Raw genomic sequence first — 71,595 nt, 5'->3', positions numbered from 1 at the left:
AGAGCCTCCGAGCCCCAGTAAGGTTCATTTTCACAGTGTTACATTTGGTTAACCACATCCATCCTGTTAGCATGCCTCTCACCCTGCCTTTATCCTTTAGTATTGGAACATGACTGTGGCGGTTTCGCCTACCACATGCCATCCAAGTGGTGTTTTCAGGGACCTCAGAGGCACAGAGACACAGACGATAGGGTTTCAGACACACAAGTTTATTGTAGCAAGTGGGCTAGGTGGAACAAGCCCTGAGCAGATGGACAGCAAGGGCTCCTCTCCTGTGTGTGTGTATGGGGATGGGGTTTTACCTGTTGCTTGTTAGACCAACCAATGAGCAACAGGTATGCAGCCACACCGATCCTGGGCCCAATCACCTAGATTGTGGCTGCTCTCAAACCACACCATCCCCACACCAAAATGACATCTGGATATAAACCCACTGCCCCCCTTTCTTTGCTCTGCGGGGGGGGGGGTCAGGCTCCTCCAACCAACCTGGATCGGGCCTGATGAGAACCACATCCCTGGAGGTGTTTACCTGTAGCGCTGTGCACCAGCAAATTGACTCTCATACTTTCTAGCTTTGACATTACATTATGTAGAATCGCAATTTTCTATGATTTTCCACGTTAAACTATCATTGTTGCCCACTCAGCATCCACTGCAGCCTGGTCATCCTGGAAGGGGGATTTCTCCTTCTGTGGCCCCTTCTCAAGGTTTCTTTCTTTTTTCCCCCCAAGGTTTTTCTGGGAGTTTTTCCTTGCCCAGATGAGGATTCAGACTTGGGGATGTCGTTGATTTCTGTTTAAAATGTGTGTTTGTGAAGTCCTTTGAGACTGTATTGTGATTAAGGGCTATACCAAAAATAAACTTCACAAGATAGATAACTGTTCACTCATACATTTTCATATACAATTAATTTGAAGAATTGGTGCATTGCTGTACGGACAAATAGCATAAAAAAGGCGTAACAGTCTGAAAAAGGAAAAAAGAAAATTAACCAAACATACAAAACTTGTTTATACACACACATATATATATATATATATATATATATATATATATATATATATATATGAAGTGGCAGTGTGGTGGCCAGCATTGGCTATAAAATAAACTATAAATATAGATGGATATACTGTACAAGATAAATAAATGTATAAAATAATGTGGGCAAATATAAATAAGATAAGATAGGAGTATGATAAGATATGAGTAAGACTAACCCTTACTCTAATCCTAATAAAGTCTTATGTTGTCTTACTTTATGTTATCTTATCTTATCTTATCTTGTGACAATTCAGCATAAAGATACCACATCAAACATTTTCAGCCGTTTTTCTGCAGAGGATGCACGGGCCTTGCACCCCCGTACCGTGGGTCCAAAGTGAGCGGCCAGGTGGTGATATGCAGGATAGAAATGGGTCACTGCTGTTGACCACCACTGTGGGTCAGACGTGGTCAGATTTCGTGCCAGGGTTGGGTGGATGGGTGGGTGTGGGAGTGGAATAGAATTGGGGGGGTTATTTGTTAGAGTTGGCCAGCGCCAGGACACATTTGGAGTTGGCAGGGACCTGCAAGAGTTGGTTAACTTTTAATCTAAAAAAAAAAGGGTTTAAGAATGGTCATGGAAAGTCTCTATAGGTCTAATTTGCATCTGACAATGGATTAATGAGAAATCACCAGCAGATTGCGGTTGTTATTATTATTATTATTATTATTATTATTACAATAATTATGACAAAGATTAAGACTTAATTTCAAGGAGAAAATTAACTAATAATCAATAATATTTTAAACATTATTTTTAGCTTTCTGTGCAAAAGCCTCTCTTTGAAAGTGTGGAAAGCGTAACATGTTTTGACTGGGAGAAAAGCATGTACGTATTTCTTTGGTTTTGCAGGAATTTAAATAAAACCTATGCCAGCCCCAGGCCAATGTGCACATGTGCTTATCATTCGGGATGCAATTGTCCCTTTGCAAAATCTAGGTTTGAAAGTTGGCCAAACCTCTTAAATCTTGAAAGAAAGACCTGGGAAAAGATTAAATCTTTGCACTTCTGTATCTTGTTGACACTATAGCACTTGCTTTTTATTTTTTTCAGCATTTTCAAGTTTTATTGAGCAGTGACAGGGCAGACATGCAGCAAATGGCCTTGTGCCAGAATCAAACCTAGGCCGCTGCAGCAGTTTTGGGTACCCCATGACAAAAATGAAATATTGAACTACCTTCTCTTAATGTCTGGTGTCCTGGAGCGGTCCTTGAGTCAGTCCTTAAAAGACATATCTTTCCAAACTACGCAGCAAAGGCAGGTAGAACCACTTACCTGTGTGCAGATGTTCCATCCAAAGATATTTCATCGCAAAACAACAATCAAACTGCCTCTTCCAAAACTTTGCCAAAAAAGAATTGCCAGTTGGGGTCTTTAGTAGCGGTACAACGCAGCATGATCTCTTCACATCCGCCTCAGGAAAGTCAACAGTCTACCTAGACGGATGAGATATTCCCATCTCTGCCTTTATTTATTTCAACAATAGAGTAAGGCAAACTGAATCACTCTGCCTGCAAATGATGAACCTAAGTAGCGCCCAAGTTGTGCAGGGGTATCTCTTGTCTCTTGGGAGACCTCCAAAAGGTGCTAGTTCGTTATCGAGGTATTTATCATCCTTACTTTCCAGAAAATAGCCTTGGCTTCTGTTCATGGCAGCCCGTTACCGAGCTACCTCTCTTCAATAACCTATAAACAAACAACATAGAGAGATTTAAGTGAAAAGTTTATAAAGCTAGACACGGCCCGTTTTGGTCTAAAGTGCAAGAGCAAGCACTTGCTCTGATTATCAGGTCTCGGCTGAAAAGCTGTCGTAGGGTCCAAACAATATTGGTCTACAAATGAATCCAAAACACACACAAACACACACATAACACACATATGGCCAAAAGTGGCAATCTATAAGATCGTCTAAGTCCCAACAGAGTTCAGGCGGTTGGGATATTTTTCATGGCTCTCGCGTTTTTGTGCTGTTTTCACTGTGACCGTTGTTGACATCCATATTGGCAGTGCTTAAATTGGCCCGGTACTCACCGGTACGCAGTACCGGCACTTCTACCTTTTACTCTTTGGTGGTGGCCGGTACTCTGTTCTGCCCTCTCAAGTGTACAAATCAGGTGGACAAATTGTAAAGTACAGAATATTAAGCAATGGCTTAAATAGCTCCCACCAACATGTCAATAAAAACAGTGTGTTTTTATTGTACATGTAAATGTTGTCGATTAATTGATATGAAACAAAAAAAGGCTTGTGCGTAATGGGGAGACTTTCTCAATCACTCTCTCAACCCCCCTCCTCAAAATTCAACTATGTTTACATGTTTACATACCGTCTTTAGGAAAGGCAACATTTTTGTTGTTGACCACTGAAATAATCCAAATGTCCACCCAAAGATCACATCCGAGTAACACCTTTGATAATAACACTGATTTATGAACATTTGTCATCCAGTCAGCAGACTTTCAAAAACATTTTCGTTCGACCAATAAAGACTGCAACTAAATTGGGATCGCCTAATAAAAGTGACTAGCCCATTGAGAGCTAGTTTCCCGTCATTACAATTTTTCCAAACCATTTTTTTTTTGTAGACACCGAAAAGATGGACTACCGACTGCCTCGCCGCGACGTGGCGGAACTAGAAAATAGCGAAAATGTATTTCTTTGTGAAAAAATCTAATCTATTTTTTCTTGCTGCTTCTTCCTACTATCTAGGTCAGTGGCGATGATGTTCAGGCCTCAGAAGCATCACTGATTAACCCCCTCCACCTGACACAGCACTGTCAGGGATATTACACACTAGTCGGCTATTTAAGAGTCTCTCTCTCTCTCTCTCTCTCTCTCTCTCTCTCTCTCTCTCTCTCTCTCTCTCTCCTATACTACACACTACACATGGCATCACCGTGTCACGTAGAAGACATAAAAAAATATAATAAAATAAAAAGACATTCAATATCCCACGGGGAGGAAAAGTACCAACTCAGCCAATTCTGGAGGGATGGCAGAAGAGGTGTAGGGAGGAGACGGGGGAGGGTGGGAAAGAGGGGGATAGTGAGAAAGAAAGAGTGGAATACATTAACCCACTTCATGTTGACAATTTCTGGGTCACCAGGTTTAGACTGGGCTGTATTCCCTTTATTTATTATTTTTTATTGTCTTTGACTTTGTCCTGTTCTCTTCGGTAGCTAATCCAGAGCAAACCCGTTCCGTGAGCTCCGGAGGGAATTTATGTCCCAGCCGTCAAAAGAAACAGCTTCATGAACCTGCATGCTATTGTTTATTTTTTTTTTAATTGGCTCACCAGTTGCTATAAGCAGCCATCAAAATACATCACACACACACACACACACACACACACACACACACACACACACACACACACACACACACACACACACACACACACACACACACACACACACACACACACACACACACACACAGCAGTGGCACAGTGTGTTTATATTGATTAATCAAGGCAACACTTGAAAAGTGCTATGAATGAAGTTATGCCTCAATAAATTCTTAGCAAATTACCCAAAGTATTCAAAATTCACATTTATGATTTAACACTTTTATTTTAATCCTCCTGCTTTGCCTTTTAACTATTATAAATAGGCCTCGAGGGATATTGGTAGAAGATTTTCAATATTGGCGCAGATAGCGATACTTCGACCTTCAATATCGGTTCCTATCTGCAATGATTTTTTTAAAATCATATATATAAATTAAATAAAGAATATAGAGTATGTTTAATAGAATTATACTGAGGAATTATAATATATGGAGGAATAATATAATGTGCTGATAGAAAATGGCCTGAAACATTAACTCTCACTTTACAAACTTTTTGTTTAATATTATTTTTGAGAAATAATGAATTATTGACTTCAGGCTCATATTCTGCTTTACAATTCAATTAAAAGCAAAAAAATACATCTGTCATTCGTTGAAAAGAAAATGGCCTGACACATTCATTCTCATTTTACAAACTTTTCTTTTTTACTATTTTTGACACTGAAGAGATGAAGTGCAAAACTTTGGTTTATACGTGATGAATGAAAATCATAAAATACAAGTTTATTATACATGACTTACATAAAATATAAGTCATAAATAAAATATGAATGTAAAATGTATTTTTTTCAAGTACTGTTTTTTTTTTTTGGGGGGGGGGGGTACAGAGACAATGCAGTGGGGGGTTTACGTTGCTGGTACCACCAATAACTGGGGTCTATTCCTGTAGTGATTTACACATATTATACACACTAAACATAAAAATAAATAAATACATAACTAAATACAAAAATAAACAGATAAATAAACACACAAACAAACAAACAAACAAAAAATAATCAAATACATGCAAGAATAAGTGAAAACTATTAAAAATATAAAATTTCTAAAAAGTATTCAAAATCATAGCATTTCTTTTTACATACATACACAGTACGGTAAATAAGGACCAGCAACCCCTCCCCTGCTTCACTTCGCCCTACAGCCTTTGCGTGACCCTTGGCTTGGCCCCGCACTCGCCCTGCACATGCTGGGAAGCGATAGACAAGGGTTAAATTCTGTCTGATTATTGTTTTGACACGTACCCTGTTGACATGCATCACCGCCATAACACGGTCGCACAAACACATGGAGCTGTACACACACGCACACAAGATGGTGAGTGGGTCTATTTTTCTCTGTTTTACTCTTTCTGGAGCTCATATGCGGCACAAATAACATCCACGAGTTAAATACACACAAATAAACAAATAAACAAACCAAACCAATGTTGAAAACATTTCCCCCTATTTTCCAATGTGTTCGCAAACTTTTTGGTAAATTGTGGGTAGTGGACTAGTTGTCCCTGGGGACCTGCCCTGGTTGCCGTGGTAACATTAGTTAAGCCCGTGTCCTATTTATCGAAATACACTGGGATGTCTTCCTCTGGAAATTTGCAAAACCTTGAGCCAACAGCAAGGTTATTCTGTTAAAGACGTAAGCTTCAACATTCTATCTCTATATTGAACTCTATGTAGTGTATCAAATGTAACTACTTCTTTAAAGGTAACTATTTAGCTTGCGCATTTTTGTTTTCAATTCATACTTTGCTGGCGCAGCACAGATATCTTTACGGGATATCTTCTCCTCCTTTTTGGCCAAGGACTCCTCCAATGTTCCCTTGAAACTTTTCCAAATCAAGGAACTTAACGAGGGACGTGTCCTAAGCTGCTATGCTACAACGTTCCCCTGCTGCCTGGACCGGCTGTTGCTGTCCAGTCTAGATTTAGGCTACTTCACTCCAGATAGGCCCGACTACAGCCGTGGCCGTCCCTGGCTTCTGTTTCACAAAGATCCTAACCCTGCTCCAATAGTCCAACCTTCAACCCTAAAATACAAATCATCCAAATAAGCCGTTGTCTTGCCAGATCAAAATTGCCGGGCCTCACTAATTCATGAGTTCCTGCCAGAAGAACAACAGCAGGACAAGTTTCACTTTGCAAGTGAGCATTATACGTAGTGGTGAAATGTTTGACTCATTTTGGAAATTCGGTTCTTGACGAGTCACTCAGTAAAAAGAAAAGGGGCGATTTTCCGACTCGTTAATTTTATTCAGTTGGTGCAGCGCAGGGGGAGGGAGGAAGGACTTCCAGTAAATCAGAGTCACAAGAGAATGTTTGGCTGCGAGTTGTGAATGTAATTCTCACATAACAATCACTTAGTTCTGCCAAAATCATACATTTTGGTGGGATGCAAGGAGTAAATCAGTCAGATTAAATATGAATTGTGCCAAATGCCTTGAGCAGTTCTTGCCTTGAACTCTAGCTTCCTGTGAGAATCCTCAGTAATTATTTTTCAGTATCTGAGTTGAAGATTGACTCTTTGATAGATTGACTCCAGAATCCATTTAAAAGAGTTGTTCGCTACGAGCAAATCGTTCCCGAGTATGCATCACTATTCATAATAAGTACAGTTATACCTCTTTCTGTCCTTTTTAGCGGTTAAAAGGGTAAGCGTGTATCCTGGGATTCTTTTTTTTTTATTGTAAAAAGCGTGCTGTGGCAGAAAAATGGCCTTGAAACCCTTTTGAAGAAACCAGTGAAAGTGAAATGCTGGCATCAAAAGTTTATTTTCTTGACCTATCTAAGCAATAGATCAACCCTGACAGTGACGCCAGATCTTTTGGAAATTAGTTTGTGTGTGAATGCATCAGTGTCCCTGTCTGCATACCTGCAAAAAGCGTGTGTCCTGTACGCTTCCTTTGAATGTGTCTTCTCATGTGCATGTCTCTGCTTTCATACTTCTGCGGCAAGATGCGGGAAAGGTATTGGTTCGCCGGGAAATTGGCCCGAGTCCACTTGCTTGCGAGCACGTCGGGTGCCAGGGAGGATTTGCAAGAATTAGAGGAGAGGTGAAATGGCAGAACGGCTCTGCAACAAGTCACAAACCAAACCAAACGAGACAGACATAAACCGTCTATCACGACCATACATGGGCATGGACTCCCTGTGCTGTATCGAAGATGGACATCCTGTGTACTTTGGCGTGCACCAGGAAGACGCCTCCTCTTTCAGGTGAAAGACACTTTGATAGCGCTTCCAACGCTAAATCTTTCTCGGCAATGATTGTTATTGCACAATTCTATGGCGTTAATTCTAGACATTCCACACTTTTGGAGTCACAAGAAACAAGCGTGCAAAAATTAATATGTCATCAATCTAATGTCAGTCGGTCAAACAGACTCAAACATTTATTAGACTTGCACAGGAGTTTACCTGCAGGTCTTCTCTTGGATATCTTTACAATGACACATCAATGCATGGATGACAACAACTCAACTACGTGCTTTATTTCAGCGCTTCAATTCATGAAGTGTGTATTAAGCAAGAAAAACGCCCGTGCTCTATCCCAGCCTGGACATTGTCTCATATTGATCTCTCTCATGTCCCTCTTGTGTAACCAACAGGCGGCCTAGTGCTGACCTCACGTTCAGGGATATAATATAATTATAATAATAAGAGGTCTACATGATCGCCGTCTATGCCGTTTGGACTGAAAATTCACATATAAGGAAATGACGACATCCTTAAGGACTGGAAAAAGCTCATTTTTAAAAATTGAAAAAAACATTTTTTTGGGGTGGTGGTGTTGGTGGGGGGGGGGCTTAAGTTGACTATGTAACTTCATCCCAGTGCCAAGAGATAAAAAAAAAAAACGACACAGAGAACTCTGTGGGTCCTCTTATAGCATTAGTCTAATTAGATAGGGTATCTCCAACGTCAACACTGTAAAATGATAATGTCAACATATAGAGCAACCGGGAGATAAAATCCATGTTTGCCGCTTTGATTACATCACGTAATTGATGCCCGTGTCTCAGCCTCATAGCTGATAGAGCGGGGAGGCGCTGACAGGAAGCTTTGTCGGGAGGTAGAGAGAGAGTAAGACCAAAGTGGGAAAAAAATCCCCATGTATTTATTTTCACCCATCTTAAATTCGCATGGACGCATTTCAACATTTCCGCCTACGATGAGGGAAAGTAATCCATATTGACAGGGATTTTTTAGGGTCGTCATGAACCAACGAAATGGTGACCACGACAGAATCATATGTGCATCGGAATCATATTTATCCTACGAGCACCCAACAAATCAACGACAGTCCCAGTTCTTCTGGACGCATTAGCCACAAGCTAATGCTGAGGCATCAATCCGTGCTTCATTCGTAGATGGTATAGAAAAAGGGAGAAAGATTGATAAAGTGATAAGATGAGAGAGGGTGTATCAGACAGACACAACGGCAATTATGCAGGAAGGGATATAGACTGACAATAGACCTTCAGACCTCCAGACAGAAATCACAGACTGACAGATGGACGGGGTCCTTATCTCTGTGACTGACCTCCTCACATTGAGCCCTCCCTGCCTCGACACAGTAACTCACTGAACTCCCAGCCAGAGGCAGCAGAAGGGGAGGGAGGGCAGGGGACCGGCTCAAGTTAATGTGTCACCAACTTTGACTTTCTAGCGGCTGTTGTGAAACGCCCGCGTGCTGGATACGTGCTGAGGGAGAAATGGGAGGGTTAACGGTCAAAAGGGGCTTATATCAGCGATATCGGCAGGTATAAAAGGGATCCTGCCATGGCCGGAGACTCCAAGTGGACATTCTGCTTCAGGCACCAAGCCTCCAGACACCTCAGCTCTTTGGTCTCCCTCCTTCCCTCCATCTCTCACACACTCTCTCTCTTTCTTTCTTTCTTTCTCTCTCTCTCTCTCTCTCTCTCTCTCTCTTCCTTCCTCATTTTCTTTTATTTTTTAAACCTGCCTTCAACCAACCATGGGGGTCGCCTACAGTGTTGGAGAGTAAGTGGAGCAATTTAAGAGTGGAAGAGTAAATGTGAAATGTGAAGGGGCATATTGGGAAGGTCCAGGATCTTTTCATGAGCTTGTTTCGATCAATGTAGGGTTAAACAGCAAATCTCTATTTTGCCAAACTGGTCTTTTTTACCCATTTACTTTTGTCTTTAATATGCAAAAGGGGTTTGTGTCCTATCTCAGTCATAATAATAGGGTTATTGGTCACCCCATTCGGATTTGTGTGATTTGGTCATCTGGGGTTTTTTCAGAGAGAAGCCTGAATGTTGATTCAGGCTCAGTTAGAGTTCCTTGATTATGGATTGGATTGGTATGTGTGTGTGTGTGTGTGTGTGTGTGTGTGTGTGTGTGTGTGTGTGTGTGTGTGTGTGTGTGTGTGTGTGTGTGTGTGTGTGTGTGTGTGTGTGTGTGTGTGTGTGTGTGTGTGTGTGTTAAGCAGAAAAAGGGGGCGGGAACTAGATTACAAGTGGATTTTTAAGTAGACGTCATCCATTTACAGACTCGTTTCTCATCAAACTCATCGCTGTTTGTACGCTGCTCTCAAGAGCAGCTTATGGCAAGTGTTGGATGATCCTGCTACTATAAAAAGACAACATTAACTGTAATTGGCTTAGGTCAAACGTTTGTCTTCTGCCACTGTTTGGTATTAACAAATGTGTGTGATACATGCCAAAAGGCATTCCACACCACTTCCTCTCTCTTTGTTTTTCATGTTTGAGCCTGTCTGTAAAGTAGTCTGATGTTGCTTGGAGATTGTTTGGCATTCATTCAGAATGTAATTAGCTTTTGTTTACAGTGGTTTCCTGGTGGTGAAAAAATGTGAAAAACAATTTGACTTCATTTACTGCATGTAGGTACAGGCTGATATTACACACAACCAACCTGGTTCTAAGTAACGTTAAAATTCAAAATTGAAATCCTGTATATATACTGCGTGTGAATGTGGCCACATGTGTGTGAAGGACTTTTTGCCATTAACAATTATTAACCTATTCATTTTGTCCCTGCAGGGTTGATCACCTTTACACATTTTTTGTCCAGTGGACGCCGGAAATGTACACCAAAGGCACCAAAAAGAACCGCCGAGCCCGCTACCTGGTGAAGGAGAAGAACAACAACCGCTACCTGGTAGTGGAAAAGGACAAGATGGCTGTGATCAACCAGCTTCTAAGCAACACTGACAGCCCTGAAGCTAAGAACTGGCAGGTGAGGTCTGCATTTTAATGCCCACTCACACAATACTGTATACACCCATACCCACACACTTGCACTTCTATCAGGTGAGGGTATTGACATTGGAAATTGAATTTGTTCAGGAGACTGAGGGATAAAAACTACAAATTATCTCTGGCTCGATCGCAGCAGCAGCCTCGTGCTTGGCGACCAGCCCAGATGTTGTGGGAAATCCTGCCCTCTCTCTATATATGGTTCTTCTTCCCCTAACTTCCTGTAAATGCTTCCAGCGGTTTACTGCTTTCCTTGCTGTGAGAACAGAAGCTTGAAGCAACAGCAACACTTGAATTGGCCAATGAGGGTTACACATTTGAGGCGTATGCCTATGATGATCAAGGCAAGTTCTCATTTCCAGAAAATGAAAGTAGATTACAGCAGGAGTAGGAGGGACCTAAGATGTGAGCTAGCGAGGTCTTAAAAAGCCATGTGGTACTAGTGCAGAGAAGAGAGCATGAGGAGAGCATTACCAAGAACCATGCAGACGAAAGTGGAGGATATCAGGGTGCTCTATTTTGCGGGCGACCGCGTGGAGCCGTATGTCCAGGTAGGAGTTGTTTTCTGAAAGCAAGTGCAAATATTTAATAAATAATGTATCTTATTCTTGTTATCTATCCATTATTGGTCTCACAAAAGAGCCCTTGTGAAGAAGACACTTTCCTATGGGCAATTTGCCCATAGGAAAGTGGGCTGAGGAGGGCCCATAGGAATCACCTCTCATGCATTTCCAAATATTCATGTCCCCCCGCCACAGATCATCGCCGTAAATGAACCCAAACGCCGGCAGAGCATATGCAGCTCCGAGGAGTCGGAGGCCGAAGAGTCCGACGACCGAGCGTACGTCGAGGATCTCCTGCCCATGCTCTGTGACCACAGCCAGCTGCTGGAGGACCACCACCTGGAGAGCGTAAGCTTCTATATATATATATATATATATATATATCGCTTTAACTTCTCAAGAACCAATGATGATCGCCCGATTTGAATGTTTCGATAATTCAAGAATGTTGTCTTCTCCAACTAATCGGTGATGACTGTGTTTGACAGCTCGCCACCCATATGCCAGCGAGGACCCAAGGCTACCCGTGGCAGTTGGCCTACAGCACTGCAGACCACGGGACCAGTCTAAAGACGCTGTACAGGAGCATGGCGGGTCTGGACAGCCCCGTGCTGCTGGTTGTCAAAGATATGAACAACAAGGTTGTTATCAGGCGTCTCTCTCTCTCTCTCTCTCTGTCTCTGGCTTAATGAAGATTAATTATATTATTTTGGCCTTGCAGATACTAAATAAGGTGTCTTTCGTCCCCTCAGGTATTTGGTGCCTTTTCCACGTCGCCGTTCAGGGTCAGCGACTACTGCTACGGCACAGGAGAAACCTTCCTGTACACCTTCAGCCCTGATTTCAAGGTAAGGTTGGCATTCAAGCTTCCCTCTTGGGCTATCCTTAGTTTTTCAACAAATGTGATGAGCGCATGTTCAGTTGTTCATGTCTCTATTTCTCTATCGCCCAGGCATACCGGTGGAGTGGGGAGAACTCTTACTTTGTGAGCGGCCACTTGGAATCTCTCCAGATTGGCGGTGGAGTGTGAGTTGTCTGCTCTTTGACCAAACACAAAATCAAAGACTCTTTTTAGCTTACTTATCACCATTATTAAATAAAGCACCCTTTGCCGTAACATGCTATGTCATCGCTTGTCCTGCAGGGGGGGCTTCGGCCTGTGGCTGGATGCTGACCTGTACCGTGGGGCCAGCTACTCCTGCCCCACATTCTGCAACCAACCGCTGTCCACGGAGGAAGAGTTCATTGTGCAAGACCTGGAAGTCTGGACCATTCAGAATGCCACGTGCCCACCTTACACGAAGGGGAGAAAGTGAAGAAAGAGAGAATGAGGGGGAGAGAGAGAGAGAAAGAGAGGCACGTTCTTGTCCGTTATCCGCAGGACTTTAGGGCTGGCTTGAATATGGCCCGGGACTGGTTCAACTGCTGTGGTTTAACCTGCTAGAACAATAGCTATGAATCACAGCGCAGTTGATTTAACCTAAGCCTGCACGTGGGGTCCGTTCTAGTGATTCCTTTGGCCGACTTGGGCGACTCGAGGGAAGTTCCAGAGCAGAGGGGTCCTGTTGTTGCATCCTGACTATGAATGTTTATCAGCAGCCCCTGCAAGTCGCGAACTTCAGAGCTCTTAGCTCCCTAATAGTTTTGTTCTGTTTTGGAGAGCAAAAAAATATATATCACTGTGTTATTACTGTTGGATAGAAACCTTCTATGAACAAAACAAACGTCACTTTTTAAGCTGTTTAGGAAAACTTTTGTGGTGAACAGCAATGCAACTCATTTCAATGTGTGTATGTGTGTGTGTGCATGTGCGTTTGCATGTGTGTGTGCGTGCGTGTGCGTGAAGTGGTTGTACGGGCCAGAGGGCCATGAAACATACTTGGCACATAAAGAGAAACAGTGTAACATGATAGATCAGATCAAAAGATCGAGACATAAATCACGTACAGAGATTACAATTGTCTTTTGACAAATCCTTGTGTTTGTGTCTGAAAGCGACGGGCGGGGACCTAAATACTCAGGTCTAGAAATAAAAGTATGAACTTGCACTCTAAACCTGTTTTTAGTCATTATGTGTAGGTTTTTCTGACTCTCCATTGAAAATGTACATCATCCGCTTTATGAGAAAATACTAAATATTTCATTGTTTCACGACACTTTGTATTTCTATTTTCTTTTTTTTTTTTGACTAGGCCGATGTAGCATTTTCTTTACTCAGTCCAATTTGTTTGTCTGTATTTTTCACTTTTCCCTTTGCGTTTGTGAGCTGTTGCAATTTTTTCTGGGCACAAACTCATTAAAACATATATCTGGAAAGAGTTTGAGAGAGACCATTTTTATTTGTATGCATGATTATAACCTTCATAATGCTTTAAATACAATTATATATAACTGTTCATAAACAAATATTGTTTGGGGATTTGTGAAGGTTATTAGGGTAAAGGAGGTTGGTAGTTGAGCATGCGTGGAAGTCAGTGCTGGGTGTATCTGCTTATAAGCTCTGCTACACCTAGGGCCAGTCCAAATAGACACATAAAGTATTGTATTCTTTATTAAAATATATGTTTTATATACTGTATGTTGTCTTTTACTGGGTGGTACCGGCTATATGGACGGCGATTTTGCCATATAAACAGCCATATATAACAGTTATATTCGTTTATTCCTTTTGTAATGACCCAGATAGGCCTCTCAAAGACCAATCAATGTTTTACAAAAAGAGTTAAAGATTGTTAGTATTTAGTAACACTGCAGTCGGGTGAATTATTTTTAGCCCAGGTCAATTAAATGTACCTCATGGGAGACGCATTGGTACGTTGACCGCTGCAAACCAAATCAATTCTAACTATTGCCTCACGCTTAAATGTCAAATTATGATTTAAAATGTAAATCATTTATGATTGATTTGATTTGAATTCAATTTAAATCGAATCTAATCGAATTGTATCTTTGATAATTCCGCCATAATTTCATGCATTTCATATTTACAGCGGCAATACCCAGTGAAGTCTACAAATGAGTGAATAAAATGTTTCGTATGAAAAGAAACATGACGTAAAGACGTGTTCGCGTGTATCTCACTGCCCTCTCGCGGGCGTCTTGCGTGCTGCTAAATCGATGTCTCCGGTGTCTCCTTTGCTTTCCCCTGGAGCTCGACTAACTCTGGCCTCCGCTGCGCCGGTCTCGTTAATGACAGTCCACGCCGCGACAATGGCCGAGGCGGGCGGTGCCGGGGCCGCCCAGGGCGACACGTCGAAGACAACCACATATGCAGGCGACAGTTATCATAAAAAATGCATTTTCTGCAAGATCACAAACAAGGAAATGCCGACGGAGCTTCTTCATAATGTAAGTGGACTGTATAATGTAGTATTAAAACTAAATAACAAATATTAACTTTCCAGGTTCTCCGCGCTGTAGTAGGCAATACACACATAAATAAAATATATTAAATATGATTAGGACACATTAAAATATTTGTATATATATATATATATATATATATATATATATATATATATATATGTATATGTATATGTGTATATATATATATATATATATATATGTATATATATATATATATATATATATATACATATATATATATATGTATATATATATATATATATATATATATATATGTATATATATATATATATATATGTATATATATATATATATATATATATGTATATATATATATATATATATGTATATATATATATATATATATATATGTATATATATGTATGTCGATTACGCACATTTTAGTATTTTTACAGCTTATTATACGTAATCGCCGGGTGCGTTGCAATGACATTTCACTGCTTATGAACCTATGTATGTGACAAATAAATCTCATGAATCTTGAATACATATATATATATATATATATATATAAAATACATGCGAATATCAATATTATATATTGATAATATATGTTAATATATCGATATGTTAATATTTCTAAATATTATAAAATAATAAAACGATGAAAATGAAGATTGTGCCTTAAAACATGTTTCTGTGTCATTTTTTAAATGGCATTTCCATTTGTATTTATTTTCACTTATTTCAAATAATCATCCCTATACCCTTCAGAGCAATCCCAACATTTTAATAATTGACTTGAATATTAAAAATCGATCCCGTATCATAAAGCACTTTTTTTTTTCCCGAGTACTGGCATCTGTTTTGTACGTTGCAGGATGAAGAGATCTCGTGCTTCAGGGACATCAAACCGGGAGCGCCGCACCACTATCTTGTGGTCCCAACCAAGCACGTTGGGAACTGCAAGTCTCTCACCAGAGAGCACGTGCCTTTAGGTAGGGCACAGATAATGGTGCATTTCGAAAATAAAAAAATAAATCAGTTCAGGCCGAAAAACTCTGTGAAATATTCTGTTTGTGTTTGCTTCTGATCCAGTGCAGCAGATGGTGGACATGGGGAAGGAGATCCTGCAGAAGAACAACATGGCGGATCTCAGTGACGTCAGGTAGGCAACCGGAATGTCTGTTCTTCGTTGCTACTCTTCGGTCGCAAAGTTTTTTTGTTGTTGTTCTTTTTGTTTGTTTTTCTCCCAAGTGGATTAAATGAAGACTTCAAAGATGAATCAGCCATGTCATCAATTAAAATGACAGCATTCCATGGACCTATGTTTGTCCCGTTAAACCATAAATGTAGTTCTCCTTAACTTTAGCAGGACCTATATCCTTTGGCTATTGAACTTTTCTCTATTTATATTTACTTATCCCAATTCAGGGTAAACATTGTTTGTTTGTTTGTTTGTTGCCCCCCCCCCCCCGCAGATTTGGCTTCCATTTGCCTCCATTTTGTTCCGTTTCACACCTACACCTCCACGTTCTCGCACCTGCCAGTCAAATGGGCTTTATGTCCCGCCTCTTCTATCGGCTCAACTCCTATTGGTTCATCACGGTGAGGCTTATTTGTGTTTGAAATATTTCTTCTTTCCCAGTAGCAAATATAATATATGTCTGTATAATATTTGAATGGATGTACTGCAGATTTGTATTTGTTTCCTTAATTTGAAACCAGTCACTGACCAGGAGGAGCGATTATATTTACATTAAACTGATGTCAGAAGAGAAATTATCAATAGAGAAGTTTTTTGTTTTTTTTCTATTTTGGTTGCGTTAAAAAAAACAACAACTTTATATTAGGGCTGCATGGTATATTGTTTCAGCATCATCATCGTGATGTGCGCATGCGCAATACTCACATTGCATGACGTGCAATGTCAAATAAGGCAAATGAACTCGAACATGTCATGCTACAACTTTTTTGCTGTTGATAGAAAAGGAAAACTTCCATGGTTCTCAATTTCCATGACTAATCAACAAAAAAAGGACTAAACAAAAGGCCGAACAGAAGTGTGCGAAAGTGGTACAACCAGAAAGGAGTGGAGAACGCCGATTGTTCCTTGGACTCCCCTTGTTATACATGGCATGGTGGCGCAGCCAGAGTAGATGCTCTCAATGGTGTACCTGTTGAAGTTGGTGAGAGTTTTGGTAGACATGCCAAACTTATTCTCCTCAGGAAGTATAGGTTATTTTGGGCACTTTTTACCAGAGCCCGAGCGATATATCGGTTTGGCCAATATATCGGCCATTATTTGACGTTTTTGACCACATCAGGATCGGCAGTTATGCAGCCGATGTGTCCCAATTTTTAAACAAGTATGATAAACAAGAAAACATTGATTATTTATACTGTACTACTGTTAAGTTATTCACCAAAATAAGCGCAGCAGTCTGACTTATAAATCTATCCATGTTTGTTTACTGTACACTGTCATTCAGACAATGCTCTCCAAGCAGGAAGCAATGCTATGTTCATGGGAAACTTGGAAAAAAAAGAAAAATAAATTATTTAATATCATCTTTTACATTTTTTTTATCTATCAAAAAGTTCTTTGTGTGTTTATTTTTATTTATTTGTTTTCTTATAAGTTAAATGTTCTCAAATATAGAAAATTTTGCACTTTTCGAGCAAATATCGGAAATCGGTGGACTAGGAAGTTCTGGATCGGCATCAGACAAAAAAAAATCTGTCATCGGTCGGGCTCTAGTTTTACCGCCGAGTCTGTTTACCTGGACCAGGTGAGGTCATCTTGGATTAACACACCAAGAACCTTGACGCAGGAGACTCTCTCCACTTCAGCGCAATCAATGTGTATGGGCATGGCGCCTCTCCTGCTGCTTCCTGAAGTCCACTATCATCTCTTTGGTCTTGCAGATGTTGAGAGAGAGGTTGTTGTTCTGGCACCATGTGGCCAAGACGCCGATCTCCTCTCTGTAGGCGTCATCATTGTTGGAGATGAGACCCAGGATGGTGTTGTCTTGGGGCATCCTCAACTTGAGGATGACGTTGGAGCTGTGTGTGGCCACACAGTAATGCATGAACAGGATGTAGAGGAGGGGACTGTTTAGGCAGCCCTCAGGGACTCCCGTACTCAGGGTCAGTGCAGAGGGGGTGAGGTTACCAATTCTCACCACCTCTCAGAATATATATATCACAGAAAAGAATATTGCAAAATTTTTTGGTATAGATACCAAATGCTTTTGACAATGTCTTTAGTCTGTAAAAACTAACCTTACGGTATGTACATGAAAACATCACTATCAATCATACAATTCCTGTCTCTCATATTCTCCTCCTTGCATTTAGCACTTTTCCCAAAAATGTTCAAATTCCCCTTTAAAAAAATTAGCTTTTGTGTCGCAAGATCAAAATGGCAAGGATGGACTAACTCATCAGCTCCAGCCCCGAAAAGCAGCTCTGTGTTCATTGGAAACAAGTTTCACTCTGAAAGTGACGCCTATTCGTAGTAATGAAAGGTTTGACACTTTTTCGGTTCTTTACCAGTCACTGTAAAAAGAATGGCTGAACAATAAACCAAGACGGAAGAGGCTTGTGAGTCGTGAATGGAATTCTCGCACGAATCATTCAGTTCTGTCAAAACTACTTATTTTGGTGGAATGAAAAGAGTAAATCGCGTTCAATAGGAATTGTGCCAAATGACCTAGACCTTTTTTTTTTTTTTTTTTTTTTTGTCCCCTTGGCCTCCATTGTATTGCTCAGTAATTATTTCAGTTTGTTAATTGAAGATTCTTGAATTGAAGATTTACAAGTCACTACTTATAATAGGCGCAGTTCTATGGCTTTGTTAAATTTTTAGTGGTTAAAAAGGGTTGGGAGGGAACCTTGTTTATTCATTCAATCATTTATTCATTCATTCATCTATGATCAGTCTAATAGTGATTCCCTATTTTGGCACCTCTTGCAGGCGGACCAGCTGATTGAGCTCCTCAACTCCAAAGAAGAGACTGAGTGACGTGTGTGTGTGTGTGTGTGTGTGTGTGTGTGTGTGTGTGTGTGTGTGTGTGTGTGTGTGTGTGTGTGTGTGTGTGTGTGTGTGTGTGTGTGTGTGTGTGTGTGTGTGTGTGTGTGTAAAACAAGTGAAGTGCGGGAAACCCTATTGTTGTTGTGCAGATTATTATTATTATTATAAGGCTGGACCACTAATAATGCGTATTGCTCAGATTTTTATTATTCTTCTTGCCATTTCTTATTCAGTCTAAAAGTCTCTCAAACAGGGCAACCACAGTACGCATGGTTGCATGCACGCAATAGGCATGGTTGAGGCCTCCTTGGAACTTGGATGTTTCAGACGTCTTGTTGTTCAAGTTTGATCAATATCGATATATATTTGGAGCAGAAATTTGTTAAAAACTATTGCAATTTTACCGTAAGTAGAAGAACGTTGGCGCGATTTGATCAATTTCAGAAGCGGGGCACTTTGTGACATCATCATCCGAAGTTGCATAAATTCCAGCTTTGTATCACGGAAATCATTCACATCCAGCTATGCGCAGACAGACAACGCGAGCCGATGCTGCGTTTAAAGGAAACTCTAAAAGCTGTAACTTGCGCTGCGTTTCACAAAACCCTGTCAACTATAATCGGTCACAGAAGGCATTTTCGCACCACAGGAAGTTCTAAGAACCATTGAACTGTACCTTTCTTTTGTGTCCGCACTGCATGATCCACGAACGATTGTAATTGTGAAAACACATTTAAACTAAATGACACAAGAGGAACATTCAGTGACGTAAGTCCACTGTGATTGGAAAAAAAACATGAAAAATACAATACTTAATTTAAAGTAAACATGTCTTATTTATACACAATTTATTTCCAAAACATTAAATCTACATAAAACTTTTTTTTTTTTTTTAAAGTGTTCCTCCGCCTTGACCTCGCAGTGAATGCGGTGGACTTGGAATGACCCTCCATCACGACAGGTTTCCTCATTGGGACCCGACCAAGTCGCAGCGCTAGTCAGTTCAGTTAAGGAGTGGAGTTAAAAAAAATATCTCAAAACCTTGAAAAAAGTTATGAAACTGAGTAAAAAAATAAAAAACTGCAGCATTCAATGTAAAATCTGAATATTGTAGCTTGTGCTGTGTTTCACAGAACCCAAACTAGGAAACACAAAGAACGGGATTTATCGGCCAATGGTGGCACTATAACGACCACTTTTACGTTTTGAACCGCTATAGTGAATATTGAATGTTTATTTTATTGCCACTCAAACCTTGCCATCGACCTTTATCTTTGATGATATGATGACTTTTAATTCCCAATGCATATGCATCCAAGAAAAAGTATAATAACAAAATGAACACTACAATGAGGAACGGACCAAGAAGGAGGAAGAAGTGGCATTTTCTCCAGAGAATGATATTGAGGAGTTTTATTGTATTGTGTGTATTGTTTCAAGGTCTGAATTTCCTCAAATCAGATGCCTTGCAAATCAATTTTGATTGCTTGAATATAAAGTAGAATAAAAGTGGTTTGAAATAGAAATAACTGCTTATGGTGGTGAACTAAGATACACCATGCCTATGTAGAGCTCAAAACACCTGAGTTATGACTACGTAGGCGTGAGGCAATGCTTTCAAGGTTTTCAGAAGCTTTTCAAAATAAAAGCCCCCCATTTTAACGTTGAATAACGATATCAGCTCGAGAAGCATTGTAAACACTGAATGAATAGATGTCATGAGTGCAACTATAAAAGTTAAAGTGCCATAATATATTAATTATAACGTTAAGTAATCAAGAAAAAAAAAGTATATACAGTACATAATTATATTGGTGTTTAATTACAACAAATGTGAACTTGTAATAAATATGTGATCGGAATGACTTATTAATGGTGTCCATTAAACTGCTCTCATTCATTACTTCTTAAGACCCAGTTGGACGAGTTCCAAGACTATCTAAGCAAGATAACAACAAAATAAATAAACACAAAAAAGTTATATTACGGTACTCTTTTTTTTAGCTTATTTCCTCTTTATTCTTCCTCGCTTAACATATCAAAATAAATGAACACATTTTAACACTATTTTTATTCATTATTGAATTATTATTATTTTTTTTTAAAAGGGCTAGTGTCTAATCTATATCAATTTTGCTTTTCTTTCGGGTTGGTGAGCCACACCAGGTCTGGTTTTCCTCCAATGCTAAACGAGACGCTGAGTTAATGAAATGATGACATCACACTTGTAGAGTAACAGTAGCAGTGCTCCATCGTGGCAGGAAATGCATCCCTCACAGCTGCCTCCCCACCCTCGAGGCCACTGGTTTCAGGTTTGTCCGATAACAACAACGTCCATCGCTGGCAGCCTCTGGCCTACTTACTTTAGAGGGAAGGGAAGAGATGAAAGCTCTGATGAAAATAAATTAAAATACGAACAAATTGCAGAAATAACGTCACGACATAATGATGACGTAATGAACATAACTGTTATCCTATTAGATTTAGGAACGTTTTTGCTCGTTAGCACTAATTCAACATGACAAATTACATTTCATGCAATGTAATTTGTGATTTTGAATTAGTGCTTACATTTTTATAAATATATGAAATAATATTAAATATATATATTATTCCTCTTGTATGTTTCATTTTCTTGCATCCCCCTTGCAATTCCTCTGCACCCCACTAGGGGAGGGGTGCCCCACGGACAGCAGCTGAGGTGGATGTGTGGCAACTGGGCAAGCCTCCACGTGTCCTTCCATGTCTTTTCTTCTAATGCTAGTTTTGTCACAAACAGGGCAATGAAACCTGCAGTTTAAATTGCATCTGCAAATCTTATCTGTGAGCAAGTCAAGAAAAAAAGTTGATATTAGCCAATGACGAACAAGACTCAAGAACACACACTTTCATATATATAAGTTACCCCTTTGTGGTAAACACAGGGGTAATAAAGTGGGGGTGGTGTGGTTTGAGCAGCCATACTTGTCTTGGGTCTAGGTAATTGGGCCCAGGATCAGGGTGGCTGTACGCCTGTTGCTAGTTAGAGTAACCAATGAGCAACAGGAGAGGAGCCCTTGTCATGACATATGTTCCATCTGCCCCGGCCTTGTTCCAGCTTGCCCACTCTCTACAATAAAACTGGTGTGTTTTCAACCCCATTGCCTGTATATCTGTCGGGGGCCCCTAAAAATGCCACTCGGGTGTGGCAGGCGAAACTGCAACACCTTTAAACGTGGGGGCATTTTTATGTGGACTTCTAGATGCTGCTGAAGCCTGGATGGTAAGCTGGGTTTGTATTTAGGGCAAAGGGGGCAGTGGTAAAGTTGCAACATGTTGTGCAGCATTCAACTGCATGCTTTCCACTTGAAGGAATGAATAATGCATCTACAGAAGGCAGAGAAACTGTTGCAAATGTTACGGTCATAGTACATAAACTTCAGTTCAAATTAGATGAATTCATAAAGCCAGCAAAGTCTTGTTTACACACACTGTTTGAGGATGAGCACAGCTCATTCCAGTATAGTCTCACCCAACAGCCTGAACGATAGAAAAACCTCTAAATCTTTATTTTATTTTGGACGACAAATAACCAACCGTTAGTGTCAATGTCGACATCTTAAGACAAATGCAGACCTATGCCCTCGCTAAAGTCTTTGCAAAAACATTAAATAAAGCCAAACACATTTAAAAATATAAATGGTTAGCTTAAGTTATCCACAGCAAAAAGAGCTAATCCTATCATTAAACTTCAGCAGATAATGCCAGCCGCCGATGGGATAACTACCTTTTGAAACGACAAATAGCCTACCCACACGTGCAACATTCGATAATTTGCGTGATTTAGATTTACACATATTGACAGCGGGAGCTATTTTGACGGCGAACATACGCAAGACCCGTGCATTTAGACTTTTTTCAATGTTTTGTATCATGCAAATCACTCACCTACCGTGTCATGGGGCCCAGTGTAGCAAACAACCGAGAACGCCTTAAGTTAGGGATGTAAATTATTATAATTTTTTTTTAAATCTTTGCTAACCAATTTAAATGCTGATGGTGCCATTATTCTATAGCCATTACACTGTGCAATCAATACTAACTTTATAATGATGAGTTCAAGCAAAAGGGTTGTGTATTGCTTCTTTAACAGTCTGAAAAATTTGGAGAATAAAAATTATAATAAAAGAAAGTAGCATATGATGTGAAGTAAAAATAACAATTGTGAAATATATATTCAAATAGCCCAAAAAAATAGAAAACAGAACATAGTCATGACTGCTCATTGGAGTGGGCTCTGCTGTGTCTTTGCATTGAGCAGGAATAATGACGTTGTGATCAGCGTAGCAGGGTGATCACAATGTGGTCGTCCCGTCCCTGCCAGAGCATCTCCCCCTCGAAATGCACCAGCCCCTGCTTCCTGGCTCGGAGCAGGACCCCCACCACCTTGTTGGAGATGTTCACGTAGTGCTTGAACAGTTGACCGAACTCCACCGTGAACACTTTGGCCCCTATGTCGCCGTCGGCAACACCCTCCTGCCGCCCGATGCCCTTGATCACCTCGCGCAGCTCCTCCACTTCCCTGCCGACGTGCCTGTGAGCGTCCAGCCCCCGCCGCTCTGTCCTGGAGCCCTCTGGGGGCCTCCCGTAGCCGTCCCACCGTCCCCTCTGGGGACCCGCCGGCGTCGTGACGGGCCCGGCCTCGTGGCTGAAGGGGTTGTGCTTCTGATACTCCCGGTGCTCTTCGGACCACTTCTGCCAGTTCTCCCTCAGGCATGTCACGGAGCCGGGGCACACCGCCAGGTCATTGTCGCCGGGTTGGGCAGCGGGTGGGGGGCTCTTTTCCCTTTCCATGGAGGTGGACCACCGTAGTTGTCTTTTGGCTCCGAAAAATGTGTATCATTTGTTTTTCTGAAACGATGAGTTTGAATCAATTCCATGGAAACCTCCATGGAAACTCACTTAAAGCTTGTGATAAACAACAGATAAACCTTTTTCTCTTTAAACACAATGCAACAATGTCTGCAGAAATATATACGGTTGAATTGGTTTGAAGGCCTAAAGTTGTAATTGCTGCTTTTAAACTAATGAGTTGACCCTAGATCACAGATAACTAGAGAGAGCACTGGTGATTAATAGGCCGCCACTCAAAATACCTCTAGATTCGTGAAACTCCAAAGAAATACTTCAAATAGCCTCCTATATCAAAGTTCAAAACAGTTGGCCTAACTGTCTTCCGAACGTTTTTTAGGGATTTGCAAAGTAAACATAACAAATTCACCTTACATTCCTCATCAACGGGCACTCTGACAACCACTTCAGCTGCAACGCGGTTCCTTCAAGAGCAGCTCGGAGCCCGGACGCCGCAGCCTGCAGCAGCAGCAGCAGCAGCAGAGCAGCAGCAGCAGCAGCAGCAGCAGCAGCAGCAGCAGCAGCAGAGCAGCGCTGCTCTGCTGCTGCTGCTGCTGCTGCTGCAAAGTACGGATGCTCTCCTGCCGGAGGGGAGGGGCCGCCAGATTGACGGACAGCAGGCTCCACGAATGAGCGCTTGGAGAGGGCGTGGGCACTGGATCCCTGTCCAATCGCTGCGGAGCTGTCAAGCAGCTTTCGACCAAGAGGCAACGTTTTATCAGGCGAACCAACAGTTGGAATTTGGAATGTCACGCATAAGAATGTGTTACCGGTAGTTCAATTTTCAATAAGTTTGGTACTATAGTTAACGTTAATCGTTATTTTATGTTACATTATCGTTATTTACCATTAAATGGTATCGGGTACGGGAGTTTATAATTTTTATACAAACTGCCCGTTAGCTAATGGCAATTTGTCCGGAGGTTCCGGTACCCCGTCGGACCTATTTTGATGTAACACCAAACATGGCGGCTCCCTGTGGTCGACGATCATGCTCACAGTATTTGCTACATCTAGCACAAGACAATCTTGATTTCAGATTACCGGTAATTTTTCATTTACAACGTAAAATCTTCCTTTTTTAATACTCACTAAATGGGTTTACTTCGTTAAAATATCTTAATTGTGACATCTGAACTCCAGTTCCGTGGTATTAGTATTAGCTACCGTAGCTACTGTTGTGAGTTGTAGTTTTTTTCAATGGCGCAAATGGGTTACGTTGGTTTCGGTTCCTTGTCCCGAATTTTGGATGTGATATTATTGTGAACTTTTGGTGTTTGTAAGCATGTGACGGGTGCGATAAGAATGTTCAATGATGTGTTCCACCTTCCAGGAGATCAAGGCTTTACTGTCTCTCAGAGGGAAACCATTTCGTCCTGGGGAAAAATTCGAAGAAAAGGTTGCAGCGGTTATTTGTCCAAAAAGTTGACAAAGATTAAGCTAATTCACTTTTTTTTATTTTCGGAGTAAGAACAACTCTTTCAGAGCCTGCCCCTTTTAATAAGTGTCTCATATGTTCTCCTCCCAGTCTCCCTTCTGGTGCCTGGATGGATTATCAGAGGAACATGTACGTGGAATCATGGCCAGATCTGTTTGTGCAAAGTAAGTGTTCAGTGTATGTTTTTGCAGAAGCTCTTATCCAAAGACACGTATGTACAGAAACCACATTTGACAGAAGTAACCTATGACATTTCACTGCATATATGTATGACCATATGTATACAGTATGTATGTGACGAATAACCTCTTGAATCTTGAATCTTTAGTGGAAAAACTGTAGTAAAAAAACATGCTTCAAATTATGCCGTGACCTGACTTGGAAACTTTCTTCATGAAAATTTTGACTTTCTTTAACCGCCTGTTCGATTTTTTTAATATTTGAATGTTTTTTAAATCAATAAAAACATTATGTTCTTTTAAAACATTTTTTTTTTTTTTTAACCTTTTTATATCCTGGTGTCTTTTAGGTCTGCTTTTGAATTATGGGGTCATGGACAGACACACGGCCAACTCAAAACATCCCTCTTGGCATATCCACCTGAGAACATGGTTGGTGATGCACGGTTTTCAGAGTTGTGTTATGCTGAGCTGAATTAGATGAGCACTTTCCGTCAATTCTGTCTGGATGCAAATTCTACAGTATTTGAGCCATATATATATACATATATATATATATATATATACACTAAGACAGCATCATATGGTATGATCACCGTCTTTTGAGCTGCTCTTCAACTTTGCGTTTTTCTTTGTTTTTTGTTGCTATTTCTTAGTACTTTTGTAACATGCAAGGGCTTTTACACAATATGATAGACAAACACTCTTAGAAATCACAACTAGAGTGGAAACAAATTTTTCATTACAATCAACAGCCATCTGTATGGAGCTGTATGGAGTTATTGACAGGCACAAGACTTTACACCCCGGGGCTGTGTTTATTCTGGCTGGCGATTGAAACCGCACCAATCTGAAGGAAGTCCTGCCAGGATTTTATCAACACATACGCTGTCCTAGGTGCGGAGGTAACACGCTTGACCATTTTACACTCTGTTCCGGGAAGGATGTAAGGCCCTCCTCCGACCTTCTTTCGGCAAATCAGATAACTCCTCAATTCTGCTGCTCCTCGCCTACAAACAGAGACTGCCTGAGGAAATGCCTGTGACCCAGACCATCCAGCGTTGGTCCGACCAATCACACTCTGCCCTACGTCATTGTTTAGGCACTATGGAGTAGAGTGTCTTCCACGACAATAACATTGACGCATTCACAGAATCAGGCATCAGATACATAGGCAAGTGCATCAACAGTGTTGTTCCAAGGGTTAATGTTTGAACATACCGAAACCAAGCCAGGGGTAAACGGCAAAGTCTGTGCTCGGCTTAAAGCTCAGACTGCCGCTTACAACTCAGGGGCTCTTAAAGAATACCGGAGATGCGCTCCGAACACACCTAAGACACCAGTTGTGGATATAGAAATGGACCAGGACTACTGCCCACTGTAAATATCCAGGGCAGAGGTGTTGAAATCTTTCAAAATAATTGATCCACACAAGGCGCCTGGCCCTGACGGTATCCCCGGCAGAGTACTCAAGGCGTATGCAGATCAGCTGGCGGGTGAATTCACAGACATCTTCAACCTATCACTGCTCCAGTCAATAGTCCCCAAATGTTTTAAAAAGACCACCATTGTCCCTGTTCCCAAGAGAACAAAAGCTCCCTGTTTAAATGACTACTGCCCGGTAGCACTCACGCAGGTCATCATAAAGTGCTTTGAGCGGCTAGTCAAAACCCACATCACCTGCTCACTGGCTGACACCCTGGACCCACTACTACAGTTCGGCAGGCCAAACAGGTCTACAGACTACACCATCGCCGCCGCAGACCACACTGCCCTCTCCTACCTGGAGCAGAGGAACACATACTGTATGTCTACAGCAAACCAAATTGACCTACCATTGTGCCCTCTAACCTCATCATTAACCTCAGGTACCTAGGATTCAACACAGCCCTGTGTAGACGGAGCCTGGACTTCCTGATGGGCAGGCCCCAGGCCGTGTGGATGGGCACCACCATCTCCACACTGACTCTCTGCACTGGAGCCCCCCAGGGCTACGTGCTCAGCCGCCTCCTGTACTCCCTGTTCACACATGACTGCCTAGCCACTCACAGCTCCAACTCCATCAAAAAGTTTTCTGACTCTACCACAGTCATTGGCCTGATCACTGGTAACAACAAGAGGGCCAACAGAGATGACGTGAGAGCCGTGACATCATGGCACCAGGACAACAACCTCCATCTCAACGTCAACAAAACAAATTAGCTTATTGTGGACAGGAAGCTGCATGAAGGACAACATGCCCCGATTCACATAAATGCAGTCGAGTGAATCAGCAGTTTCAGGTCCCTTCGGGTCCACATCAGCGAGGACCTGTCCTGGTCTCATCCCACTGGCATCATTGTCAAGGCAGCGAGACAACTGCTCTTCTTCCTCCACAGGCTGATGAGGTTCGGCATGGATTCCATGATACTCTGCAACTTCTATCCATGCACCATTGAGAGTGTCCTGACTGGCTGCATCACCGCCTGGTATGACAATTGCACGTGCTCGACCGCAAGGCTCTACAGAGGATGGTGAAAACTACACAGCACATTGCCAGGTCTGAGCTGCCAGCCATACTGGACCTCTACACTCAGAGGTGTGGGAGGAAGGCCCTGAGGATATTCAGTGGCCGCAGCCACCCCAGCCACCAGCTGTTCACTCTGGTACCATCTGGCAAACGCTACTGGAACACCCGCACCTACCCAACTCCATACAGACACACACACACACACACACACACACACACACACACACACACACACACACACTTTATGGTGAAACAGCCTTTGCACAAATGGGATGTCGACACTACTGTTCTACTGCACTATACAGTATATTATCTATTGTACATATTCTTGCTTCTATATACACTTGAATACTTTAATATATTAAAGTAATATATTATTACTCTTTTTTTGTTACTTATTTGAATACTACTTTATACTTTTTAAGGTTGACTTGTTCATCTTACTTACCTGCATTGTTGAAGAGAGCATGGAACACAAGAATTTGATGGCCAGCAATGACTGCTACTGCCTGTTTTGTTTACGGGCATATTTGACAAATAATGAACTTTAACTTAATATTTGGTGGGATTGTCCTATACAATTGTTTTACATTTACATTACTGTCGGGAGCAAGTATGTAACTCTTCTCCAAAAAAAATCTTCTTCCATTTTCCACCAACACCACCTTCTACAGTCCCCATATTTGCAGAAAGACTCAACATACAGAATCAACGTCTACACCTTCAACAAAACACTGGAGTTTAAGGACAGAATCCAGAGGATTGATGTGAGTCTGATGTTCCTTCCCACCTGTATGAACATGGGTGTGGGCAAAAAAATATAGAATTTGAGAGAGTGATTGCAAATGCCTCAAAACATGACTGTTATGCTTCATGCCCCTCTCAGGCTATGGAGTATCTTCCATTTGAGGGCGCAGTGAGCCTGAAGAGCCCGGACCACGTTTTCTGTTTGTTGGAAGACTACGGCACCGATCCCAACAACATCCCCGAAGAGCCTTTCCATGTCTACTTTGGCCGATGGGTAAGACCAAAATGGCCGACCTTTATTAGATGAGAGTTTGATTTTTACATTAATAAGATAAGACATATTATGAATCCCTCTTAGGCAAAATCTAGATGTTGCAGCAGCTCAGGACATAGGATAAATTCACAATATATACATTGAAATATAAACAAGTCATAAGTAATAAACAGCTTAACAAAGTATATAAAATAAGTATTAAAGTAATACTAAACAACCTAAGAATATACAGTGTAGTTATTTTCATTGAAATAAAAAATTAAGAAATCTGCCAATATAAGTATAACTAAAGCTTGTGATAAACAACAGATACAACCTTAAAATAACAGGAAAAACTATAAAAAAATAAAAATATAAAATATGAAAAAAACGAAAAATTAAAAGGGCATGTCCAAAAATGAAATATACGGTTCTATGCAATAACTAAAACAGTGAAGCAGAAAGATGAATGTACAATAAACCTGATTAATTATAACCCTTTATATTCCAAAACAGTGAACAAAATGTTTGCAATAAGGATCTACACCAAAACCTGGCATTGGCATTAAAATTCACATTATGGTTGTTGTGCAAATCGGGTGGGAGATATGATGGGGTGGGACAGAAACATGAGCGATAAAAGGTCTAAGTGAAATTTAAAACTGTCCCAACAGGGCGCTTACCGGGTCCTTGAGGTACTTGAAGTGCTTTAATTTCACCATCAGAAAAGTAAGTCTTGGAATACTTCGAAAATGAGCCCCTATTGTTCCGAAGTGTTAAAGTCCTTGAAAATACGCAACCATTGAAAGCCTGTGATATCCTTCCCCGGTTCTGTTATTCAAATTGTAAATAGTCATATTGTGTAGCTCCCCCTCGTGCCGCCAAAACAGCTCTGATCCATTGAGGCATGAACTCCACAAGACCTCTGAAGATGTCCTGTGGTATCTGGCACCAAGACATTAGCAGCAGAACCTGTAAGTCCTGTAGGTTGCAAGGTGGGGCCTCCATGGATCGGGCTTGTTGTTCTAGCACATCCCACACATGCTCCATTGGATCGGACCTTAATCCCGCCCATCAACATGTTGTAGAAGAAAACTTGATTCATCAGACCAGGCCACCTTCTTCCTTTGCTCCATGGTCCAGTTCTGACGCTCACGTGCCCATTGTAGGCGCTTTCGGTGATGGACAGGGGTCAGCATGGGCATTCTGACCGGTCTGCGTCTATGCAGCCCCGTACGCAGCAAGCTGTGATGCACTGTGTGTTCTATAACCTTTCTATCATAGACAGCATGAACTTTTTCAGTAATTTGTGCTCCAGTAGCTCTTCTAAGCGATTGTTCCAAATGCGCTCCCCACATGCATAAATGAGCATTGGCGCCCATGACCCTGTCGCCGGTTCACTGGTTGTCCTTCCTTGGACCACTTTTGGTAGGTACTAACCACTGCATACTGGGAACACCCCTCAAGACTTGCCTTTTTAGAGATGCTCTGACCCAGTTGTCTAAACATCACAATTTTGCCCTTGTCAAAATCACTCAGAACCTTATGCTTTTCCATTTTTCCTGCTTCCAACACATCAACTTCAAGAAGTGACTGTTCACTTGATGCCTAATATATCCCACCCCGCACACCAGCTCATCGAGAGCAGTTAAGGGTTCAGTGTCTTGCTCAAGGAAACTTCGATGTGCTGCCAATTGGAGCTGGGGTCGCATCGCTCTGAGCTCGAACCAGCCCACGTACACTCAGCGGTAATACAATAAACCAAAAAAACAATTACATTAAAAACCAATAAAAATTGTATTTTTTATTGTAGATGTATTAATTTTATTTTCTGACATTAATTGAATGAATTAACGTGCGCCACATAATCCCAGTGCGCCGCCCGTAACTTCAGCGTCACTTCAGAGTTCCAGTGCAGTGCGACCAGTAAAAAAAAAAGCCCATGACGGTATTTAGTCCTCGGGGGATCTCCCCACTTCCTAGTTCCCCTCAGGGAGTCACCAGAACTGTTTGGTGGGAAAACACCTATTCAGAACAATAATTACAGCTTCAGATGAGCGGCTTTGCCGGTAATTAACAGGCGGCTCGCTTAAAGTGTGCGTGCCAGGCTTGTAAGTGAAATGTATATTTTAAAGGCTGGTTATAAGTTACTGTGTTGGTGTTACTGATAAATGAACTTCCGTTCAAATGGAAGTTTAACTTGACTAGTCTAAAAGTCTGAAAAAATATTGCATATAATATAAGAGCCATTTGAAACCGAGAATCAGATTCTTCAATAACCAAAAATTGCCCAGGCAATTTTCACCATCTTTCGGGAAAATCGCACACGCTCAAACTCCACCTCTCAGACGAACCAGGTGGAGGCGAGCAGGTGGTGTGCCTGAGTCCCGGGGGTGCCGGATCCCAGACGGTTTTTGGCGTCCCTAACGATGGGATGCCAGGAAAACGATCTTCTGTACGCCACGTTTAAGTGCAAATTATGTCAATATGTAATAAGAATTTGTTCATTAATAACATGATAATAGGGTCTAATAAGTTTCACCTATGTAATGCTTATTTGGTGTTATTAACAGGCGGCTCGCTTCATGTGTCCAGCGCTTGTAAATTAAGTGTGTGTGTGTGTGTGTGTGTGTGTGTGTGTTTTTACGACGATGGAAAACATCATCGCAGGTCGCGGATGGCCAGCGTGAGCTTATTCGCTCATACAGTGTGAAGAACAGACACTTCATCGGCAACACCAGCATGGACGCCGGGCTGTCCTTCATCATGGCCAACCATGCCAGGGTTAAAGAGAATGACCTCGTCTTTGATCCATTTGTCGGCACCGGTAAGCGAGAGTGTGTATCTGAAACGCCCTTGGAGATGAATCGTTGGTGGCTTCATACATTGAGACTTTAAACTTTTTAATTTCATAACAACAAAAGAAAAGTGGCATCTAACATTGTGAAAAATAACCTTTTCACCATTTTAAGAGTCCTGATCCAATTCTCATCACCTATGTGTCCAAGACAGCTCTTAGGCCTAATGTCAAGAACATCTGCCTGTGTGTGGAAACTCCTTCTTTTGTCCTCCTTTTATCCTACTTTTATCCTATTTTTATCCTGCTTTTATCGTACCTTTGTCCTGTTGTTATCCTGCCTTTGTCCTGTTTTTATCCAGCTTTTATCCTACTTCTGTCCAGCTTTTGTCCTACTTTTGCACCTTTTATACTACTTTTCTCCTGCTTTTCTCCTGTTTTTATCCTGCTTTTATCCTGTTTTTATCCAGCTTTTATCCTACTTTTGTCCTGTTTTTATCCTGTTTTTATCCAGCTTTTATCCTACTTTTGTCCTGTTTTTATCCTGTTTTTATCCAGCTTTTATCCAGCTTTTATCCTACTTTTGTCCTGTTTTTATCCTGTTTTTATCCAGCTTTTATCCAGCTTTTATCCTACTTTTGTCCTGTTTTTATCCTGCTTTTGTCATGTTTTTATCCAGCTTTTATCCTACTTTTGTCCTACTTTTGTGATATTGATGTTGATATTGTGGAAACATTCAGTACGAATTTCAAAACATAAGTCGTTAATCTCTTCAACTTCATTGAGAAGAAAAAAAAAACGTGAAGATTTATTCACTTATCCGTCTATCAATCATTAAAGAAATATTAAACAATGACCAAAAAAATAAGAAACTTTTATCAGTTTATGACCATTAACTAAGCAGTTTTAAATTAATGATATTTATATTTCAATGGATTTCAATGGATTTGGATTTTTTATGTATGTAATGCCAAACCCTTATGATGTTCCCTCTTTTGTGAATCAACGTCTCTCAGGCAGTTTGTTGGTCGCGTGCTCTCATTTCGGAGCCTACGTCTGTGGAACGGACATCGACTACAACACCATCCACGGCAAAGGTAAGTTTCGCCCTTCTCCACGCTAACAAAATCAATGATTAATGTCTTTACGCGATAATGATTTATGCGTGCCTTAGCTTTTACTTTGGAGGAGACGCTGGAGTTGGTGAAGAAAGTGAACTTTTTCCCAAAAGGACCCGTTCAGACTCGCTTTTCCTTTTCTCGCCTGATCGAAGCATGTGAACTGTTGGTTAAATTGCTCCAGGCAGATCCAGCCGTACAAACCAGAAGTGGCGCGGCCCCGACGAGAACATTCGAGCCAATCTGCGCCAGTACGGAACCGAGAAGTCTTACGTAGACGTGATGGTGTCCGACGCCTCCAAAGCCGTCTGGAGGCAAGGACTGCTGTTCGATGCCATCATCACCGACCGTACGTCTGTAGGTTTTAGGGCATTTTTAGCAATTTGACACTTTTTGTTTGGAGAAGCTACTTTGGACAGGGTTCTCACCAGCTCCTTGAGGTGCTTGAATTTCGTCATCAGAAATTTAAGTACCGGTACACCTTGAAAATGAGCCCCCTTTGCTCTGTCCTAGAAAAAACAGCAACCATTGCAAATTGTGATATTCCTCCCTGGTTTTGTTATACAAATTGTCATGTATTAACATTTTTTTTAACAAAGAATCACTTTTACAACATAGATTATGCCAGGGAAATCTAAGTTGAATCTAGCATGGTTGGAAATAGACACTTATAATAGTAGACAGCAATGAGATTCATAATAGATATATGTAATAATAGATGTAATAGATACACTTATATAAAAAACAGATGATGAGATTACGATTATTTTATTTTTTTTAAATAAAATAATCAATTTTAATGTCAATCTTATTTTGTTTTGTGCAAATTCCTTGAAAATGAAAGAATTGTGCTTGAAGTATTGAAAGTGTTTGAATTTAATGTTGTAATGCCAGAATGAACCCTGTTTGAAGTTGTAACTTCCAAGCTACAACCATGATATGTTTTTGATGAAAATGGCGAGCTATAGTACAAGCTGTTAAAAAACTCATGCACTTATCATTACCATGTTTTTCTGCAGCACCCTACGGTATTCGTGAGTCCACAAGAAGAACAGGCTCGCACAAAGACACCACCAAACCACCCGAGGACTTGTAAGTTTCTGGACAATTGGATCAACCCCCAAGCGATTGTATTAAACTGTTAACGTCCGCCATAACCTCCAAGGAGTCTTGCAGTTACGTTCCAGGACTTGGACTCAGTCTGACTCCAGTCATTGTAAAATGCAGCTTTGTTGCTTATACTTGACGTAGTCTTTATTTTTGTCTTTATTTTTCGTTCGTCTGTTCAGTGCATAGAAAGACCTTGGTTGTGGACTGTGGACTGGGGATGTTGGGTTTGACTTGGTCGTGGCAGCTTGTCTCTGACTAGTCTGAAGCAAACGTATTTATTATTATTTATTTTTTTCGTCCGAGCCAGTTGTGGAGAGAGCCATGTGTCCGTGTCCATGGCGTACCACCTGAGTGACATCTTTGCCGATCTGTTAAACTTCTCTGCCCACCACCTGGTCATGGGCGGGAGGCTCGTCTACTGGCTGCCTATCTACAGTCCTGAGTAAGTATTCGGACTTGTGCTCTTGTTTCGTTTCAAAATTGGTTTTGTATTTAGTATTTTAATTCAATCCTTTTCCATATAGCATCAAAGCAACTCCTTGTTGGGCCAGTGAGCTTTCGCTTCCTTGATAGGGTGTCGATAGGATCGGTTTCATAGTCAACTAATCTTCTAAACTCTATTAACTCTATTAATGCTTTGCAAGCATCTATTTATCTAAATCCAATGTTGTATGATGCCATCCAATCAGTTTTTGTTACCTTACTTCCCATCAGCCCTGTTCCATTCACTTTCCCATAAGTCATGTCAGCAAGGCTGTTTACATGAGCAGCAAACAGGTGTTGCGGAGCTTAAACCCTTCCCTCCAGCTCAACCTGGGTCAACCACAACAGACGGCGCTAAGGCCGCGTTACATGGAATCTGCGTCAGGCCCAATTATCTTCAACAAAGTTCGACGTTGTTTGTGTCCCTCCCACGGTATAGCAGTAGCCCTGCTGCTGGCTGAGAGCGCAGGTGTTGTGACTTTAAAGGGCGGGTGGCGGACGCCTACTCATTACAGGGCTGGGGGGGGGGGGGGACGACCTGATTATGAACTGTTGAGATCGAAGGTGCTGAGGTAATCCATGCGCATAACAGTACATATGTGTGTTGGAATTTGTGCACGCAGAGTGCCAGCACACTGTGACACCATGTTCGCATGTTCACATCGGCTACTCATCAGCGGAGCGTGTTAACTCACTCCATCCTTATGGTGTGTGTGTGTGTGTGTGTGTGTGTGTGTGTGTGTGTGTGTGTGTGTGTGTGTGTGTGTGTGTGTGTGTGTGTGTGTGTGTGTGTGTGTGTGTGTGTGTGTGTGTGTGTGTGTGTGTGTGTGCGCAGACCTAGCTCGTCTCCTGGGCTTAATCTGGGGCTCTAGCGGAGTTATCAAGTTTCTGTCATTCTGACCATATGTGTACGTGTGTCCTTTGTTGGTTTCTGTGTGTGCTGACAGCTGACGCAAGCTCTTGTCAGCACCAGACTGGTGTCTAGACTGGGCCTGACCACCCTCCTCCCCCTTTAGTCCTTCCCACTCTCTTTTTCAGTGAAAATACAGATTCTACGGAAGATGCATAAAGAAGGAAAGTCATATACTGTAGAGCAGTGTTTCTCAAATTGGGGTATTATCATACCCCAATTACTGACTGCAGGGGGTACGGCAAAAATAAAGTGTTAATTGAAATATTGGTTGTATATAATATAATAAAAAACACAAACGGCGCACATACGACGTACATTATTTATGTATCATTAATATAAATCTTTTGTTTTTTTCTCCCAATGCCAGTAAAGGGGGTACTCAGCTGAAAAGATATTAGAGGGGGTACACGACTAAAAAAGTTTGAAAGCCACTGATATAGAGACCATGTGAGCTAATTTTGACAAATTGCTATCATTCCCACAGTCCCCTGTACAGTTTATGTATCAATTAGCGATAAAGACGTGTGTTCGTCTTAATTAACTTTTAAGAGAAATCTTCAAGAACCTTCCAGTTTTCCACTTCAGTTAAAGTCTTAATTTGATGGAATATGTCGCAGCTAGCAACCCTAACCCTCCTCTACAGTTTGGGATATTCAGATATTGTTTTTATATTCGTCTTCATACTGCTTCTGCTTAGCTATGCTCATATTTGTTTATGTACCTATGTGTTTCGGTGTGTTTTGTTTTTCCCAGCTCGCTTTGTGGTACATTTACGATTTTAAATAATGCTTGGCCGCTTGAAAATGTACGGTACTTTGGCTCTGTCTTTTATATGTGAATCAGTAGTATACCTCAGCTCTACTTTCAAATTGATTCAAAGGCCCAGTGTTTCTTTATTGACACCTCCCAGTTTATGAACGTCATGTATGGGACTGAGAGGAAGCTCAATAGCCACTCCCATTAAAATATCTTAAATGGTTTCTGTTTCTAAACAAATATACATAGCACTCAGCCCTGCTTTCCTACTCTTGTTACCTTCTCTGGTTTCTCAGTAGGGGGCACTGTTGACCACCGCTTCAGGTACGACCAGGCGTCGGGGGCTAGTCAGGGTTTCAGCGACGGCTTCTCATAGTGCAGGATTGTACTGTTGTGGCACGAGAGAGATCAATCTGTGTGTGTGTCCGTCCCAGGTACTGTGAGGAGATGGTCCCCCTCCACCCATGTCTCAGGCTGGTCAGTAACTGTGAGCAGACGCTCTCCAGCCACACCTCCCGCCGCCTCCTCACCATGGAGAAGTTCAAGGAGCCGCAGGTCAGTGTGTGTGTGTTTTACCACACTTGGAGGACCAGACTCCGTCCAATGTACAATTGTTTAGAAGTGCACCAGCCACATAGGTCCTCACTTTGATACCAGTGCAAGAACGTGTGTGTCCATAATATGGTACAGTATATCACACCTGAATACACACCATTATTAATAGGACATTGGTATTGTCGTGTCATATTTAGTGTCCTCATAATCCGAAAAGGCTTTAATGCTGTTTGAAAAAAAAAATAATAATAATAATTCAAATAGTTAAGATGCATTGCCTGATTTCTCATGATTCAAATATTTCATTAATATTCATATATACATTCATTCACATTTCATTTCATTTCTAAATCGACATAATCCCATATTATCTGGTCTTTAAAGGTTTTTCTAGATGACCCCGTAAACCAACCTGTGTCTGTGTTAATTGATGTGAGGTTGCCTCCGCAGTTCTAATGTGTGTAAAGATGCAGATGTGTACTTAAAGTGGCGATCCATAACATCCCAAATTAGTCCCAGAATTCAATTTGAAACTAAATTTTATTTTTATTTTTTCCAACATCCGGTTTCCAATGGAAACAGAATATACAGTAGCGCATGCATAACGCAATTTATGGAATGGCTGTTTCTTATAAAGTTAGGATTGGGCCTAGGGCTGTGACTATGTTTTTTTTCTTACTGCAGTGAGAAGCAAAGCATCACCACGGGATTCCGATGGGGGGAGGCACGGCTCTCCGTGCGGCCCAATGGCGGAGAGCCGTGCCCTGTTCCACCAGATAAAAAAACCAAGAACACACTGTTTTTAGTTTTTTTATGCTGAATAGTGGAGTACTCGCATTGAACACCCAAATTCGATTTGACTGACAAAATTCTGAGTTGGGTACAGTCCTATAAATAATTTATAATAATAACAAAATAAATCCCTCATACAGTATGTTTATTGAACTGTTCCTCCCTCTTGCACGTGGTGACGAGCGAAGCAGCTACAAATTTTTGTTTCACCAGAGGTCCTTGAACATAGGATGGAAGACATTTGCCCTTTTTATGTATGTTAATTCTGTGTGAGTCCAAGGCCGAGCGTATTCTCCAATTGTCGGAGGCCTTTGGAAAGCACGGATTTGCGGTAGCATCGTTGTGATAAACGACGCAGACGTCACCGCCTAGAGTTATTATAACTTTTTTTTCTCCTAATATTTTATGTCTCGCAGATATGAGCGTGTTCGGTGTTAACCAAGTGCACATGTGTGTCTGTTTTTATTCCCATCTTTTAAAACAAAAAATGTATGTGTCCGTCGTTTTGTTTCGTGTATACAACCACATAATTGAGTGAAAACTACATATGTTGAATATTATAGTTTGAAAACCAGCGGTTCTGTCCTGGGGTAAATCAAATCCTCCCCCCTGGCTGTGATTCGCCCATATTTCTTTTTTAATACCGGGAACCCTAAAATGGCTTAATCACACGTCGTATAGAAAACAATCCATCTTTGGATCTGGCAACTTTTCTCTACTTGGAAACACCAAATTGCTCTCATGATGGGCCTCTCTGCAGCACACACACACACACGCACGCACGCACGCACACACACACACGCACACACAGGGTCGTTTGATCTGATCTGACCGGCATGTATCTCCAGATTTTTCCTGTTTCTTCTATGCCAAAATATTGTCACACCTTTCAACTTCATGCTCAGGATATATGTGGCAGTAGGAAAGATTTCCATTCTTGTGTGTGTGCGTGTGTGCTCCTGACTTACTCATCCTCTTTAGACCCGATCCATCGGCCAATTGGCTTTTGTAAAATATTCTAATTAGAAATGGTGGTAATAGCCTCTGTGAGGCAGATAAATATGTCCCCTTGAAAGCCCGGTGTTAAAAGGTGGAATAACAAATGTTGTTTATCTTGTTAATGAAGTGTGACGCTCGGTGTTTGATCACCGTGGAAAAAAACAAAACAATTCTGAAGTGGTGTAAAATGCCCCGTACCAGTTGTGGTTGGTCGGAACTATTGTGCTACGTTACATTAAAACGAGGGTTTTCAACCACTACATCGGTAAATTGTGCTTATGGAAATGAGCTGTTGTGTCACAAGATAAAAATTGTGAGGTTGCACTAAATTCATCAAATGAATCCAGATCCCCAGCTCCAGCAGAACAATGGGAACATTAGGTCAAAAGAGTCGTTGGATTTGCCGACTCGCTGTTCATTGGATTCAGTTCTTGCTCGATGAATAAGAGTCGTTTGACACAAGAATCATTTAATTCTGTCCAAAGATGTGTTTTGTCAGAATGGAGGTACTAAATCATTAAGAGATTTGTTCGCTACGGATGAATAGTTTCAGTCTTGCATTACTATAAGCACAATTCCACGGTGCTTTTTAGTGGTTAAAAAGACAGTCATGTGCCGTGGGGTTAAAGTGTGTGTGGCAGAAAAAAAGACTGGACTAAAATAAAAAATTGTGGCCTCCGGAGTTGGTCCATCAGTCCCGTTACCCGGAGTTTTCCGCTGGCTCTGTGGAAGAAGGACCGTTGACTCCTCCGCAGGTTGCTTGGCAGCCTCATCCGACGGGAAGAGGAAGGTGTTGGTGACAAATCACAGGCCTGACTCATCACTTTCCGATTTCCTGAGTTCATTACTCCTCTTTCCAGCACCTCACTTCCTCCCTCGCTCAGTCGCTGGAGAGGCTGTGGCGGCTTTCGCCACAAAACTGCCTCATTAGAAATCTTGTTTTTTGTTTTTTGGGTTTTTTTTGTTTTGTTTTTGGACAAATTCATTGAATTCAATTAATCTCAATTAATAATCTAAATTCAATCTCTTGAACTGAACTATTGAATAATACCACACACCTCAAAGTTGACAGAGCACCCATGAACTAGTCATCTTATACGTTTGACCTGTCCACGGTTACACCTGACCATCCCTCAAATTACCACATACGTTTGTCAAAGTGGATTGTGCCGCAACTTGTGTTTCAATCCATTTCACGAGGCAGAAGTAAAGTGGAATTAAATTAAAAAAAAAAAAAACCTACTGAAACCCATCCTTTCATTTTTCAACCTGTGTTTCTCTGCAGGAGGCGGACCTACTGTCCCATCTGTCAGAGCAGCGCTTCAGCCCGTACCAGGGACATAATTCCTTCAGAGAAAAGTACTTCAGCGGCGTCAACAAGAGGGGCCCAAAGGAGGAGAATGGCATCAACGGAGAGTGACTGCAACCGTGGAGTATTTCACCAGCGTCAGTAAAGGGACGATGGCGATGGACAAGGAGGATCCTGGCGAAAAGGGCTTGAGTGTCGTCGTCAGCGGAATCAAATGAAAGGGAGATTGTCGATCCAATCGTTGTATTGTTTAGAGCTTTCGAATTCTGTTTTTATGCCTGTTGACATTTTTTGAAAATAAATGCATCTGATGCGAGACCTAATTGCCACTTGTTTTGCAGCTTGGCAGCGAAGGGGGCTTTTCATCAGCATGTTGTCGATCCATGCCAGACAAATACTCTACTTTCAATGCTTAAAGCGACAGACCACTTATTTGGGGAATTTGTGGTTTTGTCAATCTTATACCAGAATCAGACGAGAAGGTTGATACCAATTTCATCCCTGTGTGTTCACTCCAGAGATGGCGATGGGCTGCATGCTAACCCTGCTAACACTTCAAGACCGAAGCCACATGATAAGTGATGGGCTGGCGTTCCTGATGCCAGACTGAACTTGTTATTGTAGGTCTTGCATCTAGGGTCTATGGTGGGTCTAGGATTTAGACCAATATATGTCTTGTTTCTTTTGGAGGGTCCGCTTTTCTGTCCTCGGGTCTACTTGCCACTACAAGTGGTGACTAATATTACATTTTTACAGCCCATCTTCAGTAGAGGCAAAGGAGCCGCATTTAGGGCACTTCTCCTGGGTTGCGTCCCAACCTCACCAACACAAAACACCACACCACACGCTGGCACAGTTAGTCAGCGGCTTTCAGCTGATTTTCCGACCCACTGTTTACGTGGGGCCCGGGTCAATTATTCCTCTCCTTTATGTACACCAATGCCTGCCGCTGTGTTTATCAGTTGGGCCTCTGCCCTCTCACCCCACACCTCCAGACCTGCCATTGTCTGTGGTGCACTGCGCTTTATGGTCGTTTACAGTTCCCACGATGCAGTTTTTGCTGCGACGCCGCTGCTGCCACCAGGGCCCGACTTGTCTGATTCCACAAGACAAGTCAGCAAGGCGCTCTCCTTTCCCCTCGTAATATGTCGTCTCCTGTTTTGTGTGTGTGTGTGTGTGTGTGTGTGTGTGAGAGAGACAGAGAGATTAAGTCTTCAGATGATGATGCCTATAATAAGGTCGGGAGCTCTTTTCCGATCCAGCTACGGTAATGCTGTCCAGACACCGAGGAGAGCCTTATAGTGATTCATGTGGAATTTCTTTCTGCCGGCCTTTCTTTTTCCCACAGTGCATCCTGGTGCCATCTCTTCCCCAGGTAAACAATGCACACACACCTTGCCATTCACATGATGTAAAAGAAAACATAATTCATCAGACCAGGCCCCCTTCCTCCATTGCTCCATGGTCCAGTTCTGATGCTGACATGACCATTGTAGGCACTTTTGCCGGCTACGCAGCCCCATACGCAGTAAGTTGTGATGCACTGAATGTTCTGACACCTTTCTATCATAGCCATCATTAACTTTTTTTCAGCAATTTGTGCTACAGTAGCGCTTCTGTGGGGTTGGACCAGACGAGCTAGCCTTCGTTCCCCATGCGCATCATTAAGCCCTTGGGCGGCCATGACCCTGTCACCGGTTCACCGGTCGTCCTTCCTTGGACCACTTTTGGTCGGTACTAACCACTACATACTGGGAACACCCCACAAGACCTGCTGTTTTGGAGATGCTCTGAGCCAGTCATCTTGTCATCACAATTTGACCCCCAAAGTCGCTAAGATCCTTACATTTGGCCATTTTTCCTGCTTCCAACACATCAACTTCAAGAACTGACTGTTCACTTGCTGCCTCATATATCCCACCCCTTGACAGGTGCCATTGGAACGAGTTGATCAATGTTATTCACTTCACCGGTCAGTGGTTTTAGTGTTGTGGCCGATGGCTGTATATAAATCTTTTAACTTGCTTGCCAGTTTTTATTTCTGCATCAAGTATTAATTTAGCACAGAAATCCATGCTCTGTTTGTCAGATTGAGGTCTCTTGCTCTCCTTTGTTTGAAGATAAAATATGGGGACTATTTATTAACCCTCAGGGAAAATTCAGTTGTTAACAGCAGCAGACACTGACAATCATTGCAATTAAAATTGAAATAAAATGACATAGGTGCGAAGTAAACAGGGTAGGACTTGTTCGAAAATTATTATGGCCTACTAGTAGATAGTGATGCATAACTGGCGAATGATTTGTTCTTGGAGAACGATTAGTTCCAAGCGAACAAATCTTTTAAATCACTTGAGAGTCTGAAGTTACTTAAAGGGAAAAGAATGGGTGAGCGAGTCTTCCACTTACAACCTGAAAACAGTGATTGAGGACTAAATTAGAGTCCAAAGCCAAAAAGGTCAAGGCATTCGGCGTAATTCATACTGAAGGTGACTGATTTATACTTTGCATTCTTTGGGCCAAACCAGCGCTTTTGACTCTCATCCATCGTTCACAGGAAGTCCTCCCTCGCTCACCATGCATTACACCAAATGAACAAAGAGTTGGAAAATTCAAAGACTCTTCACTCTTTCACTCAGGAGGTAGAGCGGGTCGTCTAGTAATGGGAAGATTGGCGGTTCTAACCCCGGCTCCTCCTGGATGTGTCCTTGGGCAAGACACTTAACCCCTAACTACCCAATGCTCCCAGATACATAGTTACTAGGATGGGTGTAATGCAGAGAAATGCATTTTGTTGCCTCAGTACTTGTGTGCAATCACAATTAGTCGAATCTAATCTAATCTCTTTGCTGAATGACTCATCAATCACTGAATCTCAAAAAGGAATCAAACCTCACATCACTACCAATAGTTTTCACTTTCAGTGTGAAACTTGAGCTTGATCTGATGAACACAGAGCTGCTATTCCCTATGGAACTGATGAATTAATACAGGCTTGCTATTTTGATCTTGCAACACCAAAGCTAGTTTCCATTATTTATTCTAAGTTAAATTTGATCAAGAAAAAACTCACTGCACAGTGTAAATAAGTGTTACCCGTGTAATGGTTAGCGAGGAGACGGTCTAGGACTCAGGAGAGGTTAAGCAAGAAACCAGCCAAGGACACAGTCAGAGAAAGGGTCTAGGAGCTAGGAGACAGCGTAGGGTCCAATCTAGGAGCTAGGAGACTGGAGGCTAGGAGATGTCTCGGTCACTGGATGAGCTGGAGCCTGTACTGTAGCTACAGTCTCATTAGTGCATCTGACATTTAGACCTTTTTAAAATTGCAGAGCGTCTTCCTAATGAAATGAATGTTCCCCTTCCTCTGCATTCAAGTCTGTAGACATGGAAGAGCCCAGTGAGCAGAGAAACCAGGAGGAGGAGGAGCCAAAAAGCCAGAATGAGCTTTTTAACCCCCCAAGTACGCTAGTCAAAGACATATTATCAATTGAGATATATATATATATATATATATATATATATATATATATATATATATATAAAAAAACTCTAAGCTCTATCCTACGCTATCTCCCACCCTCCCCTGAACCCGGCTCCTCTTCTCTCTCTCACCCGCCCTTCTTGGGAGACCCTGTAGGTAGGAGGATGAGGCTGGTGTACCGGAACGATGGCTCGTGATTAAACTCCCTCCCCGTGTGTGAAAGTGACCCCGAAACTGCTGAGGCGAGTGGAAGGGAGCCTCACACCCACTCAAAAAAAAAAAATAATAATACACCACACACACACACACACACAAATTATACTCAACCGGCAGGGGTAACACTGACTATCTATCTATCTATCTATCTATCTTTCTATATGTCTGTCTGTCTGTCTGTCTGTCTGTGCACACGTGTGCTGGGGAGACACGTGTGGCACAGGTGCAGTGCAGCTGTCCTCTGGCCAGTGGAGTTTGGACACCTGCGAGTTTCTCCTCCTCCTCCTATTCAATCCCTCTAACCCTGCCTTGCCCTGGGGTCACCGCATTCACACCCCCACCCAAAGACCCCTCTCCCTGTATCCATCTCACTTGTTGTTAATGGAGGTAAGCCGAGAGCCGGCATCAGGGGCAGAGCAGCCATCAAGGGGTTAACAAATCACCACGGGGGTCCTCGCGGTACGCAGCTGTGTGAAACTCAAACCGCGCTCGGAGGGAAAGTCACAAAAGTGATCAATGGACAATCGTGGGGAGAGGTGGAGAACAAACCAGAGGAATGGAGATGTTGAATTGAAGAATCGGCGGCATATCGTTTCATAGCCTTTAAGGCTTGGGGAAAGTCCGTTTTTTTTCCAAGCAGAAATGACATATAAAAGCCCAAAAGTCCTGAGGGTGTCTACCTGTAGAATTCACCGCACCACTAGATGACAGCCTTGTGCAAAAGGAAAATACTCTTGACACCCTGTTCCACACCCCCCCCCCCCCCCTCTCCACACACACACACACACACACACACACACACACACACACACACACACACACACACACACACACACACACACACACACACACACACACACACACACAACTGAAACCCCTTCTTTACCTACAAACCGTTTACCTTGCAATCGACGCCCGTCTTAGCCCCGGTTTCCCTTTCCCCAAATGCCCCCCCCCCCATCAAAAAAGTGACATGCGGACGGAGCTGCGGTTGAGAAAGCGCAGAACGGCTCCAGACACGCAGCATCCTCCTCGAGATACTCTGAAAGCGAATACGGGGTCATTGAACGGTTTGTCGCACAACTTCAAAATGCCCTCGTACTGGCCTCGTGCCTGGCAACTGCCTTTTTGTGTGTGTAAAAGGGTGAAAAGTCTGCCATCCCTCAAAAACAATATTTTCTCAACCTTTTCCCATCAATATTGTTCAACTCGTTCTGCCGTGCCTTGCTAATGAGGTTGAGGTCTATTAAACGTCAGTGGATGGAAACTTTTGAGTGATTAAAATTTACAGGGCAGGACATCCTGAGTGTTTGCTCTCGCTTCCAGCATGGGACCCCAAAGTCCTCTGACACACATGCATGGTTGTTTTTGTGAAAAGAATCTGTGTATCACACTTAATTTGGCCGAAAAGAGAAGGGGGGGAAAAAAAAACATCCAAAAAACGTGTTTCCCGCAGAGATCAGTGGGGAGCTGAGCTAAAGACAAACAGTGAAATCAGTGGATGTGTATGTTTATTTTGGTGCATATGTGCTTCATTTTGTGCTGTGTGTGTGTGCGTGCGTTGGGAGGAGCTGGTGGTGTTGCTGCGGCCGTCCCGTCCTGTTCTTCATTAATGAGAAGAAAACCCGCTGGATGGCTCCCTCGCCCTCACGCCCTTTTTTAATGACGCTGAACAGCCAAGTGGGTACGCGCACACGCAGCCGGGCTGGCAGACAATCTGGCCGTGACATGTTTACTAACCCCCCTCCACCCCACCCCACCCCTGGCTCTTCCAGAGGTCGTTAAGCACTTATGCCTCTAATCAAAGTTATTACCCGACACTGGGGCAAGATATTTTGTTCGGTTTCCCGAAATCAGTCCAAAAATGTGCGATATTGACTGGTTTATGGGTCGGTCACCGAATGACCTAAAACACCCTTGGACGGCATTCCCTGATTTCCTCCTTCCCGTATCTCTATGCTTCTCTCGCTCTGCCTCTATTTCTCTCTCTGTCATCTCCTCCGCCTGCAGAGCACTCTTTGCAGGGTGCTTACGTGGCCTTCATCATCCCTCTCCTGGAGAAATTGCATCTTTAAGGATGAGCTGATCCGCCTCTTAGCGGCGGAAGAGGTGCAGGCTTGCTGGGGTCACTGGGTTTGAATTTCAGTGCTGCTCCTTAAATGTGTTGCCCGCGACACCCTGCGAATCCTCACGGCTGTCTTGCTGAGTGGAATGCGTTGCTCATGGTGGTGTGCGTTGGTCGGGGCCCGGAAAACAAACGTGACTACTTGGACGCTTGGAAAAACTTGGTCGCCCCTATTGGCGCTCAGGCTGATGGAGATAGCGTGGAGGAGATGGGTGGGTGGGTGGGTAGGTGGGTGGGTGGGTGGTTTGAGTGTGGGGCTGAAGAGCATCCTGGTTGCCAACACCCTCACACCTGTCCAGGTTGCACAGGTGACCCTTTGCCCGGCTCACATGCAGGCCTTCCTCCGGTGGTTTCATGAGACTTGTTCACTCTGTCTCCCCCAGAAAGGGAGTCAGGTTAAATTAATGCGATAGCCCCCTTCATCACAGTTACGGTCTCAAACGGCTTTCCAGGCCTACATTCAAAGGACATAATAAGCCTAAGACGGGCAAGGAAAAAACCTCCTGTAGACCCTCAAGATAAGAACAGCAAAACAAAATCAAAATATAAAATGAGCAGGAAGGTTGGTGTCGAATAGTATATAATCAAATATAAAGTAACTACAATTACAGTACATCTTATGATTTGTGTCCTGTTCTTTGTGTTGTTGACCAATGTGACACATCTCAGCCCAAAGCTGTTTAGGAACCTCTTGGAGGTTGAGATGGACCTTAAACCACAATCTTAACCCAGATGGACCTTCACCCCGATTGGCTTTAAGGGTTGTGTAGGAAGACCCATTCTGCATTCTCCTTTCTTGATTTCCTCATGATGTTTCTTTATACAATTTTACTGTTTTCACTTCTATGCCATATCACCCCTTCCCGCATGATCTTAGCATAGATTGGCAAAGAACTCAAAAGGACGATAACTATCGATGAGGGACACCCATGCGCACATACAGGTTGTGATATCTGGCTATTTGTCCTAAGGGCAAGAGACATTAACTAGTGCTAACTGGCTTGTCTATAGCTTACATATAGACTGGAAAACTATGGTTGTCTTATTGAAAAGGGGATCATTCCAGATCTCCAAATGGCAGCCCTTGCCAGCACCTTGGCTGTCTGGAGGGGGAATTCAAACCCAATAAACCCCCGTAGTGTCGAATCACGGTTGCGGCTTTCGACCAGGGAAGTAGACCCCTTCAGCTCGATCCGTTTAGGCCGCGTGGCATTATTGCAGGTCATTATTCACAAGTACAAATCATAACTCACGGTGCTTCGACAGAAACACGTCTGAGGCTACGCACTCAGGTCTTAAAGTGAATTTCATTTACTCTATAAAACCGACTTGATTTTCCCCCCATGTGCTCCCTTCCATCAACAACCACTGCCTGAGAGGGGTTCAAATGGCCTGTGCAGAATGGGGGTTAACAGGGTCTCTCTTCCATAAAAACAGTGCGGAGTGCGGAGACGGTCTGCCCGCCAGAAACACTGTTTATTTTTGCTCTTTTCTCTCTCGCGCTGTTATTAAACAATGTTGCCACGCAACCTCTTCTCGCCATAAAATCATAAAACAAACGGCGCACCACAAGCGATCGTGTGGACATCTCATGGCTTGGTTGTTAGGATGAGTTGCCAGGTCACTGGGTTATACAGTAAAACAAAAAAATAGAAGCTCTACCCACTGAGAGTAGGATGGGATAAAATCAGCTTTTTTGTTTCAAATTTTATCACATTTTTATTTCAAATTTTTTATTCCTATTATTGTTGTTGTTTTGTATTTATTTATTTATTTGTTTATTTCTCTATTTTTTTTAATATATTTTTTATATGAACTATATCATATTGGGATAAATTGTATTCAAAGCTGACTGCAAATATAATTTAAATATAAGTATTCTATCTAGTAGGTTCTTTGACTACTTTTCTCATATTTCACTTGGTGATAACTAAAGAAAGGCTTGATATTTGTGAAACATATTACATTAGTAGCGAAGCATGTGAGGTAAAAATAAACTGAAAATTGAATTTACAAAATATCTCAAAATATAAAACTGTATATAACTAATATATATATATATATTCAGTTTAGGACATGCCAAATATAATTAGGACCATGTAAAGTATAAGGGTCTATCAAACAAAATGATAGGTCGCTGTGATTTTAAAGGAATGTTTGATTTATCGCAGACTCCAGCATTCCTCTCAGCGACTGAGCTGAGAGGCTTCTCTCATTCAGATAACCTTAAATTCAAACGGTACGCTAAAAATTTAATTTGAGTCCGGGTTAGGATGTACCTCCGAAGCTACCAAGTAGCCCTGAAAAGGTCTTTCATCTTCAATGTGACCTTGAGCTCTTGTCTGTTGTGTGAAATTTGAGCATGGTGGGAACATTTAGTTGTGTACTTTGTGTGCAAGGGTGTCGCAAAAGGGCAAAAAGGCTTGTTTGTGTCATGGGATTACTTCATCCTGGCATAACTTCTGTTAAACATTTTGAGGTTTCTATGAACCCAACTAAAATAAAAGTGCGCCTGTGTTTGTTGAAACTTTTTGAAATCGCCTGAGTTGAAGAATGTGTGCGTGAGGGATTATCTGCAATGCAGGTATCACAGGGGGGCTTTCCACAACCAGGGTCTCTTAGCTGCCTCGCACTTTTCCCTTCCAGCTGCCTGTACTGTACATGTTTTCAGATCCTCCTCTCTCTCTCTCTCTCTGTCTGTCTCTCTCTCTCTCTCTCTCTCTCTCTCTCTCTCTCCCTTTCTCTCTGCCCTGCACCTTCATCGGCAATAAAATGATTCAGCATGTGTCATACACCACTCAAACTCCCTCCATGACCTAAAGCCCTATAGTTTATTTTGATTTCATTCGAATCAAGGTGTAACATGTGGTCAATCTTTGTGGTCTCGGAATTTTCCCTCTCACCTCGCAGCAAAAAACCCCATCTGAATAGTTTTTGCAGAGATCTCTGCATGTACAGGCTACGTCATACCTGGCACGAAAGCAAGCAGTTTCCCATAATTCTAAGTTATACACACATATATGATCGGCCCTCGTAGATTACTTCACACGTTATGTCACAGACAGAGATAATTAAGAGTTGGCGAGCAGCCACTAATTGCAGCTACTTTCAGTTTTACTGACTTCCACACCTGCTGCTTTGGAACTTTGTCTTTGTTTGAATTCAAGTTACAAAAGTGAGTGGATGGATTCATGGGCACTGTTCATTCACAGACATCTGTGATGTCTGTAAGGGATGTTTAAAGGTTTAAAGCAATTACCTGTGAAGATCACCCCGCTGGAACAAATTAAAAAGCAGTAGAAAGTAAAAGTCTTTACTTTTCAACCACTCCTACCTTATTTTATAGGAGAGTGGAGCAGATGTTATTTTAGACTGAATTTTAAAGTTTTGTTTTTATTTTTAATTTTTTTCACGAATTCACTACGATATAGCTGTGGGGGATCCGGAAATGCCCAGTCAGTTCACTATTACGTCAATAGCTGCTGAGATTTCAAGCTCTCTGTTAAGGAAGAAACACGTCTCACCCCTAAATCAATCAATCTTCGCTCAATCCCCACGAGCTACACTGCTTGTAGACCTAAACTAGTTTCATTTTAGTTTGCGCAAGCTTGGACGAACATTCAGATACAAAACCATCAGCATTGCGAGACCCCTCCACTACAAATGCTCAGACGCCTCGAGGAGGAGGAGCACCACTTTTGGCAATGCTGGTGTAGTTTTCCAGGGCTTTCACTAGCGGCCGCTGTTTGTCGCCAATTGTCCAAAGTTACTTATTGTGCCTTTAAAATAACTGAACTGAAGATCGAGTATAATGACCCGTTTCCACTTGCTTCATGCCCTGTAACCCATTTAGAAGGCTAGCATTGGCTCTTTCAAGTTTAAATTGAATCCGGCTAAGTTTAGCCCGTATTTAGTGTAGATGACTCTTATCTCAAGTAATTAAATGCAACTTAATGCTTTCATCATGGCTAAACTACCTAACAGAGAAGTCAGTCATAGTAGAGACAGCTGTTATGCCCATCAAGGCATAGACATCTGCTAAAACTTTCAGTAGGCTTTTCAATCCTTTTGTAGAAAACTATGTTCACTTGGGGGTACATCATATTTTATCGGACACTTACAGTAGCACCTCATCACGACTGGCCAGACGGGCACATTGTAAATGCCTGTGTCAGCGGCAAGCTATGGCTGTGACCAGCGTTGTAGGCAGGTGGCAATGGCGGGTGTCCCTTCAGACATCATTTACTGGCACGGTCCATGTGACAGCACAACAGGAAATGCCCCCCAGATTCATAAGCTACAGGTGATTGACCTGCTGCAATGGACTTTTAATGGTGATGTTGGCTAAGCGTTTAATTAAGTTACGATTCCCGCTTTCATGGTTTTTGGCAGGAATATTTGGCATTTTACCGCATTTTATCTTAAGAAACAACATAGAAGCCAGGCTAACTAGTGGAGAAACTTGCTGCCCTGAACTGCATGTTTTACTTGGCTGCATCTTGTATGGCAGAGTGGAAAGCGGAAAGATTTTATTTAGAGCAACACTAAGTGAGATATTACTGTCTGACTAGGTGAGCCATAAAAGTTTCCCTTGAGATTAGATCTTTACTTTTCTCCAAGTCTTTCCAGTTAAACCACAGAAAACAGCTTGGCGAGATCTCAGACGAAAGCCAATGTGATCCGAACGAAAAGAACGTAGTCAACAACAACAACAACAAAGCTAAAAAGACAAACGTACGCGACCTCATCGTTTTGTCCTGACCTCACCTTCCCAACCTCCTCTCCTCTCCGCCGTCCCTCCGTCTCGAAGTAGCTCCATGTGCACGCGATAAAACACTGAGAGGCTTCCAACAGTCGTTCATCATCACATATACCTGTTTCCAAAAAAACAAACCATTTGTGTAGATCATGGCCCCGTCCGTGCCTCCAGCTGTTGGTTTCCCCTGTGTGTCTATTTGTCCCTCCTCCCTTGTGTCTCCTGTCTTCCTCTGTATGTCTCTGAATGTGTATGTCTCTGTGTGTATGTATGTCTCTGTATTATGTATTTATGTATTTTTATATACATAACTTTAATAACTTTTTTCTTTCTTCCTACTTGTCTGAGTCCGTGTCCTGCATGTGGGTCCCACCCGTGTTCTTAACAGAATAATCTGGACAGCATGGAGCCGGACACAGACCGACTCTGCCAGGCTCTCACCAACCAAGGCGCTCTCGTGGGTCAGCAGGACCAGGTTCTCCATGCCGTGGTAGAGTCACTCTGGAACCTGATCTGCCTCATCTCCTCATCATCTATCTCCCTGTCCCGAGAGCCCCATATTCCCACATTATGTTGGAGATTTAGGCACCTGCTGGGCTTTTCTCATGCAGTGCACTCTGGTTTTTGAACAGCGGCCTTTCACCTACAACAAAGATAAGTCTAAGATCGATTATATAACTGAGTTACTTAGGGAGTGCTCCAGATTGGGCATCAGCAGTGAGGGGGAGTCAGTCTAACCATAACTCTTCTTTTGATAATTTTTTTTCAAAAATGAGAAAGGTAAAGGACGAGTTGGCTGTGCGTGATGAGTCTGATGTCTGAGTCTTAATGCTTTCATTTCCCTGGCCACCAAATCATGTAATCACCTGTGAACAGCAAAAGGCAAAAGGCTAGTCGTCAGTCACCTCTGTCCACACCTTGCTCCTTCCCTCCATCTCTCACAAGAGCAGGAATGGAATCATTCGGCTGTCTTTATCCCCTTTATCGGTGCAGGGTTTTCTTTTTGTTGCCAAGAAGGACGACTCTTTTTGGTCATCGATTATCGTGGTCTTAATGCCATCACTGTGAAAAATAAGTACCCCTTGATCAACTCCACCTTTGAACCCATCTGGGAAGCTTCTCCAAACTGGATCTCAGGTCATGCTGTTCGGCCTAACCAACTCCCCTGCCATCTTCCAGGCCCTGGTTAACGATCTGCTACAAGACCTCCTCAACCGATCTGGCTTTGTTTTCCTGAATGACATCCTGATTTTCTCCCGCAACCCGGAGGAACACATCGTGCACATCAGACAGGTGCTTCAGAGGCAAAAACCTGGAAAACAAGCTCTTTTTTTAAGCAGAGAAGTGTGAGTTCTCCTTCCCGGGGTTCATCATTGAGACTGGACAGGTGAGGACAAACCCTGAAAAGATCCAGGCGGTGGCAGAGTGGCCCAAGTCCACGTCAGTGAAGCAGCTCCAACAGTTCCTTGGCTATGCCAACTTCTACTTTGGTTCATCAGGGACTACAGCCGTTTGGCCGCACCCCACACCCATCTCCTTCTGTCCCCTTCTTTTGGACCCTGAGGCTGATGTGGCTTTCTCTGTGCTTAATAGACGGTTTACGTCTGCATCAGTCCTCATTCACCCTGACCCCTCACAACAGTTCATTGTGCTGGTCGATACCTCTAACTCCTGTGGAGAGGCGGTTCTCTCCCAGCCTTCGGTGAGTACCAGAAGCTTGATCTTGCGCCTTATTTTCCCACCGTTTGGTCCCTGCCAAGTGGAATTATGATGTCGGGAATGGGAGCTGCTGGCTGTTAAACTTGCCCTGGAGGAATGGAGGCCCTGGCTTGAAGGACCCGAACAACCATATATTTTGTGGACAGACCACAAGAACATGGCCCACAATCAATCTGCAAAACACCTCAACGCCCGTCCGGCTCTCTGGGCCTTGTTCTTAGTTCTCTTTGCTTTTGCGCTTTCTTACCACCCAGGCTCCAGGAACCTCAAGCCAGACGCCCTCTCTTGTGAGTTCGCTGCACAACTAACCCCCTCCATCCCATAAACCATCCTTCCGTTGTCCTCTGTAGTAGCCATGTTGACCTGGGAGATTGAGTCAGTGGTCAAGCAGTTCCAGCAGATCCAGCGAGATACAGGTAATCGTCCTGCTAACCGTCTCTTTGTGCCCAACTCTGTCTGACTCAGCGCTGTCTCTCTTGAAGCCTGGTTTCTGGTGGCCTGCCATGGGTGTCGACACCCGTGCCTTCATGGCCGCCTGCTCCGTATGTGCCCGTGGAAAGAACTCCCACCACAGGGGTGGGTGCTTGGGGCTTTTGGCCAGGTGGGGCATCTAGCCGGTTGCGGTATGGCTGCACTCGCCTTTACATGGGCGTTGGTGGGCATGGGGGCTGTCAGTCTGTCCGCACAGGACCTGGCTCCAGACCTGTGGTCTGTGCCTGGCGTCTACGGCCTGTGTTCTGCGCCTGCAGATGCGTCTTATGCTTGCACGTGGGGGTGGATTGTATGTGTGTGCTTTGGGGATGCAGGGCCTCCACTCGCTCTCTGGGACTTGTTTATGCTCCTCAGGGCCATGCGTGGGTGTTGCTTTGCAGGCTCCTTGCTTCCCTGGGGACTGGGTCTTCTGTGGTTGCAGGGCATGGTGCTTGGGCATTTCCTGTGGTTGTGGAGTGTCCATACGACTGCAGGACTCAGGGATGGCTGCGGGGCCTTTTCCTCTTCTTGGAGGCGCTACAATATAATTCCAACCTCATACACCAGAACTAATTGGTCCCATTCACTTACCAGTGGACACATACACATACACACACACACACACACACCGGGCGCAACCCCTTGTGGTCACCTGCGCGAACACTCCGTATCGATAAGGCACATTTTAGTATTTTTTTTCGTTTAACCTCGCTATGGCCTAAAAAATGAATTGGCAGTGATCTCCTACGACCGCGATGCACTCGTGGATATAAAAAATTCCCTGAAAGAACAACTTTGGGACATTTCATCCACTGATCCAGAGTGGCCAGTGGAGATTTTATACGCTTAACTCTCAACAAAGAAAATAAGAACAACAATGCAGTCGCAGTTCCACGGGTGGGCTAATGGAGGAAGCACCGCAGTAAGCGAGGCGGCATTCGGATCAGAATGAGGACTCAACCTTACCGTCCACCTCTGCCCAGCATCCTTCTTGCCAGGTCCAGTCCCTGAAAAATAAGATGGATAACCTTCGGGCGAGGATTACATTCCAACGAGACGCGAGAAACTGTTGTGAAACATGACAGAAACATGGCTCTACCTGCTGGTGCCGGATCAAGCCATACGTCCAGCCGATGCCTTCTCAGTGTTCCGCACCGACAGATTGGTTGAATCGGGAAAATCCAGTAACCCCAACAACATCAAGACTCTCTCCTGCTCCTGCTTGCCGAACCTGGAACAGCTGACCATCTCATCCCGTTCAATCTACCTCCTCAGGGAATTCAGCACAGTCATCATCACAGCCATTTATATTCCACCGCAAGCGGACACCGACACAGCACTATCAGACCTATATGATGTGTTGTACGGACTTCACAACAAACATCTCGATGCGGCTGTGCTGGTAGCTGGGGACTTTAAAAGGGTGAACCTTAAAAAAGTTCTGCCTAATTTCCATCAACACATCACGTGTGCCACCAGGGGAGAAAGAACTTTGGACCACTGTTACACACTGTACAAGATCGGATACAAGACCGTCTCGCTCCCTACTTTCGGGAAATCCCATCACGTCACCATCAAGTTGCTTCCTGTTTACAGCCTTGCATTGTGCGTGGAACGGCAGTGACGAAGGATATAAAGCAGTGGTCGGACCAATCAGAGGCCGCGCTTCAGGACGCTCAGAGTTACGTAGACTGGGAAATGTTCCAATCAAGTTCCAGTCACGTCAGTGATTTTGTTTACAGAAGTAGCTATGAGCTTCATAGCTACATTAGCAGAAGGCATTGTACCCACAGTGAAGGTTTGGATATTTCAGAAACAGTGGGTCGATAAATCCATCCGCGGCACTCTGAGTGCTCACACGGTTGCGTACAACGAAGGTTTTGTATGCGGAAATATGGACAATTACAAAGCGGCGTCATACAAACTGCAGAGGGTGGTGAAGGACACCACACGGGCATACAGAAACACAGTGGAGCTACAAAAGGAGCAACAGGACACCAGATGCTTGTGGCAGGGGCTACGGACTTTTACAGACAACAAGAGCAGCCTCTCCCCAGCCACGAGTGTGGACGCCTCCCTAGCCAACAAACTGAACTCCTTTTATGCGCAGTTTGAGGCTGGCAACAACACCGCTAGCTCGCTGGCTAATTGGAGTTACACCGCTGGGGATGAGCGCACACTCTATGTCTCTATGTCACTCTATTAGCATGACGTCAGACCTGTGCTAACCAGCTCTGCCCGGTGCTCCTCCCTGGCTGAGTCGGTTATCCCATTCTGCTTCAAGAGGTCCACCATCATTCCTGTGCTGAAGAACGCCTCTCCAGCCTTCTTGAATGACTACTGTCTGGTGGCCTCACCTCGGTGGTCATGTACTTTGAGAGGCTAATAAAGGACTACATCAGTGCTTCCTCCACCGCACCCACTGCAGTTTGCATAACAGCTGAACAGATCCACGGACGACACGGTCTCCCAGGTACTGCACACCACGCTCACGCACCTGGATGGCCGGAAGGGGGGCTATGTGAGATTGCTGTTCATCGACTACAGTTCAGCTTTCAATACCATAGTCCCCACCAGACTGACTGTCAAGCTGCAGGATCTAGGACTGAATGCCCTGCTGTGTGCCTTGATCCTGGATTTCCTCACAACCAGGCCCCTGGTGGTTAGGGTGGGGAGGCACACGTCCAGCACCCTCACCCTGAACACAGGATCCCCCCAGGGCTGCGTCCTCAGCCGCCTACTGTACTCCCTGTACACATGACTGTGTGTCCAGGTCCAGCTCCAACACCATCATCAAGTTTGCTGACGACAAGGCCTATCATGAGGAGGCGGCTGACCCGTTACTCTGGCGCCAGGAAAACAGCCTCCTCCAGATCGTCAACAAAACTAAGGAGCTGATTGTGGACTTTAGGAGAGGATTACAACCGAGGACACATGCACCGCTGGTGATAAATGGGACTTCTGTCGACAGGGTGACGAGCTTCGAGTACCTGGGAGTCCACATCAGGGAGGGCTTAACATGCACTATACACACAGACACTCTGGTGAGAAAGGCGAGGCAGCGTCTTCATCAACTCAGGCAGCTGAAGAAATTCAGGGTCTCGGTGAGGATCCTCAAGTCCTTCCACTGGAACTACCCTCCCCTCCCTGCAGGACTTATACACCAGGGGGTGTGGTAGCAAAGCCCGCAGGATCATGAAAGATCCTCACCACCCCAACAACGGACTGTTCCTGCTGCTGCGGTCGGGCAAGCACCTCTGCAGCCACACAGTGAGAACAGAAAGACTGAGATGGAGTTTCTTCCCCCAAGCCATAAGGACTGTCAATGCTGAACTCACCAGGGGCCCTCACTGAGACACACACATAGGCCCTACTGCCTTACTGTACCACATGTTGCACAGTGTACTGCATTCTGTACTGTTACTGTGCTGTACTCTACTATATATCTTAACACACACTACCGCTCTTTAATCACATGCCACTTTACAGCACATATCTCTATATACATAATAGTCTATTCCTCTCATTTCTGTTTTCTATTCCTACTCAGTATATTACCTTTTTACTCTTATTTTGTTCTATTTACTAACTGAATTATGTTTTAGGAATCAGTAAGTTCACTTAGTTTAGTTAGTTAGTTAATTAGTTAGCTGTTGTGGCTTAGTACTTATTGTGTATATTCTCTGGGTGCGTTGCAATGACATTTCACTGCATATATGTATGCCCGCATGTGTATGTGATAAATAAACATCTTGAATCTTGAACACAAACACACACACACATGCACACACACACAACCACACACACATATAGGTGGACTCAAGCCCACACACATCACCAGCATCTGCTTTGAACACCCCCCACCCCTGAACACCCTAACCGATAACATCCCTCTCCTTTTCTCCCTCCTCTACTGCCTAGCTATCATAGGAAGAGGCCACATGCTGAATTGCTGTTCCACTTTTCCTGGACTTAACTTAAAGTTTTGTCGATACAGATTGTCGTCGATGTTTCTTATTTTTATGTTTTTCTATGTAGATGTTGTTGCTTGGCTTTATGTTAATTTGTCTCACCCATGGTGATTCGCCCTCTTGGAGTAGTGATGATGATTAGTTGTTTATAGACCAAAACATGGTGAGATTGCTCTCCAAAGAGGGGGATTGGTGGCTGTTCTGTGTAGCAAAAAAGCCACAGGACAGAATTATTGCAAGCAGTTCTTGAGTTATTGCAGACTAACTCTGTCCTAGATTCAATGGCATACAAATACTCTGTGTTGTATACCAAACATGCTGACAGTCTCCCGCTGGTTTGTTCTTCCCCTTGCCGGTCATCGGTCACCTATGGCCCCACATAGGCCTCAACTTAATCTGTGGACTACCACCTTCACAAGGTAATACTGTTGTTCCACCACAGTGGATAGCCGGCCACCCTGGAAAACCCCAGTGCTCAATGTGTGCTGTTGGTAGTTGCAGTTAAAATTGCGGGGTTGGGGATGCGAGTCCTTCAGGCAAGTCGAACCCGAATCACTCGCACTCCTCCTGCCCCGCAGACCCTGGTCCGGTGGAGTGTTGTTCGGAGTAGGATTGGTGTGCGAGTGTATGTTCTAAGATAATGTGAGTGGGATTAAAATCTCGGGACGGACAAGAAGCACGCCCGGGAAAGAGCGTGACAGGCAAGATGGCAGCTGCCCACCACATCCCCACCCACATAGCTTGCACCCCGCCCATCCCGCCAGCCTTCGGTCTGTTGTGTGGTGCATGTGCTGAGTATGAGTTTTGGCACTGGGAGAGATAGGCAAATTGCGACCAGATCGATCGAGGGGTGCAGCAGGCCGGGGAGCAACCACGAGGACCCCCTCCCCCTGGACCTAACCGTGCGCTACCGCCATGCCCGGCAGCTCCGCGCCCCCATCAGGCCCCTGGTCAGCCCCCAGCCGCCGAGCATGCAGGCCACAGAACAGAGGGCAGCAAACGGCAGCCCCACCCGCAGCCTGTCCCCCCATTGACGAGTGCCCCACGCACCGAGAGCACCAGAGGACAGGTACCCCGGCAGCCCAGTGTGACGACAGGAGACCGCCCCCCACCGAAGGAGGCCACACGGTGAGCCCCGCGCCTAGCACAGCCAGCCAGGTTCAGGACCCTGGTTGACAGGACCAGACGGAACGCTTAACCAGCCCCGGCAGGACGGGCCACCCCCCCCACCCACCCCCCCCCCTCCACGGGACGCAGAAGGACACACAAGCCTAGCCACCCCGCCCTGAGCTTTATAATGTACTGTATGTGTGAATGCAGCTTAAGTTTAATTCCTCGTGTCGTGCTTTTAGCACGCCATCCTGTCTCCCTTGTCCTTCCTCCTACCTGCCGTCTTGTCTGCCTGCCTGCCGCCGCTTCCCCTTCCACGCTACCCACCAGCTATGCACCTCCATTCCCCGTCTTCCATTCTGCTACAAATGGATCCCATTCCCTGACTTCCTCTCCATGCCAGACCCTCGTCCACAAATACACTTTTATTCTTCTTCCTACGTTTCAAAGTGTGTGTCCTGCATTTTGGTTCCACCCGCGTTCTTAACAATGCAATGAAAGCTGAGCAGGGAGGGGAGAGAAAAAAGGCCATGAAATACTTTAAACCTGTAATCAAAAACATACACGCTATCAGGAGCAAAGGAGAAGTGGGGGTTAGGAGGAGGGAGTGGGGGAGGGGTCAGATGAGTTTTTTTCTTGAGTCCGCCAGCATGAGCCCCAAACATGGTGTTAGTGGTATTGTTGGGCTGGCCCATACCAGCCAAACCCCATAGATCATGGGTTGCCATATCCCCGGGAAGTGAGGTACACTAAGACGCCCGCGCTCAAGGGTTTCCGTGTGTGTGTACATAGGCTTCCGTAGGTGTTTGGAATTTGAAAAATAAAAGCGGGGGGACATTTACGAGCTTTTCAAAGACAGCAAAACAGCACGAAACAAATATAGATATTGAGAAAAGCAGTGCTGCCGTAGAAAGAGCAATCATTGAGACAGAAGCTGCTGTACTTTTAGCAGACAGGACATAAAACTTATTTGTTTGCCATTGTATCCAAGACAGTGGATTGGCAGAAGGCGTTCCAGTTCCCATCCTACAATGCCATTCTTTAATATAACTAAAAAAACACTTACAATAACTCTGTCCCGTTTGATGACCTGTGAAATGACAAAAGCACAAACACCTTTTTTTTATACATTTATGGCCTCGAGGATGATCTGGACCATGTTTTAATCATCTAAGTACTCATCATCATTTCTTGGCTAGGAAGGGGATAATTACCACAGTCGAAAATAGAAACAAACAACATCAAGAGGATGACAAAACAACAACATTATATCGACAAGAATCGGAACAATAACATTTGAAAACATGGTGACATCCCATGACGTGCTTGTCCCAATCTGGACGATCTTGACTTTTGGCTCTGGATAGATTGACATCCCATTGCTACATTGCAAACATGTGTCAAGGAAAGGAGGATTGATGTAGCAATAGATTGGGGAGATGACTCTAAGAGTAATCGACAGTGATTTGCAATCATGAATCATTTCATTTAGCAGAAATATTACTTAATTTGGCTTTAACCCCTGCATGGATATTTAAACTCTCTACAGCAGTACATTCCTAGATATAAGATTAATATTGGAACTACCAATGGCTACATGAGTTTTTATACTTCAAATCATCAAATAACTTAACAGCATTTAAAAGAAAATAACTCAACAGTCTCTCACCTGTGCCTTCACCCCTCAACTTCACTGCTTCTAATCCACCAGGCAGCACAACGAGGCTGGCCCTTTGTGAAATACCTCGCAGCATTTTTTTCAATCGACAAGACGGCCATTACACAGCAGAGAGGCTTTGAAGCCTTACTTGGAACTGACTACTGTGGCTGTTTTTCTTCTTTACACCCTTTTTTGTTTTTTTAGCAGAGACTCTAAATGAGTTCCAGCACATACGGCAACGATGAAAGCGCCGTGATTTACTTTCCTGTTAACTGACATTAATGGTCGGTAATTGATTGTTCACATTATTTATCGAGCATAAGGAATTTGCGGGTCGAAATTCAGCCCCGCTCCGCATTTTCACCCATCTCCCCAGAGGGCACATTTTATAAAATTCTAACTGCCCATTGATGTACACAAGGAGCGGTTACGCTTGTTATCAACACATTGACACACACAACTCCCTTACAGAATCACACACCTAAATATGCACGCATACAGCGACACATACAGTATAGTCTCAAAGTAGGTGCTGATTGAGAAAGAGGTGATGTATTTTAAGTGAAAGAAAAAAATTATTTATGTCCTTTAATCGACGTGTACATGAACTTTTACAGCCAATTCAATTCCCTCTTGGGTGTAGAGAGCCTGTACGTGGAAACCAGGGTTTCTGCGATAGGCTTCTGGAAGAGTTTCACTGAGCCAAACATGGAGCATGATCTGTTCTCGCTCCACTTTGTTTTTTGAATCCATTTGTAACCTTAAGAATTGCTCTTCTTTAACTTCATGGCATGGCGCCATTACACAATTATTTCTTTCTTTTATTTTTTCTTTCTCTCTCTCTTTCTCTCGTTCTTTCTCGGTACCTCAATCTCAATTTGCGGTAGTGGTGTTGCGACCGTGTAGAGCACTATTTCTCAAAGGGGTTACTCGTACCCGTAGGGGTACTTTGGTGTACGGCAAGCGGTACTCCGAAAATAAAAAAAAATGGGTAAAAATAAAATGTTACGTATATAGTTAAAAAAAACACATACTCCGCACATACAGTACATTATTTATCTTCATTTTCTTCTTTTTCTCCCAATGCCAGTGAAGGAGGTACTCAGCTAAAAAAATAAATTTAGAGAGGGTTGAAAAACTACTAAAACTACTAAAAAATGTTTGAGAACCACTGGTGTAACAACCAGATGGCGTGGCGATTAGCGGTCATTCAGAGTAGGCTGAGGTTGCCGGCATGTTGTGCATTCTTTGTTTCATTGCGGTTTTCGACCACCTACTGAACCTACTGAGCTGAACCTCAATGTCCACTTGAGCCAGCAAGTTGGTTTGAGGGGCTAAGCATTCGCGGTGGTCGTCAACGTACATCAATGTACAACATAGATATATGCTACACTCATGTGTTCACGTACTACAGATGCCACACTACGCACTGTGTTGTCCAATCGTCCATTGTACTGTTGTCCAGCGTACTTTTGTATGCGAGTGAAAAGGACGATGGCTTCTCAGACATATTACATCATGGGGCTGCCCAATTCCAGGGAAGACCCCAGTGAGGACCCCTCCGTTCCCAACCCCGTAGCAACCACTATGGGCCCCTCAGCCTCACTGCGTGCCATGCAACACTCACATTTGCTTGACTGTTGTGTGCAGACTCCAGTTTATTGTAGAGGGGCAAGATGTAACAAGTCGGTAGCAGAAGGACACATGTCATGACGTGTGTATGTGTGGATGGGTGATTTACCTGTTGCTCATTGATTGCTCTGACAAGCAACAGTCATACAGCCACCTCTGATCCTGGGCCTAATTAACTAAGACCCAAGCTGGCTGCTTAAATCACACCACCCTCAAACCACAATCATTTATCTTCATACAAGCTGTGGCATCAGCTTGAAATTACTTAATTTTTTTATCTCTAACTTTTTCATCTTTTTACTCAGATTTTTGTGACTATGGTTGTTAACCAACCTCTCGTGCATGGCATCAAAGTTGGTGATCGTTGGGGATAGTGTGTGAAAATGTTTTTGGAAATGGTACTCGGGTGGTGGGCTGTTCTGTGTGGTCCTGGGCCGTTTTTCAGTCCCAGTCTGACAATGATCCTGGTACTTTATGCATAGTTTTTGACCATACTATGGTTTCGGAAAACACTAAACCCATTCACATACTAATTTTGGCGTACTAAATAATATACTAGTACGCCATTTTGGCTGTCTCACTCCCGGGGGTTTGGAGGGCACATCACCCTACTCACTGTTGGTGAGCAGAAAGGGTTTCCATTTGAGAACAGTGTATTCTCATTCCATACACACAGCATTTCATAGCGCTCTCTGTCCAGGCCGTCTGAGATCATCCCTTGGATGACTCATTGCGATGTGAGTCCAACACAGATGAGAACGATAAATGCCAGTATGGATCTTTTTTGGGACCAGTGTGGCGATTGATATGTTTGAATGGGAGGGAGGGGGTATCTTCAGACATCACATTAAGGCCTTTGAGATATATGCAGTTCAATAACTTTCCCGGTTGACTCCTGAAACGTTGCTGATGGATGTATGAGGAGAACGAAGTTCGTATTGGATTTATTTATTTATTCCAAGAATGTATCATTCTTTTTTATTATCGCTGTTAAATTATGAATTTTTATGTATTTTATCCCTGTGAAATATGGTGCTTGTCAAATGATATATAAGCATGTTATTTCTGCCCTTCGGTTTTAAAATAGTGTTTTACCATCACAACTGGTCTTCTTTAATGAGGAGAGCTGAGATTAAATATCCGTTGAAATTACATAAATCCAGATTGAGCTTGGTCAAACTTCATGTTATGCTAAATTGATATAACAGTTGATTCTTTTTAAATGGCTACACAGCAAGAAGTATACATTGCGGCTGGCTAGGCCTCAAACTCATCTAATGTGCCAGATTCTCCCTCATACTTGCACATAGGACCAACTGGAAAATATTACGGCAATATTTTTCCAAAGCGTTTTTTAGTGCCACCAGCAGTATGTCTAAAAGTAATGGAGCTGGACATAATAAGAGTAATTGTTGTGTTCATGGCTTCATTTGTCAAGTTTGTCCTGTCCAAGATTCCCAACCAAAACTTCTCAAAACTCTCAAAAGGAGCGCTGTGTTAAATCTACAAACAGATTACGCCACATATACTAGTTCCTTATGAATTATGTCAGGATGGTTCATCATTGTCAGGTTTACAGATGTATCAGGTTCCACGCGTTTCAATTCACAATATGAAAAAAAACTGCCAAGATGTGTAACCGGGCCTCGTAAAATAATTTGTTTCATTTGCACTGTCTGAGGTATTGCGATCCCAAAACCATGTCCGCCCTCAAGCCCTCAATCTCTTTGACGGAGCCAAGGCTTGGAGCATTTACAATCCCAGAAAAAGGTTGTTATGAGACTGGTAAATCACCTGGAAGGCAGCCTTAGTATTTTTAGACGATGTATATTTGGAAAATATTTGGGAAAATGCCATTATCCTTGTAGCCACAAACTGAGTGCTGAGGCTGTTCCTCTAGAGCACCTGGTCGACCCCCACCCTCACCCGCCCATCACCCCTGCACGCTAATATGGTCCAGACAGATCTCCTTCATGCAACTCCAGGGGGAGTAAAAAAAAACCAAAATCGTAGGTAGGTATAGATCTTCAATTATGACAGAGTTGACAGAGTTAACATCCCAGGTATGTCTGGCATCGTGTCGGCTGGATTATCTCAGAAAAGTTTCCATTAAGTCCACGTTGTATCCACGGATGGTGCCGACAACTTAGTACAGCTGTAAATTGCCTGGCACCGGGCTAATACACGAGCGGATTGATTTTCCTGATGTCTGATGTGCGTTGACTCACAAGAGCCAAACCTTAATGTATTGGATAGGATTATGTCTGGCTTGTAGAAGCAGGCCCATGCAGAGATGTTAAGAGGGGCAGGTGTTCAAAAAAAAAAAAGAAAAGGCACGTGGAGCCACCGAGGGGGATGGAGCGGCATGGGGAAGCACAGCGAAGGGTGCCGAGGACATATCTTGCCCATACAATCTCCTACCTCCATGACCATTCAGCTTAAGAAAAAAAAAAAACGCTCTTGATATCACCAAGCATTAAGGAGAACCCCACCCCACATGTGTGTTAATTTGTTTATATACCACAACATCCAGTGGAGACATCTGGGATAAATGTATTTTTTTCTATTTACAGTATGCATAAATTAAGGAAGTTTTCCCAGCCAGGTGTGTCGTGAAAACATTTCAAATTCCACTTGAAAAAAATGAAGAATGGAAATTAGCTGTTGTGTTGCAAGATCATAGTTGCCGCACCAATCCACCGACTTTGATCAGTTCCAAGCAGAATACCAGTGCCAGCAAAACTAGTCTCACTCTGAAAGTGAGGACTTTTCGTAGTGATGAAAGGTTTGATTGTTTTTTGAGATCTGGTTCTTGGCGAGTCAATCGGTAAAATTAGCCGTTTGATTTTTCGACTCTTCCGACACACGGCGAGCGAGGGAGGACTTCTGGTGAACGAGTTAGAAGAGTTGGTTTGGCTCGGAGTTGTGAATGGAATTCTCCCAAGATTCATTTCATTCTGTGAAAAGTATTTATTTTGGTGGAATGCAAAGAGTAAACCAGTCACATTCGATGTGAGTTGTGCTAATGCCTTGGCCATTTTTTCCTTGGACTCTAATTTAGTCGTCAGTTATTATTTACTGTTTGTGAGTTGACTCGCCCTCCCAACCCACCAGAGCGACTCCTGACTTGTGAGTAATTTACAAGATTTGTTCCCTACGAATAAATCGTTTACATGGCTTGCATCACTAACTATTCGTAGGCCATAAGAATAAGCACAGAATGACATATTTCTGATGTTTTTAGTGGTTAACAGGATGGGTTTGTGGTGTGGGATTGTTTCATTGTAAAAAGTGTGCCGTGGAAGAAAAAATGTTGGGAAACACTCAATTAAGGAGTGAAGTCTTACCATTGCAACCTTTGCGTTCAACCCTGAAGTTAACCCTTCTCATGTCTCTTGGTGTGTGTACGTGTGTGTGTGTGTGTGTGTGTGTGTGTGTGTGTGTGTGTGTGTGTGTGTGTGTGTGTGTGTGTGTGTGTGTGTGTGTGTGTGTGTGTGTGTGTGTGTGTGTGTGTGTGTGTGTGTGTGTGTGGGTTCCTGGGTTCGTACGTGTGTGTGTGGTTGCTGCACTCTCTCTAAGCCTCCTGTCTTTGATGTGCCCTCTCTGAGTTGAAAGGGTAACATGAGAATTCGGGATCCACAATGGCGCTCTCACCTGTGTCCTTTGATGACAGGACAGAGGCTAAGTAGACCAAACCAGGGATGCCTCTGTCATGACATGCACGCACCCACACATGCACGCACACACACACACACACACACACACACACACACACACACACACACACATACACACATTTCCCGAAAAACCTTTGTTGTGCTTTGAGTGTGCAACACAAACCACTTCAGCTGCCCTTTGTGCACCAAAGAAAAGGCTCTGATGTGCTCCGGGTTCGGAAAGTGGATGTTTCCAGTCACCGGCGGGCTGGACGGATGGACGGATGGACACATGGATGGACGGACAGACGGAAGGACGAACGGATGGATGTCATGCAGTGGTTAAAACTCTCCGCAGTCCCCTTCCCCATCGTCCATCACCTGTGTCTTTGCTCGTTCCTCTCTCCATGCTTTCCTCCATCGCCTGCTGGAATCTCTCTATCCTCCAGGAGGTTAGTTTAAGGATAGTCTGAGGATAATAGCCACAGATAGTAACCAAATCTGAATGTAGACTTTGATTGCTACTGCAAGCATTTACTCTAGCTATCCCTGGGTATCCCTGTCCTATATTGGTGCCGAGAGCCCTTTTAACACTGGCTAAAGAGCTCTCTGGAAAAGCCATCTTGCTGACAGCGTTCCGGTGCCGGGGTCTCTGGGGTCAGTTCCTGAATTCAATTCCGTCTGTTCACTTTGCTCACTTCTGATAGTGCACAGATTCGGTCACAGTCGACTGCTTTTTCCACCGGAGGGAGCAAGAGCATTACCGCATCTTTCTCTCGCTCTCTCTCAGGGCAAGTCCCTGCTGTAAGATGACCCTCAATTCTAACCCTATGTTTCCAACCCCCTTGTGTGTAAATTAGCAGCCCAATAAACGCCCCAAATTTACAACATAGGAACTCTGGCTCACCCTTACATAAAGATATCGTCCCAAGTCTTCCCGGGACAGTGTATTGGAAGGTTTTATACCAGTGAGAAATTGTGTGTATGTGTGGAAGGACTGTGGGGATGAGGAGATCTCCCATGCGCAGGTGAGGCAGATTCACTACAATGGATCAGCCTCAGGTCAACACAAGGTCATATATAGAGAGAGAGTGAGAGAGGAGTGAGAAGTGAGAGAGAGAGAAGAGAGAGAGAGAGAGAGAGAGAGAGGAGAGAGAGAGAGAGAGAGAGAGAGAGAGAGAGAGAGAGAGAGCAGAGAGAGAGAGAGAAGAGGAGAGAAGAGAGAGCGAGAGTAGAGAGAGAGAGAGAGAGAGAGAGAGAGACGAGAGAGAGAGAGAGAGAGAGAGAGAGAGGAATTTCCATGAGGTAAAACCCTGTCTCCTCCTTCCTGTTCTGTTATCCGTCGGCTCACAAATGCACAAATGTGCCGTTTAGCTGGCCAGAAGTGAGCCATTGTCGGGCCATACGAGGTGCTGAGACATCATGTCCTCTGGTCGTTGTGCCCCCACCCACCCGCTGGCCCATCACACCCACCCCACCTCCACCCCATCCAACCGTCCCATCCACATGACAGTGACCTCTGTCTGAAACAGAATAGGTGCCACACCTGGGGGCCACTGCCCCACCTGCTCCGTTTTCGCTGTCTCTGCTCTCCTATCCGCACATAACCCCCCCACCCCCCCCCCAAAAAAGAGAGAAATGCGAGAAGAAAAAAATGTACGGTGCGGTTTGATTTGAACGAGTCCAATTTCCAGGGATGGTTGAGGGGTAATAAGGGATTCATCCTGGGCTGGTTGCCTGGCCGAGGGAGGTCTCCGCACATCTGAAGCACCACTCTCACCTCTGCTCCGAGGTGAGGGTGAGGGGTTCGTCTCATAATTATATTGTCTTCTTCTCCGATTATATTTGATGTTTTGACAGTTTCGTTTGTTCATTCGTTTTTTTTGTTCAATTGGAAAGCTGGAGGACCCCCCCCCCCCCCCCCCCCCCCCCACCGATTATAGGAACCTCTTCAATACCCATTTAATAATCGTATTGTGCGTTCTCCTCCTCTGTCATTCTTTAAATAGCTCATAGCTCGGCCAGAAACAGATCTGTTTCGTTTCTCCTCTAGCTCTCCTCTTCTCTCTCTCTCGCTCTCTCTCTCTCTCTCTCTCTCTCTCTCTTTCTCTGCTACCCTTCATCGTGCTGCTCCTCTCTCAGCTAGATGACCCCAATCCCCTGTCCTGTTGAACTCTGTCTGATGGACCAAACATTGGACCATAGCATCTCCTCCTTCCTCCCCGTCGTCTTTCTTTATTTTTTTCATTCCTTCCCATCATCATTCTATCCTTCCTCCCTTCGATCCGTCCTTCCTTTGTTCCTTCTTTCCTCCCTTCCTTCCTTCCTTTCTTTCTTCCTTCCTTCCTTTTGGCTGAGCATGTCCTTGTGATGTCATTTCATTTATTCAAAGTCATAACCCATGCCTTTTGACAGTCAATATAATCAATATCTAATTGAACACATTTTTCTATTTTAAACAATTCTGTAATTTAGTATTCACAATACACATGCCGTTAGTGTAGAGACAGTTGAATCTATAGCCTTTTAGCACAGAATCTACAGCCTTGGAATCTTGGGAGATGTAACTGGTTTTGATGTGACATGAGCTGCCAGGTGATAATACACCTTTGTTGCCAGAAATGTGGTGTCATGGCATTTCCCATCCGATTTTTCAGAAGAGAAGGCGAGGGACAGATGGAAGCTCCCCAATTTTCAATGGACGCCAATGCATTCATTGATATTCTAAATGCAAGAAAACTAAACTCTACTCTTCGAGAAAAAGATTAGCATGAATATTCTCGATCAGATTTATTTTACTATCAATCAAACAGGTATTCCTTTCAAGTCCTGAGGGGGGCCTTCCAACTTTGCTCCGCCTGGAATACTGATCTGAAAAAGCTGCCGCCCTTCTCTTTCCTAGAGAACGGCAAATCCCGTCACATCCACACCAGTGATCTCTAAAGTCTCGAAAGAAGGCTGTAGATCAACACGCCAGAACGGTCAATAACCTATTTCAAGGTCTCCAGTCTATGAACCACACTGTGGCACACCAAGGGGTGTGGTCAAGCCAGGCCGCAGACGGCAGCATGGCTTTCTTTACCGCAGCCACCAAGCTGCCTCGAATCGGCTGAATCAGCGCCCATGCGGGGTTTGGTATGCTCGCATGCTTTGGTGGAAGTGTCATGAGGAGAAATTTGTTGTGTGCATAAGGATATTAAAACGTATCCGATGGTCCGGCACGAAAGTCGTTACAAGGGGGAAAAGCATAGGGTGCAGGCTGCGGTTAGTTCCCACCTGTGCCCGCAGGTGTCATTTTGTGTTGGTCCTAGTGGATTATGCAACCCAATAACCCAAGGAGGTATTCACACATACTGTATGTATATGTGTGTGTATCTGTAGAAATAATAATAATATAAATAAATTGAATAAAATAGAATTTAACTTAGTGAAAGGTAACGCTTAAAAGTGGAAGCTAAATGTAAAGTAAAAATGTGCCTTGTGCATTGCCATTCAGAGGAGGAGTTTCCTCTCATGGCACAGAGGGAGTCATTTTAGGTGGCTATTGCGGTGGGCTGGAACGACCTCCTATCTTGTTCTTGTTCTTGTTCTTCTTGTTCTTCTTCTTTAGGCTGCTCCCGTTAGGGGTCGCCACAACGGTCCTTATTGCAGCGGAGCCGAAGGAACCTCTGAAGACACTGTTGTCTAACCAGTAGCTTGTGTGGGGGGTGTGCAGTGTTGTCCATTATGCTGAGCAGCTTATGCAACATCCTTCTCTCCACAACCAGCTCTAGGGGCACCAGAGCAGTCCTCAGCACAGAGCCAGCCTTCTTTATCAATTCGTTCAGTTTATTGTCACGGAGTGTCCGGCTCTGATGCTGCTGCCCCAACAGATGACTGCAAAGAAAATTGCGCTATCCACAACAGACTGGTAAAAGATATGCAACATCTTGCTGCACACATTGAAGGACCTCAGCTTCCTAAAGAAGTAAAGTCTTCTCTGTCCCTTCCTGTAGACAGCCTCAGTGTTGCATTTCCAGTCCAGTCTGTTGTCCAGGTGAACGCCTAGGTACCTGATATCTTAAAATCATTTTGGTGCTGAGTTTACTGACCCCCGTCCATCCACCAAAAACTGTGATTATAATTAATCATTGTTCAAGGTCTTGGAGTCCAGCCTTGTGTCGGGCCATTGCATCCGAGGAGTTGCCCTTTAGTAGCTCCCTGACTTGACAAGATAAAAAGGCGAGTGTGTCTGCTTACTGTCAGCGCCCCGCCGTCGCGCTGGTGTGTTGGAGGCAACCGGAGGGAGGGAGTGTGTGGTAGCGGCTGTGTGATTTAAACTCATGAGTCCACGGTTCTGCTTTTTCTCTCTTACCCGGGAGGAGGAGGCGGAGGAGACGAGCTACAAGTTACACAAGGCGGAGTTGCACCGTGCTCCAGCACCGGATATCGCGAGCGTGTCGGCGTGTACATTAATCCATTGAAGGAGATGCCCTCGTGACTTCACAATCTCTCCTTACCTCCCTGTAATGTGCTGTGGAATCCGGTTTGTGAGGTTGTACATGATGCCGGATGACACTGCGCAGCAGAGTGAAGTCTGTGCTCGTCTTGAGTAGACACATGACTCTGATTAATAGGTGTAAACCTCTCATTAACACTTGCAAAAGGTGTTCACACATTCCGCATAGAGATTTTTTGAACATTAAAAATAAAAAATGCGCTTACTGTACAAGGCACTAAGCCGTTGGAGGAGTCAATTTTCCACAGTCAGGCTGTCTGTTTTAATTCTCACACCATTGTGTAGGAAAGTGACACAGAAACGCCACGGTTAAAATGTCTTATTACCCAATAAGTAATAGAGTACTCGATTCTGATTGGTTAGTGGTCAATCGGTGATCAGTTTTTTCTGAATAATGACCGTTGTCTGTTAATTATGACTGGCCACTGCTTCTCCTCTTGATTTTTACGCTCCTACATGCTAATGCTAACACTGACTAGTGGTGACATCTTGTGATGCTCCATAGAAACTACAATGAAAGGCTTGAAGATATTAATTCAGATATGTGCGATTTCACATTTTGCCGACAGCAAATAGTGAAAGTTAGTAAAATGTAGGGCAAAAGGTTTTAGTTAGGGTGAATAGTTCGCTCTGTCGTTGCTGTTTTAGTTATGTTGCCGTTGAATACTTTTTTAATACGTCAAAAAATAGTCAACAGTCTATTTAAAAATACATATCTCAGAAGAGCAAGATTGAAACAGACTGATTGAACGAACTGTGGACTGTTCTCAGTTATAATGACCTGATCTCTCTCTCTCTCTCTCTCTCTCTCTTTCTTTCTCTCTCTCTCTCTCTCTCTCTATCTCTGGTAGGGATGCAAGACTCACAAATGATTTGTTTGTAGCAAACAATTATTTTAAATGACCCGGGAGTCATGAGTTACTACAGCAAAAAAGTTGTTCTTTTGCGACTCTGTAACTGCAGCCAGTCAAACAGGCTGAACAGTGAACTGGGACTCGAATCAGGAACGAGAAGATCCGAGAGCCCTGAGTCTGGCATGTGTGCCAAGCAGAGGTAATGACACCCTAAATAAACTAAATCAAACGAACGAGGAGTCGGAAAATTGAACAAATCTTTCCTTTCCTACCATGGTGGTTTACAGGGAAGTGATACACGATATCTGTTGCATCGCCTCCCTTTAGGTGCTGCAAGAACAATCAGGCTCTTTTTTTTCCCCGAGACATAATGTTTTGTCTTGAAAACATCCACGATGATCACCATTTTTATTAGGACCACGCTCTTTACTTAAAATGTGTTGCTGTGTCTCTCTCTCTCTCCTCCTCCTTTATTTGCCTGTGTGTGTGTTTGTGTGTGTGTAGATGCTTATGCACCAATGCATATTTAAATCTGTGAGTGTTGTGGAATTATAGATATTTTTGTGTATATTTTGAGTATCCAGCTTATAACATACATATACAGTATATGTGCGTGTGTGTGTGTGCGTGTGTGTGTGTGTGTGTGTGTGTGTGTGTGTGTGTGTGTGTGTTTGTGTGTCTCCGAGCCATGGGTCGTAATTCTGCCCCGGACAGTTTTATAAAGTGTGGCTCAGCTAGTGAAGCAGTAAATCAGTTTTATTTGCTGTGCGTTGGGGGTCAGTTCTTTTGACACCCCGCCGCCCCTCTCACCCCGGACCCCGACACCACAGAAAAAGCGCCGGTCTGGGAGTTTTCGATTGCAGCTGTGTAGTTCGTAGGCCGGTAGTTAGCCGTGAATTATACCTGAACAGACGCCAGCGAGGTTCACCTGAGGAAAGAGAGCGGTCGGCGCTTCCTGTCCCGAGATATTTGACACAAATATACAAAAATGGCGTCAGCTTATCAACGGATGAAAGCACACTTCTTACATGTATAGAATCTTGATAGTCAGACAACTGTGTGTTCATTTTGCTGCACACTGTTTGACCTGCCTTCTCGAAAATGACGCGGAAGAGAGACAGCTTGGGGAGTTTTAATTGTGGGCCAAGTCTTGCTGTGTTTGAAAGTTTACACTTCGACACTGTCACAGATAAATAAGATGAGACAGATGAAGTTGAAGAAGAATCTTTTTTCGTCACATGACTGCACTACAACACATGCATATATATATATATATATATATGTGCACACACACACACGCACATGCTTTGGATGGTGGCCAGTGAAATGAGGCCTCTGCATTTAACCCATCCTGGCTTGTCCTTCCTCCGGGGGGGGCAGCCAGGAGCAGTGGGCAGCATTTGTCGACGCACCCGGGGACCTGGTACCAAGTGTCCATCGCTGGTCAGATGATGATGTGTGCATGTTTTTGGTGGGGGTCCTTACCAATGGTAGGTGGAGGAAACCCCATATGAGCACGGGGAGAACATGCTAACTCCGCACAGAAAGGTTCCTATTTGGCACAGTGCCAACAGCGCAACAGGCAGGAATCGAACCCAGGACCTTCTTGCTGTGAGGCAGCAGTGTAATGCACTGCATGCATTATAATTATTAAATGCATTCTTATTCTTATTCTTATTCTTATTCTTATTATTCATAGACTTCAAATAATGTATTTATTTATTAGTGTTATTGTATTTATAGATAATTTTATTATAATCTGCAGGCTGGACTCCTAATAATAACACGACAACCACTGGAGCTACAGACACAGTTGAGGTCTCATTAGAACCAGGACATCGGACATCTTGTGGTTCAAGTTCATCCGTATCGATCTACTTTGGGAGCAGGAATTAGTGAAAACCAATTAAATCTTACCGGCCGTAGCAGAACGTTCATGCATCACTGATACACCAAGGTTCTAAAACTTCCGGTCGGGTGATGGAGCGAGGTGAGTTTGTTGAGAAGGATCTTTGTGATATCATCATCCAATTTGCTATAT

The 71,595-nt window shown here is 43.5% G+C and overlaps 4 protein-coding genes across 5 annotated transcripts; 3 read left to right on the top strand and 1 right to left on the bottom strand.

Moving 5' to 3' along the window:
• Positions 1-11,088: 11,088 nt before the first annotated feature.
• ncoa7a (nuclear receptor coactivator 7a) lies at positions 11,089-13,384 on the top strand. Its single transcript, XM_080005642.1, has 6 exons — positions 11,089-11,182; positions 11,390-11,542; positions 11,683-11,835; positions 11,947-12,042; positions 12,147-12,220; positions 12,339-13,384. Exons 1-6 carry the CDS (start codon positions 11,090-11,092, stop codon positions 12,508-12,510), a joined length of 741 nt encoding a protein of 246 aa, XP_079861768.1. The 5' UTR covers position 11,089; the 3' UTR covers positions 12,511-13,384.
• A 1,019-nt stretch (positions 13,385-14,403) lies between these two features.
• Positions 14,404-20,422, top strand: hint3 (histidine triad nucleotide binding protein 3). The gene is made up of 5 exons (XM_080005974.1): positions 14,404-14,542; positions 15,402-15,519; positions 15,620-15,689; positions 16,003-16,129; positions 18,501-20,422. The coding sequence occupies exons 1-5, from the start codon at positions 14,405-14,407 to the stop codon at positions 18,546-18,548; spliced, it is 501 nt and encodes a 166-aa protein (XP_079862100.1). The 5' UTR covers position 14,404; the 3' UTR covers positions 18,549-20,422.
• A 1,657-nt stretch (positions 20,423-22,079) lies between these two features.
• Positions 22,080-23,901, bottom strand: LOC307234227 (actin-binding Rho-activating protein). Of its 2 annotated transcripts, none has more exons than XM_080005842.1 (2): positions 23,823-23,901; positions 22,080-23,447 (listed from the first exon to the last, which is right to left on the bottom strand). In XM_080005842.1, exon 2 carries the CDS (start codon positions 23,388-23,390, stop codon positions 22,875-22,877), a length of 516 nt encoding a protein of 171 aa, XP_079861968.1. In that variant the 5' UTR covers positions 23,391-23,447; positions 23,823-23,901; the 3' UTR covers positions 22,080-22,874. The 2 variants fall into 2 exon arrangements, with proteins under 2 accessions (XP_079861968.1, XP_079861967.1); XM_080005841.1 differs by having other exon boundaries at positions 23,818-23,894.
• A 494-nt stretch (positions 23,902-24,395) lies between these two features.
• Positions 24,396-39,723, top strand: trmt11 (tRNA methyltransferase 11 homolog). The gene is made up of 13 exons (XM_080005959.1): positions 24,396-24,493; positions 24,781-24,846; positions 24,976-25,049; positions 25,415-25,496; positions 28,248-28,340; positions 28,460-28,594; positions 31,244-31,400; positions 32,387-32,467; positions 32,673-32,837; positions 33,508-33,580; positions 33,906-34,040; positions 36,185-36,305; positions 39,382-39,723. Exons 1-13 carry the CDS (start codon positions 24,413-24,415, stop codon positions 39,514-39,516), a joined length of 1,398 nt encoding a protein of 465 aa, XP_079862085.1. The 5' UTR covers positions 24,396-24,412; the 3' UTR covers positions 39,517-39,723.
• The last annotated feature ends 31,872 nt before the right edge of the window (positions 39,724-71,595 follow it).

This window comes from Zeus faber (genome assembly GCF_960531495.2).
Source record: "Zeus faber genome assembly, chromosome: 8".
Taxonomy (NCBI): domain Eukaryota; kingdom Metazoa; phylum Chordata; class Actinopteri; order Zeiformes; family Zeidae; genus Zeus; species Zeus faber.
This window is presented reverse-complemented; position numbering and strand designations above follow the sequence as displayed.

What these genes read in the sequence shown, in the direction of transcription:
- ncoa7a (XM_080005642.1), top strand. Translation starts at nt 11,090, where the DNA reads ATGAGGAGAGCATTACCAAGAACCATGCAGACGAAAGTGGAGGATATC. An exon ending in CCTTCAGCCCTGATTTCAAG is followed by an intron (nt 12,043 to 12,146) that starts GTAAGGTTGGCA and finishes TCTATCGCCCAG; the next exon opens with GCATACCGGTGGAGTGGGGA. An exon ending in CTCCAGATTGGCGGTGGAGT is followed by an intron (nt 12,221 to 12,338) that starts GTGAGTTGTCTG and finishes CTTGTCCTGCAG; the next exon opens with GGGGGGCTTCGGCCTGTGGC.
- hint3 (XM_080005974.1), top strand. Translation starts at nt 14,405, where the DNA reads ATGGCCGAGGCGGGCGGTGCCGGGGCCGCCCAGGGCGACACGTCGAAG. An exon ending in CGACGGAGCTTCTTCATAAT is followed by an intron (nt 14,543 to 15,401) that starts GTAAGTGGACTG and finishes TGTACGTTGCAG; the next exon opens with GATGAAGAGATCTCGTGCTT. An exon ending in ACTCCTATTGGTTCATCACG is followed by an intron (nt 16,130 to 18,500) that starts GTGAGGCTTATT and finishes CACCTCTTGCAG; the next exon opens with GCGGACCAGCTGATTGAGCT.
- LOC307234227 (XM_080005842.1), bottom strand. Translation starts at nt 23,390, where the DNA reads ATGGAAAGGGAAAAGAGCCCCCCACCCGCTGCCCAACCCGGCGACAAT.
- trmt11 (XM_080005959.1), top strand. Translation starts at nt 24,413, where the DNA reads ATGGCGGCTCCCTGTGGTCGACGATCATGCTCACAGTATTTGCTACAT. An exon ending in CTGCCTATCTACAGTCCTGA is followed by an intron (nt 34,041 to 36,184) that starts GTAAGTATTCGG and finishes TGTCCGTCCCAG; the next exon opens with GTACTGTGAGGAGATGGTCC. An exon ending in AGAAGTTCAAGGAGCCGCAG is followed by an intron (nt 36,306 to 39,381) that starts GTCAGTGTGTGT and finishes GTTTCTCTGCAG; the next exon opens with GAGGCGGACCTACTGTCCCA.